The 72089-nt window shown below is 32.5% G+C and overlaps 6 protein-coding genes across 8 annotated transcripts in view; all 6 read left to right on the forward strand.

The window, feature by feature from the left end:
- Positions 1-993: 993 nt before the first annotated feature.
- LOC132039905 (mitochondrial outer membrane protein porin 4) lies at positions 994-10166 on the forward strand. 2 transcript variants are annotated; one of them, XM_059430457.1, is made up of 7 exons: positions 994-1079; positions 2173-2243; positions 3549-3616; positions 3972-4082; positions 4217-4303; positions 6275-6483; positions 9596-10166. In XM_059430457.1, the coding sequence occupies exons 2-7, from the start codon at positions 2195-2197 to the stop codon at positions 9900-9902; spliced, it is 831 nt and encodes a 276-aa protein (XP_059286440.1). In that variant the 5' UTR covers positions 994-1079; positions 2173-2194; the 3' UTR covers positions 9903-10166. The 2 variants fall into 2 exon arrangements, with proteins under 2 accessions (XP_059286440.1, XP_059286441.1); XM_059430458.1 differs by lacking the exon at positions 994-1079 and adding an exon at positions 1204-1223.
- Positions 10167-13369: 3203 nt separating this feature from the next.
- LOC132040629 (4-coumarate--CoA ligase 2-like) lies at positions 13370-16824 on the forward strand. The gene is made up of 5 exons (XM_059431282.1): positions 13370-14532; positions 15295-15493; positions 15849-16062; positions 16252-16354; positions 16554-16824. The coding sequence occupies exons 1-5, from the start codon at positions 13507-13509 to the stop codon at positions 16677-16679; spliced, it is 1668 nt and encodes a 555-aa protein (XP_059287265.1). The 5' UTR covers positions 13370-13506; the 3' UTR covers positions 16680-16824.
- A 21585-nt stretch (positions 16825-38409) lies between these two features.
- Positions 38410-39318, forward strand: LOC132039820 (zinc finger protein 2). Its single transcript, XM_059430343.1, has one exon. The coding sequence runs from the start codon at positions 38573-38575 to the stop codon at positions 39020-39022; it is 450 nt and encodes a 149-aa protein (XP_059286326.1). The 5' UTR covers positions 38410-38572; the 3' UTR covers positions 39023-39318.
- Positions 39319-51365: 12047 nt separating this feature from the next.
- LOC132039958 (cytochrome P450 94A1-like) lies at positions 51366-53246 on the forward strand. Its single transcript, XM_059430523.1, has one exon. The coding sequence runs from the start codon at positions 51493-51495 to the stop codon at positions 53017-53019; it is 1527 nt and encodes a 508-aa protein (XP_059286506.1). The 5' UTR covers positions 51366-51492; the 3' UTR covers positions 53020-53246.
- Positions 53247-56997: 3751 nt separating this feature from the next.
- On the forward strand, positions 56998-59577 carry LOC132040789 (cytochrome P450 94A1-like). Of its 2 annotated transcripts, XR_009410778.1 has the most exons (3): positions 56998-57917; positions 58181-59054; positions 59158-59577. XR_009410778.1 is itself a non-coding variant. In XM_059431460.1 (2 exons), the coding sequence occupies exons 1-2, from the start codon at positions 57047-57049 to the stop codon at positions 58831-58833; spliced, it is 1524 nt and encodes a 507-aa protein (XP_059287443.1). In that variant the 5' UTR covers positions 56998-57046; the 3' UTR covers positions 58834-59577. The 2 variants fall into 2 exon arrangements, 1 of the variants encoding a protein (XP_059287443.1); XM_059431460.1 differs by having other exon boundaries at positions 58181-59577.
- An 8728-nt stretch (positions 59578-68305) lies between these two features.
- The window catches only part of LOC132039791 (auxin efflux carrier component 2), a 3874-nt gene continuing 90 nt past the window's right edge, over positions 68306-72089 (forward strand). The window contains exons 1-7 of the mRNA XM_059430313.1: positions 68306-69360; positions 69444-69809; positions 70378-70648; positions 71098-71183; positions 71282-71439; positions 71536-71612; positions 71794-72089. The exon at positions 71794-72089 is cut by the window's right edge and continues 90 nt beyond it. Of these exons, the coding sequence (XP_059286296.1) occupies positions 68409-69360; positions 69444-69809; positions 70378-70648; positions 71098-71183; positions 71282-71439; positions 71536-71612; positions 71794-71860 (1977 nt within the window). The 5' untranslated portion in view covers positions 68306-68408 and the 3' untranslated portion in view covers positions 71861-72089. The remainder of the gene's footprint in view (positions 69361-69443; positions 69810-70377; positions 70649-71097; positions 71184-71281; positions 71440-71535; positions 71613-71793) is intronic.

Below are 72089 nucleotides of genomic sequence, written 5' to 3' on the forward strand. Positions count from 1 at the left end.
ATGATCAAAATTAGAAGTTTATAGTAGATTGATAAGTACTCTATCATTCATAATTAGAGGTCTGGAGTTCGAGTACTAGGAATGAAGTCGGTTTTGGTAGAGAACACTTTACTCTAAAGTGTGACTTTCCGTTTCGAATCTAAATTAATCGGGCCTCAAAGTTTATACGATACATCGGATGAAAAACAAAAGAACCGTCAAAACATGATCATCAATTGATTGGAAATCGGAGGAATGTCTTTGGATTTTGGAAATATTTTGATGTAGTTTATGATTTTTTTTTATTATTAAAAAAACCTAAGAAGATATGCCTCAAATCCAAAAGTTTATCAAGTTGACTCTCATATTATACTCTCGATATGGTACTCCTTTACTTGGACTAATTCTACAAGAGCTTCCATAATATATAGTAGGAGTAGTATTGTTTAGGACATTAAATACCTTTCAATAATGACAACACACCCCTTACCCAAAAAATAAAATTCGTGGGCTCTAAACAGACTGGGGCTTGTAAACATTTTTTTGTGCGGAATGTCCTTCAAAGGCACTGGTCTCTATTTTTGTCCCTCAAATTTAAATTTTTTAATTTTTTTACTTAGTCTAAAAATTCATGGGTTTTGAGTTCGAACCCCAACTCATTCAAATATTAAAAAAAAATCGCAAGATAGAGGTTTGTAGCAAAATTAGGCCTATCCAAGCAGAAGTTTCACTTAAGGCCTAATTTTGGGTAAAAGTTTGCCTTAAGGTAAACCTCTGCCTTGCGAAATTCATTTTTTCTTTTTGACTGAGCCGAGGTTCGAATCCAGAACCTCGAGGTATTAGACGAAGATCAAAAACTAAAGACCAACAATTTGAGGGTCAAAAAATTAAAGACTAGTGCCTTTGAAGACCAATCGTGCAAATATAAATTGGGCTCGTCCAAAGCCCAAGTCCAAATATTTAGTATAGTCCAATATGAGGAAATGACATAAATCCAATTGACAATTCTACCCCTCAAGTATAGAGAGTTAAGAGGTTTAAGCTTTCATTTTCTTTTCCTTTTTCCACTTACCTCAAAATCTTGACGGCTAGAACCCAAGGTCTGTCAAAATCTACTACCCCCACCCCCAATGTTTTTTTTTTTTTGTTTAAAAGCTTTAAGTTACTCTTTTATACTTCATTGTAGCTGATTTGTAATCTTGAAAATTGAAAAATATCCCTAAGATTGTATTGATTTCTTATAGGTAAAACTGTTTAGATGCATTTAGGTAGTCAAGTAATTGAAAATATTTCAAAGATTTTGTTGTGGGGTATCTCAAATAAGTAAATGGGGTTGAAAAAAGACAATCTTTTTTCAAGTTACACTAATAGTGTCAGTGTACTTAGTCTGGAAAAGAACAAGTTTGGGGTTAATATGGTATGCTTAGATAGTCAAAGAAATGCTATGTTGCTCTTGAAACTTGTAATAATAATAATATACTTAGCAGATTTGTAATCTTGAAAATTGAAATAATCCCTATCATTCTATACACAAATATCTCTTCTTTTTAGCTGTTTTACTGTTGAGGGTTCTTTGGTTTATCATTGATTAAAGATTATGTTGCGGGGTATCTCAATTTGGTAATATAAACTAAATGGGGTTTACAAAAGATAATCTTGTTGTAAGTTTCACTAATAATTTCTCTTTTTTGGGTTTCTTACTTATTGTAATACAACAATATACCCAGTGTAACCCCACAGAGTGCCTCGCAGGAAGTACGGAAGACTTTACCTACCTTGGAGGTAGAGAGGCTGTTTCCGATAGACCCTAGGCACAAGGACAAGCAAGTCAATGCAGTATAAAGTGTCATGGAGTATAAAATGTAGTATATACTTATTGTCATGACGTGGTAGATTTGTAATCTTGAAATATCCTTATGATTCTATACAAAATATGTGGGTGGGTGGGTGGGCTTGCTTTTTTTTGGGCTTATGATTCTATACAAATTCAATTAACTTGTTAATAATCCTAATTTGTCTACTGTAAATGCAAAACCTGAATTTGCTTGGTTCTGATTATGGTTTATGCATAATGGGAGAAAAGTTGTACTTCCTTCATATTCCTTATTACCTCCTTCACTTAACTAACAGTGTGTCCTTCGGTCGTGTGGGCATAACTAATTGAATGCTAATTGTTTTATCAATTTTGATCAGAGTCATTTCATTTGAAGAAGAGATGGAGAAGAGCCCGGCGCCATTTTCAGATATTGGCAGACGGGCAAGAGGTAATGATTCACCGTCGTTTAATGAATACTGATGCTTTTGACACTTGTTAGGAAGGGAAAAGAAGTATAAAAAAATATTTGTGATGCTATAGTAATATAGTTATTAAACTTGAAATGCATAACCCATTGGATTAGAACCAAGAAATTTCTCCTTCCTAGGCTGTATAGGTAATCAAACCTCTTAAAATAGTCAGCCAGGACAAACTAAGTACCCTACCACCCACGGTTTAAACCTATTTGTGTGAGGTGTTTTCTAGATTTTAGCCCCAAGATACCGTCTGTCGGAACTTCCAAGTGTGTACCAGTACCATTGTGAGCCAATTGACAACCATGTTTTGGTGCTTTGGACTAACTTTTACTCTACACAATCTCCTCTTGGAAGTAGTCAGTTACATGCTTCCTCCCTTTATTTATGTGATTGTAGTGTATAACACATGTATTAACACTATTTATCAAGAATATAGTAAGTTCTTTTTTCTGTAGGTTTTCTATTTTTTGGCATGATACTTGTATAAAGGCGAGTGTTGCCCAAGCACTAATGAAATTTATTTGCCTTATTAAAAAATTCAAGAGTAAGTTTATTATGTAACATAGAATATCTCATAACCTTTTAAGTAAAAGTTATCATAATGAATTGCAAATAAAAAATTCATGTAATATGTGCTTTTGAGAAGATTTTATGCTCAACTACTCATAAAAAACAAGAAAAAGGCAAAAAGGAAAGACTTTATGCCCAAGCCAGAGTACAGACTAAACTTTCACCAGTGCTGAAAAATATGCCAAATGTGTTCTTGATTAAAGGCTAGAAAAGTCAGAAATATGTAGAATTTAAAATTTTAGGCATGACAGGTGTATGGGCCTTTCAAGCTGGGCTTGCCCAAACACGCCTCCCAAACTCGTTGAAATAGGTTATACCAATCCTTGAATAAGAGTGAAATTTATAGTTTTGAATTTTGACTGTTCAGTTATCATCAAAGTTCCTCGAGTAGATTTCTATTTAGTGAGCATCATGTTAAACTCATCTGAAGGGCTAGTCATTTAACAATTTTGATAACTTCTATCCATAGTTATCGCTTTATTCTGAGCCGAGGGTCTATCGGAAATAGCCTCTCTACCTCCTAAGGTAGGGGTAAGGTCTACGTACGCTCTACCCTTCCCAGACCCCACTTGTGGGATTTCACTGGGTATGTTGTTGTTGATAACTTCTATCCATCTCTTAGATTATATTCTCCCGAAAGGGAGCTTGCATTTCTTGTTATATGAAAAACTACTCTAATGGGCTGTGAATTGCTCACATTCATGCAGATCTACTGACCAAAGACTACACTTATGATCAGAAGTTCACCTTCTCTATTCCGAGCTCCAGTGGGGTGGTACTAGCTTATTCTATCTTTTACTATTTCTCATTTAGATTATTTGAGCTGTTGAATCTTCTAGTTGGGCTTTGGAAGGCTGCCAAACTTCTCCACTTGCACACATTATCTTTCTTTCTGCTGTAATTTATTTATATATATCTTGATATTGGATTAAAATGTACTTCACGTTACAAAATCGCTTGTTTGTTTTGACATATATTATTATGTGTCTTCAAGTATGGTATCTGTCCTTTGTACTAGATTTTTTACCATTGCTATGTAATGTGCAACTTACTCTGGAAGTTTTTCTGTATCCTATAATTTAGAGTCATATTTGAATCTGATCCTAACTTCCGTCATTTTCTCATATTAGGGAATAACAGCTACTGGTGTGAATAAAGATCAAATTTTTGTTGGTGATATAAGTACTCAATATAAGCTCGGAAGTACAGTTGTTGATATCAAAGTTGATACCTATTCCAATGTAAGACCAGCAATTGCTTGCCCTCTTGATAATCTAATTTGTGATCATGAGATATATTCAAACACTTGTTCTCTTATTTTTAACTTCAACGAATTAATTTCTTACGTGATGTTTATATGTTATCTTATATGCAGGTCTCAACAAAAGTTACTCTGGTTGACGTTTTCCGATCCTCGAAAGTGTCATTAGGCTTTGACATACCTGATCACAAGTCTGGCAAGGTTACTATTTGGGTTGTCTAAAGTACTGGTCAAAAGAATCTCTACTGTGTCTGATACACACCAACACATGTTTGAGCCAATGAAATAAATTAGTTCGCATGCTACCTATGATATGGCCAAAGAGACAAATTAGAGGATAAAAGATAGCTCATTTTAAATTGCTTCATTCTGATCTTACTGGTGCAGGCAGATAATGATTTGTGATTCTGCTATTTTATTATGAATTTGCACGGGTGTGATTCCCTTATTTTTTAGCGCAGAAGGGGTGCGATTGCTCTATTTTATTACTCCTATGAATTTGCAAGGGTATAATTCCCTTATTTTGAATGTGGAAGGGGTGTGATTCCTCTATTTTATTATGAATTTGCAAAAGAAAGGGTGCCGCATGAATTTGCAAGGGTGCAATTCCCTTAGTTTGAATGTGGAAGGGGTGTGCTTCCTCTACTTTATTATGAAGTTGCAGGGTGTGATTCCCTTACTTTTGAATGCGGTACCCGTAGTTTTTTTTTTTTTTTGGGGGGGGGGGGGTGTGATTCCTCTATTTTAATATAAATTTGCAAGGCCGTCATTCCCAAGCGGAAGGGGTGTGATTCCTCTATTTTAATATCAATTTGCAAGGGTGTGATTTTTTTTTTTTTTTTTTTTTTAAACTGCAGAAGGGTGTGATCCCCTTATTCTTGAATGCGAAAGGTGTGTGATTCCTCAATTTTAATATGAATTTGCAAGGGTGTGATGCCCTTATTTTTTGAATGCGGAAGGTGTGATTCCTCTATTTTATTATGAATTTGCAAGGGTGTGATTCCTTATTTTGAATGCGAAAGGGTGTGATTCCTCTATTTTAATATGAATTTGCAAGGGTGTGATTCCCTAATTTTTTGAATGCGGAAGGGGTGTAATTCCTCTATTTTATTATGAATTTGCAGGGGTGATCCCCTTATTTTTGAATGCCGAAGGGGTCCTCTTATCTTATTATGAATTTGCAAGGGTGTGATTTCCTTATTTTTGAATGCGGAAGGGGTGTGATTGATTCCTCAATTTTAATATCGATTTGCAAGGATGTGATTCGTTATTTTTAAGTGAACTAAAATTAATGTGCTACCTACTAAGTACTTAAAAAGTTTTCTGCGGATGCAAGTAAATCTTGTATAGCGATATAATATATTATCACCAAAGACTGTTTTACCCTTTTCCCATAGCATCATCTTTTCCTTGAACATCATCATCTCAGGTTAATGTTCATTATATCATGCTGTGCAATAAGCCTTAGAGGTGGACACATGGATTTAAAACATTTAATGGCTGTTGCATTTTTTTTTTAATTATTTTTACTTCAATTGACAACTAATTTTTGGGGGATAATGTGCGAATTCTAGACTCCTTTATTCACATAAAACTCAAAATTAAAAATCTTATTAAAGATGCACGTGTGAAGGACGAGACTTTTTTGTTAAGTTGTCTTTGAAAATGGGATCAGAGGCTTCGCTTTCTATCCTGATGGGCATGCGCTTAGTGAAGACACTGGGTGGGCCATCTAGATTACTGGTTCTATTCCCTCTTTCCCCCTTCAATGTTAATGTTTCAATATTTTTTCTTTTTGAGAGGATGCTAATGTGAACATCAGAAAAATCTTATAATTTTATTCTATCACAATCTCTTTTTCGGCTCTAGTAGAGTGAAAAAGAGAGCAATTGAACCTATTGTGCCAATTAGAGGTGCAAGCTCTACCTGTTATAAAATAGTGCCTGACTTCAATAAAACTACGTTACCTTATGAAAAAAACGGTGTGTGACTCATGCACATGCTAGGAAGAGTCAAATCTGTTGAAACCATTAGTCATTGTATGTTGTACATGTTTTTTCCAATTTGCTATGATTTCAAGCTGTATTTATTTAGGCTTATATAAAACAATCTGTACATTATTCGGTTTGTGGATCCCATATCAATCTCTTTTTTTTTTTTTGGCTATTTCAGCTTGATGTTCAGTACCTTCATCAGCATGCTGCCATCAATTCCAGTATTGGTTTAAATCCCTCCCCTCTCTTGGAGCTGTCTGCTGCTATTGGCAGCAAGGATTTAGCCCTTGGTGGTGAAATTGGATTTAATACTGCTTCATCTTCTTTTACCAAGTGCAACGCAGGGATTAGTTTTAACAAACCGGATTTTTCTGCTGCAGTTATGTTGTAAGTATTCTAATTTTTGCTCTCTGCTTAATATACTCTTGGTGTTTCTGAGTTCTCCAAATGTATTCCTGTTAGCTATGTCAAAAGTCAAATGTTATGCTGACTATTGAAATGATTTAATGTCCTATTGAATTTTCTATATCTTCCTAGTAGCAGCATTAGTTTCCTCAACAATTTCCCTGTCATTTTCATCATAATTCACCCTGTTCTGTACGTTTACTTTGTTAAGAAAGAGGATAAATAAGTCCTTACATTACATTCTGTGTGTACTTCCTGAAGCAAAGTTATATGCATAAACAAGCAATTTAGTAATTTTTACCTTCTCAAGTCACAACACTCAATTTCTTTGTCTGCCTCTCTCTCTTTGTTTCATCATTATATGCAAGATGTTTTGACTTTTAGCTTTAAAAATTGAAGTCATGGTGCACCACTATTATCAGATATCAATAACTTGTACAGCTGTAATCTACTAATTTGACTATGAATAAATGCTTACATTTTATCTGGACATTCTTAAGGGTAGGGAAAGAACGATGAGAAATCTTTGAGTAAGGGAATATAGGCAGTACTAGGCAGTGTCATCAAAAGTGAAAGCGCAAAAAAGCTCTAAGGTTAGTCGGGGTTTTAAGAGCATAGCACAAAACGCAAATAAGGCGTGCCTTTAATGAAAAATGGTGCAAATGGAAAAAAAATACAAATACATTTTCTTAGTCCAAGACTAATAATAATAAGAATGAATAACAAAAACTATATGAACAGAAATTGAAAAAACAATTTACGATAGAGTGAAATATCGATTGTTTAGTGTCGCATCTTCAGGAGATGCTTATTGGCAAGGAAAAGTATGTCTTAAGCCTTGATGACGACACTGAAACGCACATTAAGCGAGGGGAAGTGCTCAACATGTTTTGCGCCTCGTCAGGGCTGAAGCACACCTTTGACAACATTGGTACTAGATTTTGGAAAAAAATTAACTTCTTGTTTGGTTTAATCAAATGATGTTGTCAAATCAAATTTTCATCAATTTAAAAGTTAAGAAGTGACAATGTTGCTGAAGCTCTGCAAAATTCAATGAGAATTTTTTGGCTTTGACTCAATAGCCACTTATGAAAGTTCTTAACTTGGTTACCATGGTCGGCGCCTCCCATTCTTGGATACCCCTACCGGATTTGCTAGGAAAGTCCTTGAACTTTCTAGCCTTGTGGAGAATTCTAGAGAAAGCCCTCATCTTGTAAATATGATGGACTTGTATAACAATTAATATTCACACACTAGCCCCTAAGTGACTAGTATATATAAGGGTCAAGATTTCGCTAGAATTCTCTACAAGGCTAGAAAGTTCCAAGGACTTTCCCTAGTAAATCCATAGGGTTCTAGGGTTTTCAAAGGGAAATCTCCATATGTCTCTAGAACCGAACAAGATCTTTCATCCCTACCTTGATTAGTTCGTGGTGGTCTACTTGGATGACTAGTTATCTACTAAGGATGTGACAAAAAGGTTAAATAAAGATCCTACCAGAATTCAATGGACAGAAATAGAATCTCTAGAAAAAACATACCAGTAATCTCTAATTTTTTTGCAGCATACGTTCAAAGAAAAGTCTTTTAAGGGGTGAAAATAGGCAGTCAAATATGTATAGGAAACTAGGATATCCTTGGAAATTCATTTGTTACAATTCTCTTTATTTAGTGATTTTATCATAGGTTCGTTTGTTGCGTGCTTAAGCCTAATGAAGGTTAGGTTGCGTGTTGCATCGCTTCGGTGGCGTTCCACTGAGGTACTAAATTGTTCTGTCTGCCTGTCTTGTCACCCATATTTAAGAGCATGATGAGGATATTGTTAGGTTGATAGTTTAAGAGCATGATGAAGATAATGTTAGTGATTGGTATCAACAAATTAAAACTTTGGTACAAGAATACTAGCTCAAAAACAACATAAAACAACTTCTTTTCGATATTTTACCTTGTTAAAAAAACTGCTTTTCATCTAAATCAAGAAAATTAAAATGGATTTTAGGTTGATTATCTGATTTTATTTCATAATTTCGCTTAATTGTAGATATTTCAATTCTTTTGTCCATGTAGTTATTGTTTGTGCCTATAGTAATTTTTCTTTGCGTTGCGCCAATGCATACTCTCATACATATATGAATTTAAATGTGAAATATTTGGAATCTATGGCCAAACGCCTACTTCCTGATAAATAGAACAGAAAAATAAAATGGCTTGGGATTTGTTGTGTCTTCCGTTGCTTTTTCACTAGGTCTCTGAAGTGTTTAATACTATCTAGACAATCAATTGCATTACATTGGTAATCTTGGTTACAACTTAAATCAGGTCATATAAATTGGGTGGAAGTACATGAAGCGGCATAGATCTTCCTGATAAAAAATGAAGCGACATAGATCTCGGTAGCAAACAAAGATTGCTTTTTATTTTTTTAGGTGCAAGCTGTATCTATGGGCATCAAATCCCAAGCTAGTTGGGGAAGCAACTATGGCATGAATTACCAAAATTTGCTGTTATTGCTGAAGGGTGTTTTCCTTTTGAAACATGTACATAAAAAAATTGTTGTTGAACTTCCCGTGAGCTGGACTTGTTTGTTGAAACATGTACATAAAAAAAATTGTTGTTGAACTTCCTGAGAGCTGCACATGTTTGTTGAACTTCCCGAGAGCTGCTATATCTGGATGGTGCTTTGCATTGTTGCAATGAGGGGTTGTAATTGGAATTTAATTTCATTTCTCATTTGTTTCTTGAGCTCTCAAATAGTTGGTCAAGATTAAGTGTATTTCCCTGAGAATGCATGCGGATTTCTTCACTGTGCTCTGATGGCTGAAGTTGCATGCAGTGTCTAGGCTTCCATAACCAAATTGATGTAGCACACTTTACTTGCTTTCCTAATTAATGATGTAGCACGCTTAGATCTTTCTTCATATATCTTTTCAATTCCTCAGTTTTGTCACAATTCTGTCAAAACCAATGTATATCTTTTTGTGCCTTTTCTGAGCAAAAATTGAAAATTTTACCTTGTCCTAGATGCATGATACATGGAGCATTTCATTCACACATGTCGAGTATCTAATCTGCACTTTTGTTGCTATCCATGTAGAATGGACAGGGGACAAGCCGTGAGGGCATCATATGTACAATCGGTGGACCCAACAAACAGAACTGAAGTTGCTGCAGAGATGATACACAGATTCACTACCTATGAGAATAGTTTCAGCATCGGGAGTGCTCTCAGAGTCGATCCGTTAACATCTGTGAAGACTAGATTTTCCGACAATGGGAAGGTTGCAATGCTTTGTCAGCGGGAATGGAGGCCAAAGTCGCTTATTACTTTCTCAGCCGAGTATGACACAAAGGCAAAGAATTCAGTACCTAAGTTGGGTCTTTGCCTTGCTTTGAAGCCATAGAGAGTGCTAGCGAATTCAACCAATTTTACTTGGTAGCTTGACTTTGTTAAAATTCTTTCAAAGGCCTAAAGTGTGGCCTTTACATCTTACATCATTTTTTTTTTTTTTTTGTCAGATTCATATAATGATGATAAATTTGAAAGAATATGTTGTTACAGGAGTATTGTTGCATAAGCTTCTTCAAGGTTTACTGGATTTCTATTACCTTGAAACTACTTGATACTATGTAATTTTTGGAGAATATGAAATATTTCTGATGCCTCACGCTTTTGCAACATTTTGTTTTACTTTTGCTTGCAACTTCTTATGATATAGATTTTTGTCTTCACTCAGTTGGGAAAAAGCAAAAGAAATTTTTTTTTGCAAGTCTTGGAAAGAAACAAGTTGATGAGTTCTCTAAAATCAGGTGGCTTGTCCTTAGTTAACTTTATTGTTGTATTTCTGGTTCAAAATGATGCATCATTTCATGTAGTTCATAGATAGATATGATAGAAACGAACTTTGTAGTTAACGTCCATAATGACATATAGAGCCTGTTTGGATAGGACGCCTCAAAAGCTGGCTTGTCAAAAAAAAAAAAAGTGTAGTTAACGTATTTTTTTTTTTGCATAATTGTTTTCACATAAATTCAAGTTTGGTGGCGTCCGTCCAATAATATTTTGGGCTTATTTTAAGACAAAAAATGGGTTTAAATGGTGGACGCCTCAACTGGCTTGTCATTACTTTGTAGTTAACGTCCAATCCAAACAGGCTCATAGTTCAAGTTTGGTGGACGCCTCAACTGGCTTGTCATTACTTTATGGGCTGCATGAATTTTAAAGTTATAACCTTTCTTTATGTACTTGGGAAAATTATTTGACTTAATTGTTTAAAATTTACTTTATCTTGTTGAATTTTTTTTTTTCATGAATTAATCGACTGACCAAGTTGGATATTAATCAACGTAATGTACATGGATGCAACTACCATCTCTTCCATCACCAAGAATTATGAGATGGATAGTATACCTCCATCCTTAACCGGAAGGCTAGCCTTTATCGGGCTTTTATGTTTTTTATTGATAGGCTTGGACCATGTGTTACTGCTTATGTTTCCATAAATGCTGTTTTATATGCTTTTCATGAGTCCACGGTCTATCGGAAATAACTTCTACTTGCACAAGGTAGGGGTAAGGTTTGCGTACACTCTACCCTTCCCAGACCCACTTGTGGGATTACAACAGATATGTTATTATAGGCTTCAACCATGTCTCCTAAACAATCATAGTACATATGGTGCAAGACAATTCTACATATCGAGGTCGAGGTGTGTTTTCACGTCTTACTGTAGTTGGGTACAAGCTTTGGGAATGAAAAAATTTCTGATAAGGAGTGTTTTCTCCTTTAATAGGTCGCACGTAATGTGAATTCGGATTAGTTGAACCAGTAATGTTATGAATGTCAATGTTCCATCATCTATAGACTATAGGCATAGTGTAAAGCAAGGAAAGTGGAGAGTCAAGATTGGTAAAGAGTAGATAGACCACTACACCTAGCTAGATGGATATAAGATTTTCAAAGGTTAGCATCGCATGACTTCATGGAGGTGCTTGAAAGCAAATGGACAGCTACCACTATTAGTAGCTCAAGACTAAATGACTGAAGTAATGTTTAGGATAACATTTGAGAAAGAAAAAGGAATGCAATTAATTGGATTATAAAAAATTGTGGTGCCAAAGTAAATTACTGTACTTATCCAAACCAAAATAAGCAAAGGGATATACTATATTATTTTTGTGAACATGACCTAATGGAGGTGCTTGAAAGCAAATGGACAGCTACCACTATTAGTAGCTCAAGACTAAATGACTAAAGTAATATTTAGGGTAACATTTGACAAAGAAAAAGGAATGCAATTAATTGGATTATAAAAAATTGTGGTGCCAAAGTAAATTACTTTACTTATCCAAACCAAAATAAGAAAAGGGATATACAATATTATTTTTGTGAAACTTTTGGTTCTCACAACTCATTTCAAATAAAGTTTTTCTCGAATATGTAAGTTGACTAAGTAAACAAAACACACACATATATGTATGCACTAATGACTAAATCTAATCAACCATCTGTTGAATGGAAGTAGGTAAGCTGTACCATTTGTTACATTGTGATCGAGACTATTTCAAAGTTTCGACCTAGATTTTTATTTTCTTTCTTATAAAAACACATTATTACAATATATGTTAGTGTATTTTAAGTTATGTTTTTGACTAGTCATTATGTTAGGTGAACATGTAAACTTGCAAACGTAATACCTCATATGAACCTCTATCCAAATGTGACACAGAATATTAAAACCAAATTTCAATATTTGGTTACGTTAATTTATCATAAAGGGATTTTTTTTTAGAATAATACAACCCCTAAAGTTACTCGCGAATACACATATAAATTGAAAAGAGTATTAGGTCTATATACTAATGGCGTTAAAAAACTAATTTAGTCTTCTTGTATTACGAAGTGCAAATCTTGTATTTTAGTATACCAACCAGAGTCAAACAATTTATTAACTTTTGATAGCTTGACTAAGTATGAATTACTGTAGGCACAAATGTTATTTGTTTCCAAATGACCCTTGATAAGTATAATTGTTAACTTTAATGATGACAAAGTTTCTATTGACTTATTATAGTATCATAATTTTCGAAATCAATTTTGATTTACAACCAAATTGTAATCTTTCTGTTATAGCACATGCACGTGCTTGCATGAAGCTGAATTTGCAATATTGATCGGATATTTAGATATAATTGACTGCAATATTTCAATCGTAACGTAAGAACATACTCCATATTATATTATTCTTTCGACAAATATGGATGATATATATATATATATATATATATATATATATATATATATATATATATATATATATATATATATATATATATATAGTCTTTGACAGAAAAGGAAGAAACATTTTAAAGACGAATGGTACCCTGTATTATTACTATCTACAGTATATAAGTATTGAGCTTAAGTTTGCATTGGTAGTGCAAAAATATCTACATAATCAAATCATTTATTAGATAATCACAGGTACATATCTCTTGATAAACGTCAATTGATAATTTGAAAAAATGGTAACTAATTTGCTATATCACATGTTAAAATTCATTGATATATAGTGTAAAAGCATCTTTACAGTGTCATTGTGTATATGTAATCTTTACAGCAAGCATTGATTGATAACCAAATTAAAATGGTAACTAACCTGCTATAATAGATTAAACATTGATAGTATAAAATATTTTAAGCTAGTAGTATATATAACTTAAACTTATATCTTAAATGCATAAGCACAATGAGCTGGCCAAGGTAGCTAATCCACTTTTTTATACTTTTTAAATCTATTTTTTCAGAAACTCCAAAACAATAACCAACAATAACCCATTAATTTACTAGTTCCTCTACCATCACCTAATCATCTTGCCATTGTCTATAACTTCTTACCAATTCCCAAACAAACCAAAGATAAAGATAAAGATTCATCTTTATTATACCTCTATACCAAAAAGCTACCTTCTCTTTTCTCTCTCTCTGCAAAGCAAAAACAAAAGATTATGGAAATGATCAACAAATTAGAAAATCACCATGATGATCAATACATTTTTCGATCAAAGCTTCCTGATATTTACGTCCCAAATCATCTCCCTCTTCACAAATATTGCTTTGAAAACATCTCCCAATTCAGTTCACGCACTTGCTTGATAGATAGTGCCACGGGTGCAACGTACACCTATGCGAACGTTGAACTCACCGCCAAAAGAATTGCCCTCGGGCTCCACAAACTCGGAATTGATCAAAGACAAGTCATCATGCTCTTGCTCCCGAATTCACCTGAATTCGTATTCGCTTTCCTCGGAGCATCTTTCCGAGGCGCGATAACCACGACTGCAAACCCATTCTATACTCCGTCCGAGATCACGAAGCAAGCAAAGTCATCGAACGCGAAGCTCATCATAACGCAATCTCGTTATGTCGACAAAATCAAGTGTTACGCTGAGGAAAATGGGGTGAAAATTGTGTGTGCGGATGATGCACCACCCCCCGAGGGTTGCCTTAGTTTCACCGAGTTATTAATTACTCAATCGGATTACGATACATTTTTATCTGATAGTGTAAAAATTCTTCCAGATGACGTAGCAGCGTTGCCTTATTCGTCTGGCACGACGGGGTTGCCGAAAGGTGTGATGCTAACACATAAAGGGCTTGTAACAAGTGTGGCACAACAAGTTGATGGTGAAAACCCTAATCTTTATTTCCATAGTGAGGATGTGATCATGTGTGTGTTGCCATTGTTTCATATTTATTCTCTCAATTCTATTTTGCTTTGTGGCCTAAGAGTTGGGGCAACTATTTTGATAATGCAAAAGTTTGAGATAAAGGGATTAATGGAGTTAGTGGAGAAGTATAAGGTGACAATTGCACCATTTGTGCCACCTATAGTTTTGGCCATTGCAAAAAGTCCATTGGTGGATGAATATGATTTGTCATCAATAAGGATGATTATGTCAGGGGCAGCACCAATGGGGAAAGAGCTTGAAGATACTGTTAGAGCTAAATTGCCGAATGCAATACTAGGACAGGTATAATACTACAAATTTATCCTCTTGCATTGTTTTTTATTTGTAGTATTTTATAGAAATTTTAATTTCTATTTGCGCTATGAGTGTTATAGAAGAATTTTTTCTCTCAACGATGTGGCCGGCCTAGTAATGGGATGACCAAAAAGTATTAGGTGATTTCTTTTTATCTGTCTAATCTTTAGTAGGCAGGTTTACATTGTACCTGTGCTTGTATGAGTAAACAAGTATCTGGTGGAATAATTGATGTGAGCGAAAGCTATCTCGAACACCATCATCATAGAAAGAAAGCATATGATTTTTTTTTTTTGACAGTATAAACATAAAAAGATTAGTAATCTAAAAAAATAAGGTACATAATATTATGCTATAATAAGTTAAAGCATGCCTTGTGGTATAATTTTTGTTTAATATGACACTGTATATAAGATAAGCTAAATAGATATGACTTTGCGAGGAGAAAACAATGACAAAGCAACTATATTATTTGCTTTTCTCTATGTACCCATTTATGTCACACTCTTTTATTTTAATCTGTCTTGAAAGGAATGACACATTTTTATAGTTAGATATAATTTAATTTCGAACTTTTTAGTACATCAAATGCCAACTTTTAGCAAACAAAACGGCATTTATGGCAAAGATATAAAGCTAGGAATAGGACATGGATGGCTATTGATCAGAACCTAACTTTGTGATATGCAATTAAGGCTAAAGTCTAACCTAATGTTATTACTTGTTGTGATGTGAAAATTAATTGAATAGGGATATGGGATGACTGAAGCAGGCCCAGTTTTATCAATGTGTCTAGCCTTTGCAAAACAACCGTTTCAAGTAAAATCAGGTTCCTGTGGGACTGTTGTTCGTAACGCCGAGATGAAGATCGTCGATACCAACACCGGTGCATTTCTTCCCCGGAATCATGCCGGAGAAATTTGCATTAGAGGTGATCAAATTATGAAAGGTAATATATGCGTTTCGTGTTAATTCAAATGATAAGGTAATATATGAGACAAACCCATAATATTTAATATGGGCCAACTTAATATATGTGGACCTATTGTTGTGGTTTGACCCATAATGGGCCTAAGAAGTTTCCTAATGTTTTTTGGCCCACAAAAACGCAATAGGTGGGCCGATGAGCCCATGTTCACTGGCCCAAATATGAAGTGTTTCTTTTCCAACTCCGTAGTAATTGAACTTTTATATATTGACAGTGTAAACAATATCTGTTACGCTCGCGCACACTCATTTTTTGCATTTTGCGTAGCATATAATCTTACTTTGTTATGAAAATATTGGCTTTTGAATTTGAATAGGATATCTAAATAACCCAAAAGCGACAGAGGAAACAATAGACAAAGAAGGATGGTTACATACGGGTGACGTTGGATACATAGATGAAGATGATCAAGTGTTTATAGTGGACAGGTTGAAGGAATTAATAAAATACAAAGGGTATCAAGTAGCTCCTGCTGAATTAGAAGATATGCTTATTTCCAATGCAAATATAGCTGATGCTGCTGTTGTCCCGTAAGTCCCTACTTTAGTGTAATTTGGTTTTCTCATGTCCAAAACTAAAAATAAAAAATAGGAGTAGAACTCTTTAATATTTCTTTTATAGAATAGACTGATGAAGTGTATGTCACTTATTTGTATTTCTTTTTCAATTGTTACAAAAAAAATGTGTTTTGTTAGTGTAGTTAGTGGTTTGTGATACAGGATGAAAGATGAGGTTGCAGGAGAAGTTCCTGTTGCATTTGTAGTGAGAGCAAATGGTAGCAATATTTCAGAGGAAGAGATCAAGAAATATGTATCCGAACAGGTAAATATCATAATATTATAATTAATTCTAAGCATAGAGGAAGAAAAGCTTGCAAATTAAAAGGAGAAAAGAATACATATATCTTTCGTCAATAGAAATATTTACGTATAATGCTATTGCTCCATTGCATCTGTTTCAGTTTATATGATATCATTTCTTTATTGTTCCGTTAAAAAAGAATAACATCTAATTGATGCAGGTTATATTCTACAAGCGAATAAATCAAGTTTTTTTCACAGAGGCAATCCCAAAAGCTCCGTCTGGGAAAATACTTCGTAAAGATTTAAGAGCTAAGCTTGCAGCAGGCAGTCTAGCTAGTAATTGAGTACTTCTGTCATGGAGATACTATATATACTTTTGTTTTTAGTTCATCATATATAGGAACTTGTAAAATATAAGCTAGAACGAAATTTGTATGCTTATAATTTGTACTGTATATTGAACCAAATGACTTTACCCTTTTTGGTTAATTGACTATGGTACATTGTTTACTACTCGTGTTTTTTTCTGATGACTTAGATGCATGACCAGAACCTGTTTGTTTTCTAGAATTCCAAGTTACTGTAAAATTTCTTATAAGACCATTGAATAATAACTAGAAACATTAGGTTAATATGCATGCTATTTACTAAAAATGCACGTAATAATAGGGTTTAATAAATCTTAAAAAGAAAAAATCCATGTTATGATTAGTATATAGTAATACGAGTTTTAAAAGAAATGGATCCATAAATGTGCTACCCCATATTATTCGAAACCCGGGAGGGTATTAGTTAGTTAATACACATTTGTATAAATACATATGTTGGGTGTTCGTTCTGTACCCCCTAAATTGTTTAAGAATAGTAAATTCAGGTCATGAATATGACCACAAAAATAGTTGTGGTGGGATAGAATATGGGACTCATTTTTAATTATGTATTTGAGCTTTGAATATGAAAGAAATTCTCGAATGAGCGTTTATCTTTTTAATTATGATTCTTCTATTATGTGAATCTTAATTAATCGAGATCCTAATAAAGATATCGGATATGGTGGAACATCAAAAAGAAGTCCATGAATTATACGTAGTCTAATAATTATAAATTGACTTGGGGAAACACATGTTCTTGGCACAGCCATCTAACAACTTTGACCTACAAACTAGAACAAAAAGAGGACATATTCATTTTCTAACACTACACATGATAAAAAGCAAAGAAGTAGAAGAATATATAGAATGGCCTCCTTATATAAATGTAACAAGTAGTGACACATCAGCATCCAATAGCCGACGTGTCAATATCTTCAGTCAACTTCTAATTAATTGCTTTTTCTGTCTGCCACCTTTTATATATTCACATTTTGGGACGTTGTCTTTTGCTTTCACTATAACATTAGGCATCTATAGCTACGAATTCTCAGCTATGAATTTGAAAATTGTGGCTAATACCTAGCAATAGCTACGAAAACTAAAATTTCATGGCTATTTACAATTTTATAAAATTTCTTAGCTACAAAACTCACATGGCAAAGCTAATTCCTCATTTTTGCTATAGTTGTCAACTATTGTGGCAATAATAACCCAAGTAGCTACGAATTTATTGCTACAATAAAACGTCGTAGCTAAATCACATGTTTTTTGCCACGCGTTTGAAGTTATTGTAGCAATAGTAACCTTATAGCCACAAAAAATTACTTGAAACAAAATATTATAGCTAAATAGATATGTTTGCTTCAAGTTATAAAAATCCGTAGCAATAATTATCTAAATAGCCACAAATTTATTGCTTCAATAAAACATCGTAGCTAAATCATATGTTTTTGCCACGCGTTTGAAGTTATTGTAGCAATAGTAATCTTATAGCCACAAACATTATTTGAAAAAAAATATATTATAGCCAAAGAGATATATTTTTGCTTCAAGTTTAAAAATATGTGGCAATAGCTATCCTAATAGCTACAATAAAATTTCATAGCAAATAGTAATATGTTTTTGCCACATATTTGAAGTTACTGTACCTACATTGATCTTTTTAGCCGCAAAAATTTACTTGAAATAAAATAATGTAGTTAAACCGATATTTTTGCTTCAAGTTGTAAAAAGCAGTGGCAATAATTAGCTTAATAGCTACAAACTTGTTGATAAAATTTTATAGATAAATATAAGTTTTGTTACGCATTTCAAGTTATTATAGCTAAATATTTTACGTCATGTTATAAAAAAATAGCAATAGTTGGATAACAGCTGCAATTATTTTTATGACAAAATGATATATTCGCAAAATCAGAAAGACAATAAATTTTCATGGCAAGTTATTAACTTTTCTTCATGCACTTGAAGATACTATCATATCATATTATAAATATTTTTCTTTGGTTAAAAATCATGACAACAATTGATCCAAAAAAAATAGAGAAATTATTTAGAGTTTTCTTATATCTAAATGCTTATTTTTATGAAAGTACTCACATTATGAAAACTTTAATAGTAATTTGTTGATAGATTTTTGTATGTGTGGTCCTTAGTTACTTTAAATAAGTACTTAGAGTAATTTAATATATCTAAACACTTATATTTAAATAAATACACATATACAGAAGAATTTTATGGTTTGCGTTTAATTTTGACAAATGACCACAAATTCAGAATACTTAGAGGAACACGCTAACACTACAAAAAGAAAAATAAATAGATTTACTGATATATGAAATATATATATATATATATATATATATATATATATATATATATATATATATGAATTTTCGACAAAAAATGAAATTTATCGCCAATTTTGGCGCTAGCATTTAACATGAAATCTCCTTTCTAACAATATAATAATATTTCAAATTATTTTTTTTTAAATTATGTTTTTCTAATTATGTAGAATATAAGAATATATTTTTGCTTATATCTAGTTGCACTAAGAATTAAGAATTTAACACGGTTAATATTTAAGTCCATAACAAAAAAACCCACTATGTTGTAATTTTTATTAAGTTACCTATGAGTTAAGATCACAATTAGAAAACAATTGAATTATGTCTAATTAATGTGTAAATAACTAATTATATAAAATTTAAACACCTATAAGCTTGTGTTTGATTACATTGTATAATTAGTTATATTTATTTAATATCGACAAATAAAAAAAGTTACCTTGGTGTTTTCCTTTTCAAATTTAATAATTTATTCATTATCATAAAACAAATCGCTCATCTATTAGATCATAACTATTACATCATAATTTATATAAAATTGACTATTACTTGTAAGATTCTACATAATTAAGTAACTATTTAATTATATTTAATTAAATTTAAATATCTTATTATATCACATTTAAAAATTATGTGTTTGTATCTTATTATATTCAATTTAAATAAGCAAAACAAGTTATTGATGTTAATCATAATTTTAATAAATTGATACAACAACAACAACATACCTAATGTAGTTCTAGAAGTGGGGTTTGGAGAGGGTAAAACATATGCAGACCTTACCCCTACCTTGGTTGGTACAAAGCTTGGATTCGATAAACCCTCGTCTCAAAGAAAGCATATCAATTTCAATAATTTGATAATTACGATAAATGTAAGAGAATATTAAAAATAATAAATATAGGAGCATATGACCCAACAAACAATATCACAATTCAGTATAAAACATATTACATGTCAGTTTTAATATTAATTAATTTAAATAATAATAGAACTATCATTGCTAAATTAACGAATTTAATCTTTTTTGATATATTAATTATTTTTTATTTTCTTTTTATATATTAGATTATCTGATAGTTGAAAGATATATTTTTGAATGTCATTTTTCATGAAAAGAGCTAATTTGTTCTATTATATTTATTGTAACTTATATTTTTACAATTATCTTTTGGGATAATTACATTAAACATTCCTATAATATGATTCAGTTTCGGTTACATTCCTTCTATTTTAAATCAAACACTTATACCTCTTATATTATATAAATACTGCAGTTACACTCCCAATGAGGTATATACGAAACTAAATATTTGAATACAATTATTAAAAATTAAATTAAATTTACAATAAGAAGTATTTATGTATTTATTTTTAAGAAATTTAATGGACAAGATAAGCCTTTTTTAATATCTTCAAGCATTGGATTAAATTAGAGAAAACACATATATGTTCTGGAACACATATCTTTCGAAACTTATAACTAAGAAAAGGACACTGATTACTTAATAAGATATTTCAATTAATCATAATAATTTTCCTACACTTTAAACATGTATTTTATTTTCATTTAGTTTAATCATAATATCTCATTTTTATTTTAGTTTAATATTTATTCTTCCACTTTAAAATATCTTAAAATTACATAAAAAAACTTTTGATGTATAATTCTAATTAGTCTTTGAATAATTATATTTTATTATACTTAGTTTTGGATAAACCTCGTGAGGGTGTAGGCGTAGAATTTCTGTGATATCGAGAGTTTAAGTGTTTTATTATAAATACAGGAGGGATATTATATTACATTAGTGTTTAGTGTAATTACCACTTCTTCTTTTTTATAGGCAATTTTTTTTGACTATTATTGTTACTACATTTATTTTCGTTTATGGTAGATGTATACAAAAAGTTTTAAAAAAAAGTATAGTATAAAACAAGAATAGGATGCGTCCAATATCCCTAAACCTAAGCCCTTAAGATTCTTTTCATCCCCAGCCACCGCCACACCCCTCACCCGCTTCCCCCTTCGCTTCGTCAATCAAAATCAAGTTTGCACTTTTTCACAAGTATTTTTTTTTTTAATTTTCTTTTCTCCCCACTTGTTGTTCAAAAATATTTTTACATTCTTCTTTAAGTTGCGATAATTGTAGACATTGAAGCAATTGTCTTTTTATTTTTTAATTTATGTATGTAGATTGGTTCTCATAGATTTAAGGCGAGCAATGGTGATTTCATGTATATTGAGAGTGAAGTTATGTGAAGTCGACGACAAGGTAAGTTAGGCTTTTGCTTTTTGGATGTTGTGACAAAGTTGATCTTTTTTGTTATACATATCAATCACAGAGGCTAAGTTAGTCTACGGTTGTGTCATATAAATATTTATGTTTCAGAAATTGTTCAATAATCATAATGTAGTTAAAATCAAATGCTTATTATTATTGTAAATGATAATATCGGTTCAACAGGTTTTCTTGTTATGGATCTATAATTCTTCCATGAAGGATAATGAAGTGTTGCAGATATGCTTGTTCCTTGATTAAAACACGCTTAGAAAAAACTTTTAGTGCAAAAGATTGAATTGCTTGAAACTTGCGATCCATTTTAAGATTATTGAGTTTCATTATCTTACAAAAATTGTTCATATAAGAATGTTAAGGAGATTTTAGTAAAGATAATGCTTTTCTATAAAATATATGATCATATGTACCTGTTAAAGTTATGTACATGATACAATTATTTTTGCTTTTTGTTATTAATTTACTTTGTTGAAATTGACAGGCAAATTTGTGGAATTATTGGAGCAACAATTCAAACTATGGTACAATTGGAGATAATGGCGGAAGAAAAAGGAGAAGACTATCCGGCGTTGTATCTTAAGCAAGACACTATTATTGTAATTGTTGTCATAGAAAAATTATGTGTGAATATTTTGAAATTTAACTATGTAATTATGTGTAAGTTGAAACCAATTTTGGAATCTAAAATTTTAATTTTTCGCTACGTTATAGAAATTCTTGAGTTAACAATGCTTATGGCGTATTCTTCAATTTGTAGCAATGGAATTTCTGTAATCATGACTAAACCTATGTATAATTGGCAAAAATATGGTTATTCATATTTACCTTTCGTAGCAAAATTAAAAAAATAATTAACCATAATTTTACATATTTTGTGGCAAAAAGAATGAATTTTTAGCTACGTACAAAAATATTTGTGGCAAATACTATAATTCATAGCTATGGATTTCGAACTCGTAGCTAAATACAAATACTATTGCCACCAGACTAGAATATAAAATAGCCACAAAATTTGAATTTTCATAGCAAACAAATCAAGTCTTTTGCCACAAAATAATATATTGTGGCTACAATATAAAATTGCTACAGATTTTATTCGTCGTGGCAATAGAGTAAAATTATTTTGCTACAAGTATATATTTCGCGGCAAGAATTTTTTACTATCATAACTACAAATCAAAAAAGATTCGTAGCAATAAGTATTAGGTCATAGCCACGGACCATGTAAAGTTTGTAGCTAACTTTTAGCTAAGCTACTTCTAGCTACAAATGCTATGGAAAAAAAATTGTAGCTAAAGTGTTTAGCCACGAAAATTTTCATATTTAGCTACAATGTATTTCATAGCTATATGTACTCTGTGTTGTAGTGTTTGTCGTCCTTTTTGTTAAAAGAAAATTTACAACTTCATATTCTTTTTCGAAGTGTTGCATTTGGAAAATTGCAATGCGAAGATTTAAATAGGAAATAATTATGATAGAACTAGAGAGTAGCTTGTCTTTTACTTGTCGTAATCTCCTTTTGTGCATAGTTCATGGGATAAACGCACATGTTAACATGAAGGAGATGCCCTTTAATTTGTTGAATATGAGAAGCCTATATATCTCTACTTTTCATGACCAAAAAAAAGAAAGAAACGAGAAGCCTATATATATCCACGTTTTCTCTTACTATAGAATAGACAAATGACCCTATGGTAGTTGAAATTAATTAAACTGTGAAAAAAGTGCTTTCTCCTCAAAAACAAGGGAAGTATAGGCTTCTCTACAAATATTTTTGTGATAATCCAGAAATTTACTAGAGCTATTAAGGCACATTCGAAACTTTGATAGATAATGGATCTACAAATATTTTCTGTTAACTTGCCAAATCTAAGGCAAGACATGTATATTTTGTGACGGGTATATAGTTTTATGTGACAGAGAAATTATGTAGCCCATATTGCAACCTTGTCAAATATTTTTTAAATTTTTTTTTTTCATTTATTTGATAATGTTATTTATAGTCATAATAAAGAAGAAAAAAATCTCATTAGTTTTGTTTAGTAATTAAACAAATTATAAGAAACAAAACAAAAAAAAAAACTAAATTAAAACTCTGTAAGAGTTGGGTGTTTTATGACCATTATATAGATCATAATTTCATATCTTCACCAGCCCAATTTAGTCCAAGTAATATTTGAGCGAATCATTAACCCACCAAACTATTGCCTTCACCCATTTATATATCTACCAAATTCTGCTCAATCCGCTCATTTGAGACCCTCAGAAAATGAATAGTTCATAGAAGCGTGATGAGTATGACTAAAGATTGCTGTCGAATTGAAGTTTAATTGACAAATGCTAATTGGAATTGAAATGCTATTTTTGGGTGTGTTCTAGTTCAACTTGTTTAATCGGCTCTTATCTTAAACCAGTTGCGTAACGCTAATAATTACAAAATGTTTTGTCTCAAACGGCATATTGATTGCGATAAAAATATTCTGTTTTCCCAAAAATAAATAAATCTTCACCCGTAATCTTTAGAGTTTGACACTTTTTCCTCACACCTTTATGAATGTTACGTAAATGCCTCAAATTTGACATCTTTTACATTTTTTTAAATCCACTTAGCTTTCTCAATGAATGTATGCTTGGACCAAAAGTTTAGGCAGTGGGTTCTTGTGTGTCAATTAATATGGCATGTGGGATATGGCTGAAGTGCACTTGTTTGAGTACCAACAACAATGTCAGGAGTTATTTGCAATGGGTGCAACCAAAAATATCAAACAATGTTAAGCCCTGATGATCGAATGCAGAATTTTTTAATATAACATATTGAAGCTCATTAAGTGAGCCTAAGTTTGATGAACAGTTCAGTGCATGAATATTGCCATATCCATTGAGACTGTCTCTCTCCAAATTATTTTCAAGATAGATTACATCGACAATTAGATATTCAAATTACATTTGATAAACAGTAAGTTTTAGGTCAATGTGGTAGAAGTGTACAATTAAAGAATGAGGATATTGACGATGATGTCACACATCGTATTGGTGCAGGATGGATAAAATGGAAGCTTGCTTCCGGAGTGTTGTGTGACAAGGAAGTGCCACCAAAACTTAAGGGCAAGTTCTACAAAGTGGTGGTTAGACCGATCCTGTTGTACGGGGCAGAGTGTTGGCCAGTCAAGAACTCTCACGTGCAGAAGATGAAAATCGGGGAAATGAGAATGTTGCGGTGGATGTGTGGGCACACTAGGAGAGATAGGATTAGGAATGAAGACATCTGGGACAAGGTGTGAGTGGCATCGGTGGAGAACAAGATGCGGGAAGAGAGATTGAGATGGTTTGGGCATGTGAAGATGAGACACATAGATGCCAGAGTTCGAAGGTGTGAGAGGTTGGTTATGGACGATTTTAGGAGATGTAGAGATAGGCCAAAGAAGTATTGGGGAGAGGTGATTAGACAGGACATAGGACAGTTTCAGATTACCGAGGACATGACTTTAGATAGGAGGTTGTAGAGGACTCAGATTAGGATAGAAGGCTAGTAGGTAGTCTCGCTTTTTCTTTCGCACTAGTAGGCGTAATTTTGCTCTACCATTTATTGGCCTTTGATTCCTGCTTTTATGTGTTGGGTCTTGTCTTTACAGGCTGTTTTATCTTGACTTCTTCGCTCTTATTATTTCTCATTTTCGCATTGCTTTGATATGCTTGTCCGTTTCTGACTCTTTTGCCTTGTTTTCCCGTGTTTTCTTTTGAGCCGAGGGTCTTTCGGAAACAACCTCCTACCTTCCAAGGTGGGGGTAAGGTCTGCGTACACTTTACCCTCCCCAGACCCCACATTGTGGGATTCCACTGGGTATGTTGTTGTTGTTGTGAAATATCTTACGTGGTTAACTTATTCATGTAATGGGCACTTGAGAAATCGAAGTGTATAATAAGAACACTAGTTTATCGTGTGTTGAGATACTCAACTATTGGAACAAGCCGTAGTTCGAATGTTTAAATAAAATATGCTGATAAGTTTAAAGGATCGTCGTAGGGGAGCTTTCACTTTAAATGTCCCACTTAAGTTTTGAGTTTTTCTAGCTGTTTTTGCCTTCCCGGAAGGGTCGAGTCAGGCCTTAAATGTAATTTCTCCATTTCAACTTATATATCCGACATAGTTTGACTGACACAAAATTAATTTAGACTTTTAAAATTTGTGATATTAAATACTCCATACATCATAATATATTTTGATAGCTATAAAAATCATGTTATTAAAGATAAATATAAAGTTTAACGTTATTGTTTTTAAATATATATAAAAACATCTCATAACAAACTAATAACAAAATAGCGACACATAAAATAAAATGGACGGAATAAAAGAAACTCAGTAAACTCAATCCCTTTCCTCATGATGATTATATTCCAAGCAGATGTCAAGTCCACCAGTTTTATTTAAAGTCATATATGAAATGAGTGAATCATTGTCATCTCGGGAAATTGGGACATTAGATTTTTATTTTTATTTTTTAAAGTACGTTAGATATCCAATCTTCTTTCCTGCTATCTGTGGTTCCTTTAATTTACAGCTGACCGCAATTAGGTGCTGATATATTTTGACAGTCACACAAAATGTGGCTAATATTGGAGAGTCATCTCATGTGGTTTTAATTAGTTAGGTACAATTCTATGACTAAATGACACTGACTTATTTTGTACAATAACAATGTGTATGTGGATGCCAGTGATAACATATATATAGAGACGCAATCAAGAAAAGATGTGAAACTAATAATATTGTCAGAGCTTCTAACGTACAAATTAAAACCAAAACACATAGTACAATAATTATATACAAAACATAGGAAATGTCAATTTGACATGACGGAAGTAGCTGTGATTATGTCAGTAACTAACAAACAACATCACAATGACTATTAGCTATCAATATAAATAGAGAAACACTAACTGAATCAGATGATCAATTATTTTGCGTTTATCCCGTTAATACATCAATTATTTATCTATCTATCAAGCTTAGTGACTATCAAATGAGTTGAAACTTCAAGCTGGAGTGGTTTTAGAGAAACTATGTCCTCAAAGATTCTTTTCAAGGTTTTTGTTTGAATTTATTTGATGTGGTTTAACTCGACATGAAATTTAAAAAAGAAATAATTAAACTGTCTGACATAATTTATCATAAGAGTTTGTGTGATTAAAAGAATTTTAGAACTTGTCATCTTAAATAAATATGACATAATTAATATTTATATGACTTTTGAAATGTGCATGCCTTTTTTTCTTTCTGGAAAGTCCTAGTAAAGAAAGAGTGTCAAACTTTCTTTATTTTCCCCTTTCCATTTCTCAAAAACTTTATTTTGCTTTTCCTATTTCTCTTGTCCCTTAATAGACGGTGCAATGAAAAGATTGTACTTATGAAGACTTTACTTTTATATGCATGCATGGATAATGACCAGCTGTTACAATTTGGATAGTGTTTAGGGTTTGGCCCATGACTAATGCCTTGTTATTGGAGAGATCTAGTAGAGATAATCTAATTTACGACATTTCGACCCTTGAAAAGTGGGGGTCCTTTTCACTTAATTTGTAATTGAAGAATGGCTTTTCAAGAGTAAGATAGGCCAATATCATATGTAAAATTATTTCTCAATATTTTGAATGTATATAATTTCTTTCTAATCCTTTTAAAGTCTTAATAACTTTTACATTTTCTTGATCAAATAATACTTTTAAATCACATCATATGATTACGAATATTTTTTACTTCCCAAACAATTATTCGTTTCTTAGTTTCTAATACTTAGTATCAACACATCACAATCTTCGCCGACTCAGGACTCGTCTCCTTGTTGATCTCATTGCCTATGTATTTATTGTTTGTCTATTAGCTATCTAGGACTCCGATGTATATAACATACACCCATTGATGTGTAACGTAAAATAACAAAGCCTTTGTACATCTTTATATATCTTCTTCTACCTGTGTCTCTGCCAAGATTTAAGTAATTTACAACATTTGGAAACATAATTTTTCAATTTATCATCTCCCCTAACAGTGCACGTTTAATAAAAACGTGCAATCTTTCTTATAGTTTAAACTTTTAGATGAGATGTAACACTCTAATATGATTATAGGTAGATATATGGTTGACTCGGATCACATCGTCATCCATTATTAAAAGGAATATAATTCTCTTATGCTTTGACCATGAAAAAAAATCGAGTACACACACGTAAGAGACCAGATTGAAGATATCTATCCATCCATACTATATTAAAAACATGAATTTCTAAAGTTAAAAGTTAAATTACCAAAATATCCTTCTTAAAAAATTAATTTTTTGCCGCTCAGAAAACAATCCTGAACCGAACCGATGCGAACCCTTATGAATAGTGGCAAATTTATGCATTAATTTTGGATCCAAAATATCCTTCTTCAAAATCGATATATTATGTGTATAATTAAAATATATCTAATATTACCTGAAGGAACACATGGTCAAATCAGACGAGTGAAGCCGAAGAGTTGTGTTTATTACCCTTCTCGGATTGAACCACCGAGTTCAGAAATTTCTATGCTTTTATTAAAGCAAATTTTAACTTTAACTTTCTTTTATATTATTCTAAATCATTTTTCTTCTATAATTCTAATTACCCAAAAGTAAAAATCGTGTTTCTATTTATTAAAGCCTTTTAACTTTCCTTTTTATATTATTCTAAATCCTTTTTCTTCTATAATTAAGTACCCAAAAGTAAAAACCGTGTTGATATTTTATATTACCTCTAATAAAAAAAAATCTTTATTTCTAATTACCCAAGTCCAAAAGAAATAAAAAAATCACATTATTTTGTGCAAACCAAAGGCAAAAGAATTTTTAAAAAACCCATAACTAATGGTGAGCTCATTCTATTGAAATCCTGGATTCGCCTCTGCTTATGAAGTGAAGCCACCGCTTCAAAAATTATTTTAATGCCAAACTGATTATAAACATTTATTAAAATCAGAGAACTGAACCTTAATGAATATGTAAGGATTTTTTCCAGGGTATCATAATGTATTGATACTCTTATTTCTTTAGAAAACAACCCAAAGTATAATAACCTTTATTTTGTGCTACAAATTCTAGAGAGTGAAAACTTGATGTGCTTTTTGAGAGAGGTATTTTTAATTATTTTGTTTCGTTGAAATCCATATTTTTATAGGGTTGTCTTGATTTGTTTTTCTAAGAAATCTGAGGGATTTATGAGTAGGATGCTAATAATGACTTATGATAAAGGTTTAAATAAGAAAATTTATTTTATGTTTGTGTCGAGGAACACCAACAAACTTCAGTAATGAGCGGTGCAGCCATTTTATAATGAAAAGCTTTGGTATGAAATATGTACTCTGTTTTGTGGCCAAATTCTTGATGTTTAGTTTTTTTGAATTGTCTTTTGATGCTTTGATTGTGTTTTTCAATTTAAAGAACTTTATTTGATTATTTGTAGGATCAGGTTTCTTATATGACACGTAATATCAAGCTGCTAAAAGTGTAGCTTTTATAAGATCATGCTTTTATGATATACATGTAATATCTAAATACTAAAAGTGTAGCTTACAAAGAAAATCACAACTTATTCTATTAGTACAAGATTTATTTATGACTTAATCTATTGGCTTTATTATTTTATGTTATTATTATGCTTTATTCCCATAGAATCAATTGCAATTTTCTTTCATGATCGGAGTCTTGTTGCAATTCCACGATTTCCTTCACTCCTGTTAATCTGCTTTTCCTTTCCCTTCCCTTTGTAGTAATTATTTCAACAATTATTTTTAAAAACAAAACATCAAGTCACCAGTCCTGTGACAGTGCTGCATATGAATGATGAAAAAGTTAGAAACTAAGAAAACAAGTGTTAAGAGCTAACTATTTTGTGTAGATTAGTGTACGATGAATTAACATATTAGACCAACACGTGCTTTAGAAATGGAGTGAGTGGGCTATTGTAGGGTTCAATTTGATATGTAACTTTTAGCCTCTAACTTTGAACATAAAACCACCATGTGGAAGTAACAGAAAGATCATTTGTTATGCTGATTTCATTTTTACGCCCTTAATTATAGTTCTCTATGAACTAGAGAAAAAGCATACTCAGATGTTCACTCTTTCAATTGGTAGTTAAATACAACATGGAATTGAAATTTTTTGCGGGCCTGAAATTAAAATTAGTATGGTACTAACAATGGCGTGGAGAAAGGATGAAAATGTTTAAGAGTTCTCACAGATAATTAATTACATGGTTGTTAAATGGAAGATTGAAGTGTTCGTGTGTGTATTTGGGACATTGTTTGGTACTTTTAATTTATTAATATTGATTCTTAATTCTGTTACGACCAAAGCATATATGTTCCAAAAACTTCAACTTTCTTCCCTGGATAAGGATATTCTTTTAAATTCACGCGGAAACAATTTTAAATTCGTGCGAAAACAAGTTCATGTACATTTATATTTTTCAATGACAATAAATAAAATATATCTCAAATAATTCTCGATATTGGATTGTATCTACCATATTATATTTTTCGACATTACTAAACTTTACGTTGTGCTATCAAAAGGGATACAAGTGTCGATAATCATAGTAATTGTCAGATGGAACAACCGCCAGAAATATTGTCAATAGGAAATACTAGGTAAGATACGCTTCATTACATTTTGAAGTAAAAAAGGCATCACATATATTTAATTAAATTTTGATTGATCATCTTCATAGATTCATAAAATATCCAATCATCTTAACCCCGACAAGCGAGTTACTTTACAATGATCCACATTACTCATCCACATAAACTTGTATTTTATCTGTCATGTATGGTTATTTACTCAATTCTTTATTTTAATAATATTACTCCCTCCGTCTCAATTTATGTGATATAATTTGACTGAGCACGAAGTTTAAGAAATGAAGGAAGACTTTTTGAATCTTATGGTCTAAAATAAGCCAAAGATATTTGTGTGGTTATAGATCATCTCGTTAAGCGTAAAAGGTAAAGTTTAAAGTTAAATTGTTGCCAAAAGGAAATGTATCATTTTTTTTTGGACTGATTAAAAAGGAAAGTGTATCACATAAATTGGGATAGAGGGAGTAATATTATTACTTCATGACTTGATATACACGTGCAACGCACGTATCAAGAAATTAATAATTAAGTAAATATATGGAAGAGGATAGAGTGCTTAGGATAGATTGCAAAATGTGAGTTTTTAGTGGAGGGCCTATCTCTAATTCATGGCAAAAGAAGAACACTAGTACTACAAAAAGAAGGGCACTGTCCATGAATAATGTATCAAAGAGATAAAACAAAGTTGGATTTCAACATCACAAGACGGGGATTAGTACATGACTACATGACAGTGTGACACTAACACTCGAGGGGATGAGGTTTTATCTTCCTTCGTGTGATCTATTCCATTTAACTATAACCATTGAATTCACATGAAGAACTAGAGAATGAAGTGGCTTGAGCTAAGTCAAAAGAATAGGAAAAAGGTTCAAATATACTCCTCAACTTTACGATGTGGAGCAGATATACATCTCGTTAAAAAAGTGGTGCATATATATCCTTGTTGTTACAAAAATGGCGCAAATATATATATAAATGACAAAGTTAAAGGATATATCAAAGTTTAGGAATATATTGTTACCTATATTGTTTCATGACTCATCATTTACATATGGCCACTTCTTAAATGTCATAAAAATCCGACAAGACACAAACATGTCCACTAGACCACTACACCTTGGATCAGTTTTCTTCATAGGAATTCCAATCTGTATGTAAGAAAACTAGAGGCACCACCTCCAATTCACTGTTCTACCTAAACCTCTGCCATTTTCCCATGTGACTCTCTCTCTCTATGTTTTTATTTTTCTTTTCCAAATTCTTCTGCTACTATATTTTGTTTTATATGGTTACCATGCAGGCGTACTTTGCCGAAATATAGTAAATCTAAGACATGCGCCACATGAATCTTTAGATTTACACGCAATTTTTCGCAAATTTATTTATTACTCAAAGGAAAAACTTTAGAATTATTGATTTCTTCTTTTCATTCTTGATTTAACCATTCGGTCTTTGAAGCTTAATTATTATATTTTGGCTTTACATCAGGTAGATTCACTAAAGAAGGTAAAACACTCCTTACTGAACGATAGTATGTATATAAAATATTTAAATAGAAAATAAACAAATCTTATTTTAAAAAAATCCTATTTTAGGTGGATTTAAAATGAATAAGAATTAAGAAATAGGATTTTAGGGATAAAATTAAGGCATATCTTTTGGAGTTGGTCACGCCCTCCGGAGGACCGGGGTAGCTCGCTTCGCTTACCGCCTTCGTCTTTCGCCAGGGTGAATGACAGCCAGACTGAGAAGGCGCACTTCTAGGGGTGGGCGTTCGGTTTTTCGGTTCGATTTTTTCAAAGTTCGGTTCGATTTTTCGGTTTCGGTTTTTTGAAAGTGGACACCGAACACCGCACCGAATTAGTTCGGTTCGGTTCGGTTTTTTGAAAGTGGACACCGAACACCGCACCGAATTAGTTCGGTTCGGTTCGGTTTTTTGAAGTTCGGTTCGGTTTCGGTTTTTTAATTCGGTTTTTTTTAGCAATTACACATCTCTCCATTTATTTCCATTTTTCCTTCTTGATTGCTTCGAGTTATGGAGGTTTACGCTAGACTAAATGTTTGAAGGTTTGATGACTTTAGAATCCAACCATAGTGATCATCCACACATACAAGATAATATCTTCTATATACAAAATATAATGTATTATACAACGTATAATAAAATCATACGAGGTATATAAAATTTTATATAGTGTATAATCAAATTATGTGAGTTATATCTAATTTATTATAATAGGTGAAATAAATTATATGAATATTATTCTATGTATAACATTTTTATTATACTATATATAATAAAAATCAACACTCAAATTATTAGTATACTTGTATTCAATATCCTGTAGTGTTAAATGAAAACTGAGATTTTATTTTTTATGGAACAATGAAAGAAGTTGAGAATAAGGAGGAAGTAGAAAAGGTAAGAAAAAAAAGCTGGAAAAAAATCTTGCGTAATAAGAGGAAGTATGAAATTGTATAAAAGCAGTTATACTATGAACAACAAATAGGTATTGGAGTTATTCACGTCTGAAGGGTTTCCTTATATATAGTAATTTGATTTACTATAAAATATTTAACCTGTCATGTAATGTTTAATAACATTTAGTTACTACGAGTATGTAAATATTATAATATTATTGTCTACTTATGTCTTTTTCCCAAAAAAAATTGTATTCATGTAGTAAATTTTCAAAAAAAAAAAAACTTCGGTTTAACCGAAAAACCGAAGAACCGGTGAACCGGAACCGAACACCGAACCGAACACCGAAATTGTTATTAAAAAAAACCGAAAACCGAAAACCGAACCGAAATACACCGAAAAACCGAAACTGAAAAACCAAATTAATTCGGTTCGGTCCGGTTTTTCGATTTTCGGTGTTTATGCCCACCCCTACGCACTTCATTCCCAAGCAGGGAGGGTTTGAACGAGAACCCGGGATGTTAGCGATTAGTCAGTCTCATCTGCCTCCCCGGTTCCACGTGCGAACCACACAAGGATTTTCAGTCCAGCTGAGCTACCTGAACCACTTTGAAATAAGTCTTCTTTCTTTATGTAATTTGTCCTTTATCGTTCTAGCAGCTACCAAAGGTTTCTTGTCCGGGCTCGTAGTACCTGCTAGCGCGGCTACCCAGTAGGGGCCAGGAAGGCTTTGATGACTCAAATATACTATTACTCTTAGATTTCGAATCTGAAACCTCTAGTTATAAGAGCAGAGGGATCTTAATTATCCCAAACATACATCCCTCGGTGGTAGAACTATTGATTTCAACTTGTAGGTGAAATCATGTCTTTTATGCTAGTAAAATACAACACTACTTATTTGTTTTTATGCCATTTAAGTTATATTTATCATTCGTATAAAGAATTTCTTAACACTATCATGTTATCTAAAAGATATCTACAGGTAGACCTCTTTAAAATTATAGAATATATCTACAGGTAGACCTCCTTAAAATTATGGGATCATAATCTTGGAAAACATATTCCTTGCTATGTACCAAGTAAAAATGAAATAATTTAATATATATATAGTGAGCTTAAACTCTTAAATAATCTAACATGCCTTCAACTTATTATTAAAAAGTTTTTAAGTTATTAAAGGGAGTAAGAGAAAACCATCAGTTTCATACAACATGTGAAATCTCCACACTATTCTAACCAAGTAAATCTTGCTCCAAGCTCACTTTATTGTCTTTTAGCTTAGATGGGACATAAAAACCAGGACCCCCTGATGGTACAAAAGAAAAACATATACCATCGTACTATATAAAAATTAATATAGGAATTAGCGGCGGATTATATTTGTGGTTAGTACTATTTAATAATGGGATTAGTGATGGATTATTAAAAATTTTGTTACCTAAGGGCTATTTACCTATAGATTATCAAAATATCCTGCTAGCTATGAACTATTTAGCTACATATTAGCAATAAATTTCGTAGCGAATTCTTTTTTCTTTTTTTAGTGTCAATCGAGCTCCATTTTATTTATCTTTTATGATATTGGTTATATAGTCTTATCGAAAAGAATTGATGTCTTTGCCTTGGAATCTGAAGGCCTAAGTATATTCAAACTGGTGCTATATATTAATCATCAGATTATGTTGTGTCTGTTGATAACAAAGTCAGAAGTCATGGCAATTATAGCCGACAAGGCAAGATGATTATGATTAATGTCACAAACAATTAAGAAATATATTAGTAACTTGTTATGCCAGGAGAGCCCATCCCTTTTTGTTAGAGAGAGCAAATAGTGGGATTGATTTCCCTGTGTTTCTACAGTTTAAGGCACATCCCCATGTGCTTTGTCTCAGTTATCTTCTTCCCTAGTGGGTTTGATCAAATGCCAATTTCGACTCACAAAAAAAATAAAGAAAAGAAGATCATGAGTATAAATTTGATAGTTTATGTGATTGGAATTGACTTCACTTCAGATCCATAATTTACCTAGATGCATGGCCAAGTATTCTTAATTAGTCATTTCCTTTTAAAATTATTATCTTATTTCACTTCTTATGACTAAAAAGTTGCAGAATATCACGAGTTTATTAAGTAATAACACACAATTACATACATAACAAATAGAGAAGAAGAAATAACAAACGCTTTAACGATTTTTGGCTACGCCTAAGGTCTCGTGATCTGTAAATTAAAACAAAGAGAGTTTTTCACTGTGAAAGAAAAATAGTGCAAAACATTCCAAATTTAAATCACCTTTGTATATCCCAAATATTTTCCAGATTTACCATTGACCAAAGGGCTTCAAAACTCCTTAGGTTATAGCGCCAACTTAGCACAAACTTAGTGCGACACGAATATCATTAATTTCTCTAATTTAGATAAGGTCGCAATTCAAATCCACCTGAATTCATGATGATACAACTAACAAAAAAGAATCTCGTACAATCAGGACGCAATTTATGGAGTTTAATCACTAATTCTCTGATTTATACTAATGATTATATTGCTATTTTTGTTTACAAAAAGAAATCAATTTTATACTTTCTTATATGGATTTTAAATTCTCAAAATGAATATATAGTTAGAATAATAATTTTATGGTCTGACATTTCCTAATAATTAACGGATCCAGTTGATTCTAGTAAGAGCGTAAAGCAGTAAATATTTGTCGGTATATTTTAGGTTAATTAATCTTTAGATAAGAGTTGCTTATTTTAAGACAAATGTACGACCAACAAACATTTAAACACTCAAAACAACTTGTGGTGTGATGGATATAAGATTTCCAAACCCTAAAGCGTTGTCAAATTTGTCGGTATATTTTAGGTTAATTAATCGAGTTGAATGTACGACCAACATAAAAATAAAATAAAAAATCTCTAAAATAAAATAAAAAATCCTATTAGGGAGCGAATTCCTCTTAAATGAGCCTTATGCAACCATAATTTGAATTAATCGAGACCTCAATATAACGCCAATAGGAAACAAATAGTAAAGTTGAATGTACAAGTTGGGTGCAAACTGCAAAGTAAGGGAAAAACACTTGGGGCCTGGGGGGCATACATGCAAGATAGTGGAAGGGACCCATAGGGAGGGTAATATAATCGAACCGAGTACGTACTATAAGTCACATCCACAGTTCCTAGAAATGAACTAAAGTATCGAACTTGTCCTTTTCTAGCTCTGAATTTTAGTTAGTTAACAAATGGCATCAATGACATTATAATGGACAATGAATGAATGATCATAATCATATGATGAATTCATGGTTCTACTGTGCCAAGAAATTGATGATCCCCAAGTGATCCTGTCAGTGCTGAAATAATTATTTAACCATATAACTAGTAACTACAACTAATTAATAGCATAATTAAAGGGTGAACTTATTTTCGCAGCCCAAGTCCATTACTCATATTGTCCATTTCAGGCGTAAGCCCACACAAATTTGTCCTTTGAGCTACGCCATATTAAGCTTCAAAGAGTGCTTACCGTAGGAACTTGAGTTATGTTTTATAAAGCTTTTTACTTTTCTCTCCTATTCCTGTGTGAAATTCGCCTAAGATGTCATGTTTCGAAGCTTGCCATCCTAAAAATCCGCTAGTCCTGCTTGACCCGTCCTCCGTCAGGGATGAGATTTAATCTTCGGTTAAAGCATTGATATAGCTTTTCTCTTTTACATATAGTACATAGAGCTTTAGGGGACTCCTAGAATGAGATTTAACTTATTGATATCCTAATTAGTATCAGTCAAATTCGAACTCTTCAAAGATACTGTGGGGATGTTTGTCAAATTCTTCAAAAATATAAACTTTTAGAGGATTCGAGACGGAAGGTAGCATTTATGGAGACTTGAAAAATATGGATTTTGAACTATACAAATTATAATTAATATGATAACGAGATTGGAGTTGCAGTACTCTGTTAGTACATGAATGGATTTATGCATGCTCATGGACCCAACAAGGTATCCTCGTTAAATACAAGAAAAATAAATTTGTGATGAGATATTTATGATAAATAATTCCGTTATTCAGGTCCTCTCTGGAATATGCACATTTCTTTCAATCTTTTCCGTCCGGTCAATTCATTATTTCTAATTTTCTGATTTTGGATTAAATATCCTATAGTCTTGATTCTGGATTAAGAAAATAAATAAGTGTATTAAAATATTCATGTTTGGGTTTTGTTATTTGTAAGTGATCTACAATTATAACGACTTTGTCCAGATATTGTTGACAAGTAGCAGACAAATCTTGATTTAAAAAGTTGTTAATTAAGGTTAAGGTTTTTATTGGGAATTAAATCCAACATGCATTAATGTAGTTCTACCCTGCAAAGGAAAAGGTAAGGTCTACGTACATTCTACCCTCCCCAGACCTCACTTGTGAAATTACACTGAATATGTTATTGTTGTAACTATGAACTTACTAGCTAACTTTAAAAAATGGGAAAATGAACATGACTTGCTTAGTTAAAGTTAAAGCACATGTTCAAATTAAAACAATACTCATCACTAGCTAGCCCCCCTAAAAATAAGAGGATCCTATTAGGGCTACAAAGCAAATCATTAAAATGATAGTGTTACACATGACACATTATGGTAAATTAAAGGCAGGGTGCACATAGAAAATGAAACATGTTTAGGACTACTTGGTACAACATGACATGCATCTGTACACCATAGGTATTTTATCTAATCCTAAGAGACAAATAGAGAAAAAGGTCAATTATTTTATTGCAGAATTTGTCTAGTCAAGGCAGTTTATCTTAATCTCTAATTACTTCTTTAATGGGAAAATCAATTGCAAGATCGTAGAAGCCTATTTGTCCCAAGGTGATAAAGGGAGCTAATAAGCTAAAAACAAAGTGTTGATTGGACTCATGATTAGATGGCCTATTCAAATAGGTTCACAACTAAAAGGAAAACAAACAAAGGAGAGTTATGAGGTAGAAAGAAAGGGTCTCAACGCAAAATACTCCTCCGTTTTAATTTATATGATGTTAGTATTTTCTTTTTAAAATTACTTAAAAAGAATAATAATTTTTTATATTTAAAAATAATTTAATTTTAATTTTTTTATTTATCTTTAATAAGATGATTCATGATTACATAAAAAAATTAACAGATATAATATCTTGGTAAATCTGTTTTTTTTTTTTTAAATAAGAAGTTGTAGTGAACATGGAAGTAACCTGGAAATTTTATCGGACCGACAAGAGAGTCGAATGCTGCCTCTAGTGGGGGCGACAACCCTTTGATTCCCTACTGATTTTTGCAGCTAATTTGTCTATCTCTTATTCTTAAACATCCCATCAAATTTCTTCTCTTCTTCAAATAATTTTTAACTTTTCTTTAGTTAAAAAAATTATTATTCACCAAAAGGGGTTAAAAAAAGAAAGAGTTACCTTATATACATTGATAATATAAAGTAATTTTTCTATTATCAACATACCTTAACCTGTTACAACAAATTATTTGTGTTAATTTTCAGGCTAATAATATAACCTGTGCCATGAGTAGTCAACTTGTAGTTGTTATCTTTTAAATGATCTAAGAGCTTAAGTAATATAAATAATTTTTACATTATTAGATCATCAATAGTACCTGTGATAACATGTAACCTACCTGATTTTCAAGATTATGTAGTATATAAAAGGGCGGAATCAGGTGATGGCAAGGGGGTTCAACCGAACCCTTTACACTTGTATGTATAAGGTTAAAATTATTTTTATGTGCGTATAATAGATGTTGAATCTTTTGACTTATTCGTATATTTACTTCTTTATATTTTTGAACCCTCTTAGAGAAAATTCTGACTCCGCCACTAAGTATAAACTTATATTTCTTACACTATAATGAATATATCGAAATAGTAAACCTTTTGCTCTTCTTATAATTCACGACATGTGCCTTCTTGTTTCTCCAACTTATTCTCTCTCTCCATTACGCACACAGATACACTCAATACTTTCCCTATATATATACTTGGATCCCCTTCACTTCCCACAAACCTAAATTCAACTCACCAATTCTACTAAGCAACTACTCACAAGAAAAACCCTATCAACTTCTTCTTCTTCTTCTTGAAGCCATGAGCTACGAGCCAAACACGGCCTTAAACCTAAGCTTATCAAAAAATGAATTTTTACTCGATCAATCGTCATCTTCATCGTCGTCAACCCCTTTAAGCCCCACAGAGCCACGTGTTTTCTCGTGCAACTATTGTAGAAGAAAGTTTTATAGTTCACAAGCACTTGGAGGGCACCAAAATGCCCATAAACTTGAAAGAACCCTAGCCAAGAAGAGTAGGGAGCTAACCTCATCCCTCCGACCTCATTCCGATTGGTCGAATAATAATAATCGGACCGGGGGCTCGTTGAGTCCTAGTGGTCCGAGCCATGGTGGTCATGGTTATGCTGCTAGGTTTGTGACTAATGATACCTATGGAAAAAGAGAGATGATGATGAGTTATGGTTCTATGAAAAATGGTGAGAGTGTTCAAGAGGATTTTGGACACCTTGATTTGTCCTTAAGGCTTTGATCATCATCACTTTTTTTTTTTTTTTTTTTTGGTTATTTAATTTTACTTCAAGAAATTGTTGTAATTTCAACCACATTTGACCCTACTTCAGGTGGTTTATTAATTCTACTCAAGGGTGGTTCTTATTAACGAAATGATGACAAATCTATTAGTATATATAAGTAAATAAAAAGATGCTAAAATGGTCTCTCTTTAATATGTTTATCGTTTTTGTTTTTTAATTACCGTGAAGGAGGAGGGGGTTATTAATTTGTCTTAGTTTTCAATCTCATTAGTTTCAGCTTTTGAGCTAGTTTGTAATATTTTGGGGTCTTAAATTTGGTGGCTTTTTTTGAAAAGTTTATTTAAAGTCCTATAAATATAAGGCTTCATTGGAGTAGCGTAAGAAAAATCTGGGAATTTAAATATAAGCTTTATTCTGAAGAGAATACGCTTCTATTTTCTTCAAATCTGTATGTATATACTGGGGCGGAAGTCGATTTTACGCCTCAAAGCCCTTCTTGATTTCGTTCTTCTTTTTATTGTTTTACTAACATCATCTTATTTGATAGTATTATAATTTAATCGTTGCATGATATTCGCTGGTGTCAGCAAAGTTATTAAAATAAATTAGAATTTGTTGTTGTGCATTAATTGAGCTCAGGTTAAAACGATAAAAAAAGATTTGATTCATTGATGAATGCAGTCAAAGAGGAGCAGAAGATAATGGCTTTTAATGACCTCCCCCTCTCTTTTTCTTCTCACATATCTTCTGTTGCTAATTGACATAGCACTTACCTGACCTTTTAGATTCAATTCTTATATTTTTTTCTGCTCATGTAGTGATCCTCCTATCTTTATATTATTTTCAATGTTTTAAAATTATCTGGTCTTTTGTATTTGAAATGTGCGTGTGACCTATAGGTCACAAATTCGAATTATGGAATTAGTTGTCAGGTATGTTACCTGCATTACACGTCTTGAGTTGTGGCTTCCTTTCCCCAAACATAACATGAACGTGAAATACTTCATGCACCAAATTTTCCTCTAAGATGAAAATCGGTAGCAGACCACGAAACAAGCAAATTACATGTTTGATATTTTAGTTTTCTCACTTTATGTCATTTTCCTTCTTTGTGGACCAGTATAGTTAATATGAATTTTGTCACTTACGTTGTCTCGAATATAAGTTCAAGCTTTTTAGTTTAAAATATTTAGTTCAAGAAGGGTTGCTATCTACATTTCTAGCAATTCAATGAAATGCATTTCATTTTTGTGGAAAACAAGAATGATCAGATGAATTGAAGTTCTATCGAGAGGCGTAAGTTCGTGAGATGATCCACAGGTTCAAGTATCATCCCTAAATTAAAAGAAATTACAAAGTGAATTGTGATGAGCTTAACCTTAAGTAGTCCCTTAATCATCCAACCAATAGTAAAATAATGTAATCTAGCTATAGGTAAAGCCAATAAAAGAGTCCATATAATAGAACAAAAACATCCCAAAAACTGTCAAACAAAAGAGTGTTTCATGCAAAAAATATCTCTAAGTATGTATCAATTCAACCCTGGACCACGCATCTAAAACACATGTCCCTAAGATGTACACCAAGAGAAATTCCATGAATACTTTTAGCCACTTATTTATCTTTTCTTTTACATTTCCATTACATGGGGTAAAGGGGAAGCGGGACAAAGAGATTCTTTTAAAAAAATAGTAGTAACAATTTTGCTAGTAAGATAATACACAGATTCCTGCACATACATCTTATAGACAGGTATTTTCTATACCAAGAAGAAAAAGAAACAACTAAACATGATATAAGCAATGGTAAGTTTTATATAGATAGGCAATAACAAACAAAAACGATGTATTATTGTGTAGAAGATTCTCATCGATGTCACTGAACTATAAGTCTTGCCCCGCATCTTTGTACCATTTATGCGTCCATGGTTTATCTATGACTAGTTGATTGAGGTCTTTGACAGTTTAGTTCAAAGATCATTAACGGGATATCAAGATTTTTAGTCTAGTAATATTTCTGAAAGTCTTCCACTCAATAGTACTGGGAATCATATATATATATATATATAAAAGCAGGCAAAGGGCCCGCTGACGTGACACTCTCTATAGCCAGGAAACGTATTTATTTATTTTCTCCTTTTTTTGGGGATTTTTTGCCATATTTTGTTGGTTTAACTTATTACATAAACACAAATAAAAGTCTTTTACGGAAAGCACATTAAACCCACCGTTTCGGACAACAACGGAAACACACCGTTTCGGGAGAAAAGAATAAGGCACCGTTTACTTTCTTGCAGAGACCTTAATCATTTTAACTGAACCTTCTAAGTATTACCTTAACATTCAAAACCTCTCTGTAACTATGTTCTTCTTCTTCGGCCATATTGCTAAAAAAATGGCTACTCTTCTGCTTCGTTGACCATATTGCTAAAAGAATATGTTCTTCTTCGTCGATCATATTGCTGCAAATTTGAAGAGACAATTGCTTTATGTCTGTCACGACCCAACCCCGTAGGCCGTGACTAGTGCCCTAACTGGGCACCCGTACACACCCATTAACTAGAAGTAGCATATGAATAACTTATTCAGTAACCAAATAACATATACGTACAGAAAGGTGAAACGTCGCCCCAAAGCTATCACAAATATACATATACATATCGCTGTCATAACTTCCAGCAGAAAAATATCACATATGAGCCCGTAAGGCTATCATAATATAGGGGACGTCCAGATCGCAAATCCTACAAACACAACTGAACAGAGATTTCACACAACCCACACACACATGTCTACAGACCTCTAAGAATAATGACAAAATCATATGACGGGACAGGACCCCGCCGTACCCATGAATAAACATATACATATATGCAATAACAGAATCTAGACCAAAACATAGGCTCCCGAACAAGAGAGCGCTCCAAAACAGTCGAACAGAATCCTAAGTCGGTGGATTATCCAAGTAAGTACTGTACCGCGCGGCATGAAACGCACCCCCGAAGAAAAGGGGTCGCACGAATATGTACTGAGTATGCAAAGCATGAAATACAGTAAACAGGATCAAAGTCAAAACCAGAAATACAGAAAATAAATGCAATATCCAGAATATCGAAATGCTTACTCATAAAAACACAAATCATGCATGGGGCTCTTAGAACTATGGTCGCCCGCCCGTCGTTGGCGCCATAACACAGCATCACACCAGAAGGTTTCATATCTCCGTATCCCCGTCACACATCATAACACATCATAACGCCAAATATACTTGCACCGTACCCTCTAGCGAGGCTCGGCGAACCGGACACATCATACTCCGAATATAGCATAGTGCGCACGATACATAACCGGCCCGGACTCGGTGAAGGATGTAATAACATAATGCACGAGCGTAGTCGTGAGCAACTATATGCGCTTTAAAACATTTTCAAAGACTCGATAGAATAGTCAAAATGAACCATTATTTTAAAAAAAACAAGGCGATAGTCAAATCAAGTTTCTTCCGAATGTCGTTCGGGAACATATCAAATAGAACTTTAGGACTCGTAGATACGTATCAAACCATAGGAAATAGCTTATGGAAATTATGGGCATAATCGTCATTACAACCCGATAGAGAAGTAAGTAACCAACGCTCGAGGGTTAAGACGATAGTCACACCAAATTCTTCTAAAAGTCGTTAGTACTACACAAGGTAAAGTCTCGGGCCCACGGACGAGTATCAAACCAATCCGAGTCCAGTTATAAAAGTTGGAGACCTTATTCATTATAGAATCTCCTACGAACGTTTCGAGACGATCCGAGCTCGTCTATGAAAGTCACGGTTGTTCGTAGTTATAGAATCCTTTAAAAACAACATTCTTTATGCAAAATTTGAAATCCAATTGTACCAAAGACTTAAGAACCATAAGTTGACCATATTAAGGACGCTAACATTAAGAAGTAAATAAGAATCGTATACGTGCTCGGATCTTAAGAATGAAGTTCCCCCGAGACTCGTACTTACACTAGGACATGCCAAAAGAAAGAAAAGTTAGGCTTTACATACCTCGTCCGCTTCCTAGATTAATCCAAACTTACGTCTTGGCTTCTCCAAAATCTACAATAACATCATTAGACGCCCAACATTAGTCGTAAGCTCTTAGAAATCCAATTCTAAACTAGCACTCCATTTACAGAAATTTGGGCAGCATTTCCCCTGTAAAGTCAACATCCCCGAGATTTCAACTCGGCTAAATCTTCAACAACAATACCAACAACCATTCTAGCATCATCAACAATTAATTCAAAAGGCATTCTACCATCAATAACTCTTTTCTACATATTTCGACAACATTCCATTTACGTTCAGATTAACCACATATGATCAAGCCAACATCAATGCTTACATACATTCAAGTGCTAATCCGAAACCATTCAAACAAGATTCAAGAACATTTCAAACAATCCACAAAATATTCAAACGGCCCAACCAATGGGCAACATCACCCGAACCTCTCAAATTCCATTAGAACAACGACAACACATTTCTTTCTTCCAAATTTATATACTACACCAACAATCTACACGTTAACAACTTCATTTCCATAAATACAAGAAACCATATGGAAATCACATTTTCTTCTCTAACAACCTACAAACGACTCCAACTTCCATTTAAACCATTAAAACTTCATTTTCATCATAGAATCCATACAACAACAACCAAACATGCTAAATAAAATTAATTCTCACTCCTATACAACACCATATATATACGGCCACCACACCACACACACGGCCACACACTAACATCCATATTTTCATGAATTTCACCCATTTCCACTTACTACAACATGCACAAACCATTCATAACATATAAAAAGAGGATTAAAACTTACCTTTTTCCACTTTGTTCTTCAACTTAGCTAGTGTTGAGAATTGCATGAACAAGGGATTTGTTTGCTCCAACAACCACTTCATGTTGTTTAGGACCTTCCAATTAGTTGAAAACCTAGAAGAAATAATTTTTTGAGATCAATTTCCATGGGCATAAATTCAGCCACTATGGCCGAATATAGTGCCCTTTTTTTCTCTTCATGTTTCTCCAACTTTCTTGAAGTGAAAAAGATGACTAATATGTGTGCTAGTCATCCACCCTCTATATATATAAAAGCCCCAACAAATATAAAGTGTACACATGTGCCACTTATAAATTTAACTAATCAAATTTGGCCAAATTTTGTGGGAGGGGCCCACCATATGCACGGCCACAAGGCTTATATGGCCACTTTATGAAATATTTTTTCCAACTCTTGGCCCCTAGTTTTCCTTATCCCAAATTTACCCTTAATGCTCCATACAAATAAAAAGATGAATTAATCTTGCTTTGTCATCTATTGCATACATATGTAATTCATCCAATTGTCCCATGGCCAACTTGACATTATTTCATGAAATAAATACTTTTCATAATTCACTCTTAACCCCAAATTTTCCTTGATATTCCATACCAATAAAATCATAAACGACTTATGCCTTAACACAAAATCGGACGTCAAAAGAAAAATCTTAACTTCGTATCCCAAAATAGTCTCGCCCCTAACTTATCATAGTTAACCCGGATTGTCCCAATGTACAAAATACGGGATATAACAATGTCTGGGAACATCTTTCTACACAAAACCATATTCGGTTGAAACAACATTGTAAAACTACGTTACTGTTATCGGTCATGTTTGATTTTTAGATATATTTTTAACGTAACTTTTATTTCGCACCAATATAATTGTTTTGAAGTTACAAGATGTGAGAGACAAGCGTACGTAAGGCCTTCAGCACTGTCTCTGTTATTCCAGGTATTGAAACAACTAGAATTTCGTTTAGTTTTTCACTAAGAAATACTCCCTCCGTTTCAATTTATATGAACCCATTTGACTGGGCACGACATTTAAGAAAGAGGGAAGACGTTTGAAACTTGTGGTTCAAAATAAGCCTTGAAAATTTGTGTGGCTGTAAATCATTCATAAAATGAATTTGTTTCCAAATTAGGAAAGAGGTCATTCATTTTGGCACGGACTAAAAAGGAAATAGGTTCAAACAAATTGAAACAGAGGGAGTATTACTTTTTTTTTTATTTTTGAGTTTTTTTAGTAGGTTATTACTATGAAAGTACTAATCTAATACTCCCTCCGGATAAAAAAGAGTGTCCACTTAGTCATTTGCACACCCCTTAACAAAATACTAACTCTTACAAAAAAAAGAAGAAGTTAATTTGACTAAACTACCCCTAATTAAATAGGCATTGAAATTTGATCACATAGCACTTAATATGGGCAAATCTAGAAAAATAAGGTTAATCTTTCTCGATTTGATAAGTGAACACTCTTTTTGACTCAAGAAAAAAAGGCTAAGTGGACACTCTTTTTTATCCGGAGGGAGTATTGTCGTAAGAAATTTTGCCTCAAGTAGTTGTTCTATCAACTTGAGCTGCTCCATTGTTTTCATTAAAACCTTGAACTGAGAATCCCAAGAATCGTGTCTTTGATTTCAGTATGTCGGAAAGGCCTTTGTGAAGTGGTTGGTCAGTTTCTATCATCTTAGATTTCACATTTTGTTATGTTTGGTGTAACTATGACGAAAATAAATGTTGATTGAAAGATATGGGTATTTTCCTTTAGAGAATATAAAGTTTAAGATAAAGATTGCAAAGTTTGGTGGATATACGCACTCGATATTACATGCAAGGGTTAGTACAGTACTTTACAAATTGTTGCTACAGTATGACACTTGTAGGCTTGACCATAGAACAAATGAATTTTAGCAGCTTCATTTTTCATCATTTTCCTATGCAGCGGAGTATCTTTTGACAAAATAATTTTAGCGATTAGTTTTCTTCAAATTTGGATTTATTAATTAGCTCTTCATCTTCTTGCTTGATCTTTTTCTCTCCCCCTATAATTGCTTAACATCTATTATCTTTATACTGAAAATATTATTAGGTGTAATTAGTTTATTATATTCTCTGGTTCTACTCATATACATTAAGTTTTTATTATGTAACTAAATCGAATAATTAGTGCGTGTCAAGGTCAAGGCCTATGTTTCTTCATTTTCTTTAAATATGTTTTTATGCATATTATATGGTTTGAAGTATATATTGAGCCTCCTTTACCTTGCTTGCAACTGAATTTAAGGAATTTAATAGGAGGTTGGAGTTTGAAAGTCTAAAAAATCAGAACGGCACTTGTGATTTCACTGCTAAATAGTGAATTAAAGTGCAATTTGAAAGAGGTTATTGGTGGGTCGAATATATTATATGCATCAGGTTAACTTCCTTAGGTTAACATCATATTAAATATTTCAACATTATTTCATTGTGGAATTGTTTTGTCCAACGAGTCTATGACTCGCTATTGATTCGTTTAACTTTCTTACTGTCTATATGTATATATATATATATATACACATGCACTACTTTTAGATATATAAGTTCTTAACTCTTTATATTAATTAAATTAATAAAACGATTTGTCTGACCGCGCAAAGCGCGGGCAAATTAACTAGTTTTTTTTTTTTAAAAAAAAAAAAATCAATGGGCCGCCCCTTTTTAGAGGTCTTCTCTCATAAGTATTTAGCACAGCATGTAACAATTGATGGGCTATATTTTATTGAAGGATGAGTTGTGGGTATAAGTGGGCCTTGTTCACTAGAAACAAGCCCATTTGGAGAGTGAGTTAGCATCAAATATTGTTTTGTGGCGTAGCTCATGTGTCGTTCCACCAGGCACAATAATTAAAGGAAATAACAGACCAAAAATAGAGGCTTCCAAGCCCGTTTGAACAATATTTGGGCCCTGAAGTTGGAAATATTGCTTTTTTTTGCGCGGAGTGCCCTTCTTTTGGGCTGGTCTTTATATTTTGCCCCTCATTTATGTCTTCTTTAAATTTTGCCCTTGCCTCCTGTTTAATGAAAGTTTTTGACGAAATTATCCTTACCCCATTAAAATCCTTTTTATTTCGTCATTTGCCCCCTTTTTTTTTTTGCTTCTTTCCTCCTCCTCGTTTTGTGTTTGTCTCATATGTTCTAAAACGTAGGTACGAATTTGGATCTTTTGCTCGTTTCAATATTTGTTTTTATGTTAAATTGTTATTTGTTGAATTAATATCTTTGTCTTCATCGTTTTTTATATTTAATTGATCCTTTTTTATTTAAAATGATAATGTCTTGTTATAGTGTCGTATGATTTTTTGAACTTTAGTTTCATTCCCCATGTATATATTTTAGTTTTTTGAATGTCGTATTATGAATGTCGTAATATGTTTTAGTTGATTTTGATATGCGTTTTGATTTTCTCTTTGTTGAATCATTGAAGTTTTACTGAACTCGCCGTTTTATGTTGTTCTTCTTTTTATTTAATAATTTGGTTTTTGTGAAGAATGTGTTTGTTTGAGGCAACATATGCAATTCCCAAGAGTTATTGATTTTTGAAACTGAAGTTATGCCGGTTCCGGCATAAAGTTATGCTTGTTCCGGCATAACTTCATGAATTAAGTTAATTTATGTGTGCTTGGTTTTATGGTGTTTTCTTGTTAATAATTTTGATTTTTATGCAATCTTATGTGTTTTTGGTGTTGTTTTGTTAATAATGTTTTGTTTTGGTTATGAAAAATGAAAGTTTGCCTCTCACGATACTTTGTAATTTTTTAAAGTGAACTTCGCCTCTCGTACTTGTCTAATTCTTAACACTTGTGTATTTTTTTGTTTTGGTTATGAAAAATGAAAGTTTGCCTCTCACGGCATACTTTGTAATTTTTAAAGTGAACTTCGCTCTCTCACCAGACTTGTCTAATTCTTAACACTTGTGTATTTTTTTGTTTTGGTTATGAAAAATGAAAGTTTGCCTCTCACGGCATACTTTGTAATTTTTTAAAGTGAACACTTTCTGCCCTACATCACTTGTCTAATTCTTAACACTTGTGTATTTTTTTATTTTGCTTATGAAAATGAAAGTTTGCCGCTAACAAAGATACTTTGTTCTTTTGTAAAGAGAACTTACGCTCCTCCGACTTGTCTAAATCTTAACACTTGTGTACTTTTTTATTTTGCTTATGAAAATGAAAGTTGCCTCTAAAAGATACTTTGTTCTTTTGTAAAGTGAGCTTACTCCTCGGGCATACTTTTCTAGTTCTTAACACTTGCGTAAATTTTTGTTTTGCTCATGAAAATGAAAGTTTGCCTCTAACAAAGATACTTGCCTCTAACAGCATACTTTGTTCTTTTGTAAAGTGAAATTTTGCCTCCTCCGGCATACTTGTCTAATTCTTAACACTTGTATAATTTTTTATTTTGCTTATGAAAATGAAAGTTGCCTATAACAGCATACTTTGTTCTTTTGTAAAGTGAACTTCTGCCTCCTCCGACATACTTTTCTAGTTCTTAACACTTGCGTAAATTTTTGTTTTGCTCATAAAAATGAAAGTTTGCCGCTAACGACATACTTTGTTCTTTTCTAATGTAAACTTCGCCTCCTCCCAAGCATACTTGTCTAATTCTTAATACTTGTGTATTTTTTTTATTTTGCTTATGAAAATGAAATTTGCCTCTAACAAGATACTTTGTTCTTTTGTAAAGTAAACTTCTCCTCCTCGACATACTTGTTGAACTTTGCACGATTATTTTTTGTCAACGAAGTTACTATAATTTCAAGTCTAAGTCATTGAGCATTGTATACTAATCAAATGGAACGTATAAACTAATAAAAATCGAACAAAGCAATAAATTTGATCAATTCTATGTTGTTGAGTAAAATTATGATTCGCAATGTTGAATCTCAACCGCATATCGATTGTTTAGTTCATAGAAGATGATTTGTTGTTATTTTCAAATATTAACAAATCTAAACTTAATAAAGCATGAAATTGAGTTGAATTACATTCAATTGAAACGCTATATATTATATATTTTATCTTTTTCGATGTTGTAGACAGAAATCAATGGAGATTTCTCCGGTGAAATGTTGGAACGATGGAACGATTGAAAGGTTTGTTGTTGAAATGATGGATAGGTTTAATTGGATGTTTGGGGTTCATTACAGACTTTTAGATTTTTATATGTTATGGGTAGGGATAGTAAAGTCTTTTTCTTATTATCTTTTAGCTTAAAAGGGCAAATATTAAAGACCACGCATTACGGGGGCAAAAATTAAAGACCAGCGCATTTGAAGGGCATTCGCGCCAATTAGTATTTCAAGTTGGAGTTTATTTACATAAGGTTAAAAGGTTTATATACAGTGCTTTGGCCCCCAATGTGGGATTACCTGGCATGAATCCGGATTTAGTCGGGCCCCAATGCAGATACCGGATGGGAACCACAAAAAAAAAAAAAAAAAAAGTTTATATACCAAAGGTTAGCAGCTTGGTGCATGGATGCCTTTTTTGCGTGGATTGCCCTTCATTTGGGATGGTCTTTAAATTTTGCCCTTCAAATTGGTGGTCTTTAAGGTTTGCCCTTCGTCGCTAGGGACCCCTTGGTCACGGGTTCGAACTCCTGCTCAGTGAAAATTTAATTTTTTTTCCGCAAGGTAGAAATTGTAAAAAAAAAGGCAGAATTTCTGCCTTAACGCAAAACTTGTAAAATTTGCCCATTTCTGCAAATTCTGCCTTAAGGCAGAAATGGACAGAATTTACAAATTCTACCCCCCGCAAATTCTGCCTAAGGCAGAGTTATAACTCTGTTTTTTTTTTTTTCTGAACTTATGTCTTGCGATTTTTTTAAAAATTTTCGCATGAGTGGGAGTTTGAACCCGTGACCAAGCGGTCCCTAGCAAAAGGAAAACTTTAAAGACCACCATTTTGAAGGGCAAAGCTTAAAGACCACCCCGTAATAAGGGCATTCCTGCTAATTGCCCGCATGGATGCATGAGGCTAATCTGGACGGACTTTGATGCATTAAATGTGGCCTAGCCCAAGTTCCATTTTGGCCACCACAATTGTGAATTTTAAATCTAACTAATTTCCAAATATTGAAAAATGATAAAAAAAAAAATTATGACAAGGAACCCCCAGCCGCTACCCTTTGGGTGTGTACGGGATAAACGCCGCTCCTGAAAAACGATAATCTTTTTAATTCTTTTTACTTCTTATTAGAATTAAACTTAAGTATGGTTTCCCTCCGAGACATTTATTTTAATTTTTTTGTTTATTATAAGAAATCTATTGAATATTTAGAAATTATTAATTTAGAACGAAAGAACATAAGAAAACTAGAATTCCAAATTCATAGAATTCTAATCGTGACTCAAGCCTTTAATTTTTCCATCAAGCTTTTCGACAAAGACATAACAATATTGCTGTAACTGCCAATTTCATGGATGACACCTTTTCTAGGCTTCCTCGTACGAACTCCATTCCAAAGATTTGGAAAATTGAGAATATATCTTTTGGGACGACCTTCGTTGATATATGGACTTTTATGGACTATCTAGACGCTTAGCTGGCTAAAAATATGAAGTAATTGGTGACGTTAGTTTGTTCTTTGAATTATTGAAGAAGATAACTTTGACTTTTGAAAGAATTGTAGGGATCTTAGTGGGAACATAAATAGACCATTGGTCGGGTCCAGACGTTGGAAACTTCCATTATATTGTGACCCCATGCAACTCAACCGTATTAAGAAAAAGATCATAACAGTAATTATAGTCGTGAACCTTTTCCCCAGCTGCTTGGTCAACAAGGCCCATACTTGGTGGTGTGAACAAAATTTAGAAAATGATGGAAATAATTACTAAAAACCGACCAGCTAGTCAATTGAGGGTTTGAATTTTCTGAATTCGAGTTCCGGATTTTATCACGGTTCATTTGATTTAATAATCTATTTTACATAGTAGGTTAGTGAATTTTTTATTAATATTGAAAAGTTAAAAATACAATTCCAACGAATCAATAAATGGCTAATGCAATAGGTTGCCCCCGTAATTAGTTTGGATTTCGGTTAGGAAAAAACATGAAATTTTGGATGAAAAGAAAAGAAGAACATAATACCATAGTGAGTGAATTTGGATTGACAGCACGTAGTCGATAAAATGACTTCTTAAACAATTAAGAACAGAAAGTGTATGTTTAAGTGTTTGTTGGTGAATAACACGTGTTTTGTTGGAAAGTAAATTCGCTATTCTCCATTTAAATTATATTAATAATGTATATTATTTGGCTAAGTACCATTTGTACAAGTAAAGTCTGAATTCTTAATGGGTCAGAGGAAAATTACTTCTTGGCGTCTTAGCGAACGTCATAATTTTTGGACATATCTAATAAGTAGTTCCTGTTTATCAACACGTCTAAACGTGTAGCAGTCTCAAAAAAAATTGATGATGCCATCCCAAAAAGTTCTATATATTCAAGTCATTCTCAATTTTACTCTTCATTCCATTAACCGAAAAACAAACTCCAAAATCCACCATCTTGAAAATAGAAAAAAATCTTTAGGCAATGGCACTAATAGACTTACAACTCTCAAACTCATTACTCATTTGCCTTGTTCCTTTTCTCCTCCTTCTCTTCATCATATTCAAGAAAACAACAACTAATAGTACTCTTTTGTCTCGTAAAATACCAAAATCATATCCTCTCATTGGTTCCTATTTTTCCATCATAGCAAATCAGGAGCAGCGAATTCAATGGATATCCGATATTATCTTAAGCACCCCTAAACTTACTTTCACTCTCATTCGACCCCTAAATTTCCACACTATTTTCACTGCCAACCCATCAAACGTCCAACACATGCTCAAAACAAACTTCCATGTTTACCAAAAAGGTCAAAAATCAAACTCTACCCTTGCAGATTTCCTCAGTAATGGAATTTTCAATGTCGATGGTGATATATGGAAGTACCAAAGACAAGTTGCTAGTCATGAATTTAACACTAAGTCCTTACGAAAATTTGTTGAGACAGTTGTTGATACAGAATTATCCGAACGTTTAATTCCAATTCTTGCTAATGCTGCTGCTGAAAAAAAAGTTGTTGATTTACAAGACATTTTCCAAAGGTTTGCTTTTGACAACATTTGTAAAATTGCATTTGGATACGACCCAGGGTACTTGTTACCCTCCCTGCCCGAGGCAGAATTTGCGGTTGCATTTGAAGATTCTGTTCGCCTAATCAGTGAAAGATTCATTTATCCCTTCCCACTTATATGGAAAATCAAACGTGCTCTAAACATTGGGTCAGAGAAAAAATTACGTATTGCAGTTCAACAAGTACGTGAATTCGCGAAAAAAATTGTGAGAGAGAAACAAAGGGAGCTAAACGAGAAATCATCGCTCGATTCAGCTGATTTGTTATCAAGATTCTTGAGTACAGGGCATTCTGATGAAGACTTTGTGACAGATATTGTGATAAGTTTTATATTGGCTGGACGTGACACGACTTCTGCTGTATTAACATGGTTTTTCTGGCTGATTTCGAAAAACCCGGAAGTGGAATCTCAAATCTTGGAAGAAATTGGAGGAAAAAATGAGTCTTTAGTGCTATATGATGAAGTGAAAAACATGATGTATACACATGCTTCACTTTGTGAAAGCATGAGATTTTATCCACCAGTTCCAATGGATTCTAAAGAAGCAGTTAAGGATGATGTATTACCAGATGGTACATTTGTGAAAAAAGGAGCAAGAGTAACTTATCATCCTTATGCAATGGGGAGGTCAGAGGAAATATGGGGGGAAAATTGGGCTGAGTTTAAGCCAGAGAGATGGTTGAATAAAGATGAAGTGACAGGAAGTTGGAAGTTTGTAAGCAAAGATGTGTATGCATATCCTGTTTTCCAAGCAGGGCCAAGAATTTGTTTAGGGAAAGAAATGGCATTTTTGCAAATGAAGAGGGTGGTTGCTGGTGTTTTGCAGCGGTTTAAGGTGGTTCCGGTGGCGGAAAAAGGGGTGGAGCCGATGTTCATATCATATCTCACCGCAAAGATGAAGGGAGGTTTCCCTGTTACCATTGAAGAAAGGATATAGAAATAGTCTACCATGGCCAAAAGTGATGTTTTGCTTTGAAGTCTTTTGCTTTTTCAATTTTGCATGATTGTGACATTCATGATTGTATTTATATTGTTTTCAATATTTTTCTGTTAGTCCTCATAATTCCTATAAGATAAAGTTATATGTAAGTGGTTGAATGTCTTCCAAATGTCTGTATATTTATAATTGCTTCTTAGATTCATCAACAAAGTCTTCTTACAACATTAATCTTTGACCTCCTTTGCACGATACCATTTATTTTTTATTTTGGTTAAGGTGATATAACACATATCAGTTGTACGAATAACATATATAATAGTTCCCAGTTGGAACAATTTATTAATCCAGAAGTATTAGTCAAAATAGATGTCGAATACGTAGTAAGGCCGGTGGAGATCACAAAAAAAAAAATCCATCTAAATTTCAATGGTCAATAGAGACTTGGTAGAAGGTATTTTTTGAATTAAATTTGTAGTTTCTTGACTTCGAGTTATTAACTGGGTTTTTGGAGATTATTAGTTTCTTTATCGGACTTTTGGGTTAAGGTTTGTATCTTTTCAAGTTGGAAAAAGAAGCTCATTGATAGTGGACTTTACGATAACATTCTAGTTTGGTTTTGAGTTTCTCGTCTTTTTTTTTTTTTTTTTTTTAGTAATCGTAGAAAAAATTAATATCTGGAGCTATGCATAAATATTTTGGTTGTTAATAGGAGCACGAGAATGGGATATGTAAATATAGATATATATCATAGGAGCTCACAAATTCCTCTGCAATGGTATTATGGTTACAAGAAAATACAAGGCATATAAGTTACTAACTAGAAAAGGTTTTCTATATATTATTCATATCAACTGTAAGTTGCTAAAATTGCAAAACTGAATTGATAGTCTTAAACCGTTTGGTTCATTGCCCATTATGGATAAGATGCATATTATAGATGTAGATCAATATTCAAGGAATGACGCAAAACTACCTAAATTAAAGCTATTTAATTACGTAAAACTTCAGCTACTAACAATATTATTTCCTCCGTCATTTTATATGTCTTTTAAATGTATTAACCAGCTAACCGACCTATTGGTTTAGTATTTGTTTAGCAGTTATCGGTTAAATTAATAACACCTTCATAAATGAATTTATATTTGGTGAAAATCATTTACCTTCTCCAACTTTTTAAAAATTAAACTCTCCCCTCAACTTTGAATAATAAAATTCTCCTCCCTTTATCTTAATTGGCTTTTTAGAATGCCTATTTTACCTTACATTATCAGCCTTTGTCTTTTTATTGTACCTTTTAAAATCATAATATTTTTTATTGTTTAATCTATGTAGCAATTTTTTTATGAAAAAATAAATATAGTATTATTTTTCAAACGATAAAAGAAAAATGAGAAATACTAATTAAGTATATAAGTTATAACGTTCTATAATGAAATAAAGGGGCAGAATAAAAAATTAATTGTATTAATAATAATCAATAAAAATAGAGGTATATTTTATGATAAATTCCTAGAAGACTATCTATTTAAATTGTAAATGAATTTTAAATATAATTTAGATATTCCATTATGTACAAACAAACCTCATTTATCTTTATATACAATAGAGAATAAGAGAGAATTGAAACATGCATCTATATACACATATAACATACTTAATGCATGTAATATTAAAATACCATTAGATTTTTTGACAAATTCATAAAAGGATAATTCTACTTAAAATGTTAACTTAAATAAAAATATATAAATACCTAGGCTAAGGAAAATAAATGTTATGTATCATATAAAAACATATTACATAGATGGGAAATTGAAAATATCAAGGGTAAAATAGACATTGCATAGAATAAGGGGTAAATGATTTTCACCCATCTATATTTTATCCCACTAATAAATTATAATACCATTGATTCAAAAATCATCATCCCAAAGGGAAACTTATAAGCTTCCTCCTGGATCAATGAGACCTTAAATGTCTTCTTCATCAACAGGAAATGAAGGTACCATTTCAATATTCGCTGCCTAAATCATTTTTTTTTTTTTTTTTTTTTTGTCTTTGTCGTAATTTTCATTTGTAGAAATTAAACTTAATGATATTACAATATTTGACGTATGGTGCAATCCTTAAAACTAAAGGTTGTCCTTATGTCATATTGGCAAGTCCAGTAGCTGCTAGATTTGTGCTAGTGAACCAAGCTAATTGATTCAAGCAAACTTACCATATTTGTTTCAAGACCAGAATTAAATTGGTCAATCAGCACTTTTTTTTCCACCAAGGAGGTTATATACCATATTTGTCTCAAGAAAGAATGTTCAAGTTTCCTTAAATCCAGAGACCGTTCTTAATCGAATTTTTCATATAAAAGGATTAACAATCTCTGAGCGAATTAGGAATGAATGAGAAATAAGGAAATGGGGTTTCCAAAGATAACTCGACTCTATATACATATGGGTAAATGTAAATCTAATACTTAGTTCTTAATGGGTTAACAACTAAACCGATAAGGAAATTGAGCAAATCGCACCCCGCACCAGTAAGCCGATAAATGTAAAGTTTCAAACTGTTAATCAGATCACCTGATATCAATAAACCAATAAATTTATTTTGCGGTTGGGTTATCGATTCTGATTCGATTTAACAACCGCTCAAAAAGAGGATTAAGTGGAACGGGGTGATCGGAGAGTCGTGGAAACAAATAGTTCATGGGAGAAAATTAAGTTATTTGGGCCCTTGAGGACTGACAGGGCGCACTGCTAGTTTTCGGATACGAGGCTCGGCTATCCCACCTAGCCAAGTCAGAAAAATAGATTAGATATAAATTAGATAAAATGAGTTAAAAAAAAAAAAATAGGAATACTTAAGCTGATTCCAAGATGTATGACTGGATACGCAACTTGATTGGATAAATGGTCCCGTCGCTCTAGGATGTCTTTCTCGAGTCAACCATATTTCCATGAGTGCGATCGCCGCTCGATGCGGATCTGGGCACAAAGACTTGCATTTCTTTCATTTTAATTTTATTTTTCTTTGACTTTAGTCTGCTTTACCATAGAATAGAAACCCAAAAAAAAAAAAAAATACAATTAGCTGGTGCTCTATTTAGGGTGTTGCTTGGTCAATGATTTCTTGCTCAGAGAGAAAAAGCTTTTCTTTTATCACCTATACAATGGATTATGGAAGAGATCTTGGGAGAAGTTGCTAGAGCAGGAGAAATTGATATCCGCTTTATTTCAAAATAATCAATAGCTATTAGTACTAGAAATCGAGAACTCAGTTACAAATTATAAGGAGGCTTGTGAACTTTGATCCTCAGCTTCTTCGAGTCCAAGGAAGGCATGGTATACAATTATATGTAAAAATTTATTAAAATTGCAATGAACATTATAGTAGATATGAATCATAATTTTAAAAATATAACGGATTCAATATTAAGAATTTTAAAGGTTGAAAGCATAAAACTTAAATCTTGGATCCGCTTTCGCTAACAAAGAATCGGTGATCTATGTCTGCAAGGAAAACCCAAAAATTTCTTAACCTAATCCTTGCATTCAAATATTGCAAAAAAATAATCTTACAAAAATCTCCGGTGTCTAATTTAGCAATCTTAGCTTCTATATTATTTTTTGTTAATCTCCAAAAAAAATTATATAATTAAAATCACATTTATAATGCATCATAAAGAACTTCTCCTGTCACTGTCAGTGTGGGCAATGTAGAAGTTACAAGCGGTTGACATGTAGGGGCAAGCTCCATTTGTATGAGTAAAGCTGTAAAGGTTTTAAAATTATGCATATTTCTTGACTGAGTAATTCCTTTCTTATCATATAAATATAAATAACCAAAAAAAAACATATCTAAATGTGACACATACACACGTGAACATATGCTATTAGACGGGTAGCATTTAAGACAGTGACATTTCCAAAAAGTCTACACCGTACTAATAAGCCTTCCTCATTCCCTAACTTCATTTCATTCTCAATTTTGCACATTAAAACCCAAGTCCAAAATCCTCAAGCCAATGGCACTCGTGGACTTGCAACTCTCAAACTCATTACTCTTTTGCCTTGTTCCTTTTCTCTTCATTCTCTTCATCAAATTCAGAAAAACAACAACTAATATCCTTTTGTCTAGTAAAATACCAAAATCATATCCTATCATTGGTTCCTATTTATCCATCATAGCGAACCAGGAACAATTAATTCAATGGATATCCGATATTATCCTAAGCACCCCTAAACTTACTTTCACTCTCATTCGCCCCCTCAATTTCCACACAATTCTCACAGCCAATCCATCCAATGTCAAACACATGCTCAAAACAAATTTCCATGTTTACCAAAAAGGCCAAACATCCAACTCCGCCCTCGCAGATCTTCTCAGAAACGGCATTTTCAACGTTAATGGCGATACATGGAAGTACCAAAGACAAGTTGCTAGTCATGAATTTAACACCAGGTCCTTACGAAAATTCGTTGAAACGGTCGTTGATACAGAACTCTCCGAACGTTTAATTCCAATTCTTGCCAATGCTGCTGCTGAAAAAAAAGTTCTTGATTTCCAAGACATTTTACAAAGGTTTGCTTTTGACAACATATGTAAAATTGCATTTGGATATGACCCAGGGTACTTGTTACCGACCCTGCCCGAGGCAGAATTTGCGGTTGCATTTGAAGATTCTGTTCGCCTAAGCAGCCAAAGATTCATTCTTCCCTCCCCACTTATTTGGAAAATCAAACGCGCCCTTAATATTGGTTCGGAGAAGAAATTGAGAATTGCAGTTCAACAAGTACGTGAATTCGCGAAAAAAATTGTGAGAGAGAAACAAAGGGAGCTAAACGAGAAATCATCGCTCGATTCAGCTGATTTACTTTCAAGATTCTTGAGCACAGGTGAAGAAAATAATTTTTATTCATAAACTCATTAAATCTTTGAACGCTCTCTAGTTCTCCACAATTGTGACAATGTCCATACTTGTAAAATAGCTAGCAACACCTCTATTTATAATGTAATAAGAAACATAATCTAACTGTAAACTGATAAACTCATTCTTATATAAATTTGACTATAAATCCTATTTAGACATGAATTAAATAAATATTAAATTCTAAACAAATTTGGTTTTTAACAACTTTGAATTATTCTCCAACAACAGGGCACTCTGATGAAGACTTTGTGACTGATATTGTGATAAGTTTTATATTGGCTGGACGTGACACGACTTCTGCTGCATTAACATGGTTTTTTTATCTGATTTCGAAAAACCCGGAAGTGGAATCTGAAATCTTGAAAGAAATTGGAGAAACATCAGAGTCTTTAGTATTGTATGATGAAGTGAAGAACATGATGTATACACATGCTTCACTTTGTGAAAGTATGAGATTTTACCCACCAGTTCCAATGGATTCTAAAGAAGCGGTTAAAGATGATGTATTACCAGATGGTACATTTGTGAAAAAGGGTACAAGGGTAACTTATCATCCATATGCAATGGGGAGATCAAAGGAAATATGGGGGGGAAATTGGGCTGAGTTTAAGCCAGAGAGATGGTTGAATAAAGATGAAGTGACAGGGAATTGGATGTTTGTAGGCAAAGATGTGTATAGTTATCCTGTTTTCCAAGCAGGGCCAAGGATTTGTTTAGGGAAAGAAATGGCGTTCTTGCAAATGAAGAGGGTGGTGGCTGGTGTTTTGCAACGGTTTAAGGTGGTTCCGGTGGCGGAGCAAGGGGTGGAGCCGGTGTTTATTGCTTATCTCACGGCCAAAATGAAAGGAGGTTTCCCAGTTACCATTGAAGAAAGGATATAGTAATATTTCCATGCCCAAAATATGAACGTGTGAAAACAAACGGTTCTGTATTTTGTTATGTTTTGCTTTCTAAGTCTTTTGGTTTTTCAACTTTGCTAGTATGACGTGGTGGCAAAAAGTTGCCTTCCTGGGTTGATTGTGATTGCACTTAAGAGAGATTAGAGGTAAGGCTAAGTGTGTTAGGTTTTCCTAGGCCATATGGCCCCTTGTTAGTTTACAAGGTTGATGGATAATATGTGGAAAGGACAACAAGTGATCTTGGTGGGAAACTTCAAGTTCATTACAAGTTACTAGTGTCTATTCGTGGAAGTTTAGGGTGAGGAGTGTTCCAAAGTGGTTACATTCTCGACCTGTGGATCCAAATAAGATGGCAAACCGAAAAAGATTCATCTTTTATGGTCTGGGTTGATTTTTGTGACAGGATGTGTAGTAGCATTGGCTTCCTTTGTTGGGTCATATTTGGTGGTAATAACACTGAGGTAACAAAGAGAGATATCAGGTATGAAAAGGCGGTCAATGTGGTTGTTGTAGAGGATGGTTCAGGCCATGTTAGAAACTAAATCATTTATTTATCTCCTTGTATGTGTTTTGTTGTATAATTAACTTTCTGGACCATGCCTTTTAGCCTCCTTTAGCTAAGGATGTCTTTCAAAACAATCTCTATGTCTCACAAAAATAAGGATAACGTCTGTGTACATCCTATCCTCCCCAAATTCCACTTGGGGATTTTACAGTGGGTATATTGTTGTTCCTAATATGACTGATTGTGAGATTCATGATCGTACATAGCTTATTTTAGAAGAAAAAAGTCATTTATTTTAAAAATGAAGGTGTGTGAGCATATCACAAATAAGTGCTTTTGATTTTTTAGGACAAGATAATTACCCATATCACAAATTCATACCAAATTAGAATCAGTAGTAACTTTTACTTTTCATAATTTCACACGTAAATGTATTTACTGAAAACATTGATTAAACACAAATTACTACTTAACAAAAGTACTTTTCAAATGATTAGTCAAACGCAAACTTGCACTCTTAAAGTACTTTCTCAAAATGTATTTTTCAAAATAAGTTGAATTTAGGCCGCTTAGCCAAACATGCAATTAATTTCAATGGTACTCGATAGAAAGGCTTGGAATAATTTTTTTTTTTTTTTTTTTTCGTGACTTAAAGTTATTACTAACTGCATATTTGGAGATTGTGGGTTTCCATTTCGGAGTTGGGCGTATAGTTTCATTTTAATTTCTATAGCGGACATTCTGGGTTAAGGTTAATATCTTTTCAATTTGAAAGAAGAAGCCCCTTTATCTTTTTTTAACGCGGAGTGCCCTTCTTTTGGGCTTTCTTTATATTTTATTTCATTTATGTCTTCTTTAAATTTTTCTTTCGTCGCCCGTTTAATGAAAGTTTTTTGTGAAAATTATCCTTACCCCATTAAAATCCTTTTTATTTCGTCATTTGCCCTTTTTTTTTTTTTTTGCTTCTTCTTTCCTCCTCTCGTTTTGTGTTTGTCTCATATTCTAAAACGTAATCTTTTGAATATTTGTTTTTATGTTAAATTGTTATTTGTTGAATTAATATCTTTGTCTTCATCGTTTTTTATATTTAATTGATCCTTTTTTATTTAAAATGATAATGTCTTGTTATAGTGTCTATGATTTTTGAACTTTAGTTTCATTCCCCATGTATATATTTTAGTTTTTTGAATGTCGTATTATGAATGTCGTAATATGTTTTAGTTGATTTTGATATGCGTTTTGGTTTTCTCTTTGTTGAATCATTGAAGTTTTGCACATCGTGAACTGCTTTTTATGTTGTTGCATTTAATAATCTGGTTTTTTGTGAAGAATGTGTTTGTTTGAGGCAACATATGCCTACGGTCCCACAGAGTTATTGATTTTTGAAATCGGGTTATGTTTGTAAAAGTTATGCTTGTTCCGCATAACTTCATGAATTAAGTTAATTTATGTGTGCTTGGTTTTATGGTGTTTTCTTGTTAATAATTTTGATTTTTATGCAATCTTATGTGTTTTTGGTGTTGTTTTGTTAATAATGTTTTGTTTTGGTTATGAAAATGAAAGTTTGCCTCTCACGCATACTTTGTAATTTTGTAAAATCGAAGTTATGTTAGGTTCGCATAAAGTTATGTTTGTTCGATAACTTCATGAATTAAGTTAATTTATGTGTGCTTGATTTTTTGGTGTTGTCTTGTTAATAATGTTTTTGTTTTGCTTATGAAAATGAAAGTTGCCTCTAACAACATACTTTGTTCTTTTGTAAAGTAAACTTCTATACTTTTCTAGTTCTAAACACTTGCATAAATTTTTATTTTGCTCATGAAAATAAAAGTTTGCCTCAACAAGATACTTTGTTCTTTTGTAAATGAACTTCGCCCTCAAACTTGTCTAATTCTTAACGCTTGTGTACTTTTTTATTTTGCTTATGAAAATGAAAGTTGCCTAACAAGATACTTTGTTCTTTTGTAAAGTAAACTTCGCCTCATCCGGGGCATACTTTTCTAGTTTTTAACACTTGTATACTTGATGTTTTGCTTATGAAAATGAAAGTTTACCTCTAACAAAGATAATTTGTTCTTTTGTTGAACCTTCTCGCCGCTCTCCAGACTTGTCTAATTCTTAACACTTGTGTACTTTTTTATTTTGCTTATGAAATGAAAGTTGCCTCTAACAAGATACTTTGTTCTTTTGTAAGTAAACTTCGCCTCATCCGCATACTTTTCTAGTTCTTAACACTTGTATACTTGATGTTTTGCTTATGAAATGAAAGTTTGCCTCCTAAGTAATTTGTTCTTCGTCATTTTTTATATTTAATTGATCCTTTTTTATTTAAAATTATAGTGTTTTGTTATAGTGTCTCTACGATTTTTTCAACTTTAGTTTCGTCTCCCTTATGTATATATTTTGATTTTTTGAATGTCGTATTATGAATGTCGTAATATGTTTAGCCTGATTTTGATATGGTTTTGGTTTTCTCTTTGTTGAATCTTTGAAGTTTTTTGTTACCTGTTTTTGTTTAATAATCTCGATTTTGTGTTTGTCCGAGGCAACATATGCCGTCCAGAGCTATGATTTTTGAAACTAAAGTTATGTAGTTTCATAACTTCATGAATTAAGTTAATTTATATGTGTCTTGATTTTTTGGTATTGTCTTGTTAATAATTTTGATTTTTATGCAATCTTATGTGTTATTGGTGTTGTTTTGTTAATAATATTTTGTTTTGGTTATGAAAAATGAAAGTTTGCCTCTCGGCATACTTTGTAATTTTTTAAAGTGAACTTCTTTGTTCTTAACACTTGTGTATTTTTTTGTTTTGGTTATGAAAAATGAAAGTTTGCCTCTCACGCATACTTTGTAATTTTTTAAAGTGAACTTCCCCTCCCAACTAATTCTTAACACTTGTATTTTTTTATTTTGCTTATGAAAATGAAAGTTTGCCGCTAAAGATACTTTGTTCTTTTGTAAAGAGAACTTCGCTCTCCTATGATAACTTTAATTCTTAACACTTGTGTACTTTTTTATTTTGCTTATGAAAATGAAAGTTGCCTCTAAGCAAAGATACTTTGTTCTTTTGTAAAGTGAACTTCTCTTATTTTTCTAGTTCTTAACACTTGCGTAAATTTTTGTTTTGCTCATGAAAATGAAAGTTTGCCTCTAACAAGATACTTGTCTCTCTAACAAAGATACTTGCCTCTAACAAAAGATACTTTGTTCTTTTGTAAAGTGAAATTCTCCTCCTCCGCATACTTGTCTAATTCTTAACACTTGTGTAATTTTTTATTTTGCTTATGAAAATGAAAGTTGCCTATAACAAAGATACTTTGTTCTTTTGTAAAGTGAACTTCGCCTCCTCCGACATACTTTTCTAGTTCTTAACACTTGCGTAAATTTTGTTTTGCTCATAAAAATGAAAGTTTGCCGCTAACAAAGATACTTTGTTCTTTTCTAATGTAAACTCTTTCGCCTCCTCCGCATACTTGTCTAATTCTTAATACTTGTGTATTTTTTTTATTTTGCTTATGAAAATGAAATTTGCCTCTAACAAAGCATACTTTTGTTCTTTTGTAAAGTAAACTTCGCCCTCCGACATACTTGTCAACTTTGCCCGATTATTTTTTGTCAACCGGTTACTATAATTTCAAGTCTAAGTCATTAGCATTGTATACTAATCAAATGGAACGTATAAACTAATAAAAATCGAACAAAGCAATAAATTTGATCAATTCTATGTTGTTGAGTAAAATTATGATTCGCAATGTTGAATCTCAATCGCATATTAGTTGTTTAGTTCATAGAAGATGATTTGTTGTTATTTTCAAATATTAACAAATCTAAACTTAATAAAGCATGAAATTGAGTTGAATTACATTCAATTGAAACGCTATATATTATATATTTTATCTTTTTTCGATGTTGTAGCAAAGAAATCAATGGAGATTTCTCCGTGAAATGTTGAAACGATGGAACGATTGAAAGGTTTGTTGTTGAAATGATGGATAGGTTTAATTGGATGTTTGGCATTACGGACTTTTAGATTTTTATATGTTATGGGTAGGGATAGTAAAGTCTTTTTCTTATTATCTTTTAGCTTAGAAGGCAAATATTAAAGACCACGCATTACGGGGGCAAAAATTAAAGACCAGCGCATTTGAAGGGCATTCGCGCCAATTGCCCCTCTTGTATTGATAGTGGGCTTTATGATAACGTTCTGGACTTCAAGTTTTGTTCTCTTTTCTTTTTTTCTTTTTTTTTTTTTTTTTAGAAAGATTAGTAATCATAGAAAAAAATATTAATTCCCGGAGGGTCATTTGCACGATTGCCCTTCAAAGGCACTGGTCTTTAATTTTTGACCCTCAAATTGGTAGTATTTAATTTTTGTCCTTTTAATAGAAAGTAGTCAAATGTAGAGTTTTGCATACCCGAAAAAAAATATTAAGAGTTTTGCCCCAAAACTCACGTGATTTTGAGGCAAAACTCTGTTTTGCGAATTCAAACTCTATCTTGCGATTTTTTTTTTCTTTCACTTTTTGACTAAGCAGAGGTTCGAACCCGGAACCAAGGAGTTTTTAGTGAAGGACAAAAATTAAAGACCACCAATTTGAGGGGCAAAAATTGAAGACCAGTGCCTTTGAAGGGCATTCTGCACACAAAAAAAAAAAAGATTCCCGGAGCTATGCGTAAATCTTTTGGTTGTTTAATAGGATAGGTCTCAGTCTATTTTGCCAAAAAATGTGTCTGAGTGCTTACGTACGTAATTTTGTTGTAAGAAATAAACTTTGAACTATAGTCCCTAATCTTTGGAATGAGAAAATTACACCATAGGTCACTATACAAGAATTAAGAACATAAATAGCACAACTTTTCATATTCTACAAAAAGAACACTATTTATTACATTTATAACATTTAAAAATAAATATGTGACAATGGGAATGTCCCCTAAATTAGGGAGTGATATCTTACTTTCATTATTTTCATTTATCCGTCATTTATTAGATAAACCATCATTTATCTCTCTGATTTAAGGATAAACATCTACCAACTTATCTATCTTCTTCAACCAATATATCCTCCATCTCCTATTACTCATTCCTCCATTCTTTCATTTTATTTGTAAAAAAACATATCCGAAAATAATTATTATATGATATTACATACAATATTATTTAGTTCACACAAAAAATTATACGAGGTATATAAAATTAGTATACAAGGTATAGCAAAACTTTACAAATATTATTCTATGTATAATAATGTGTATTATTAATTATACTAGTAATATTATTGATTATATCAATAATATTATGAGTATAATTATAATAATGTATATTATAATTATACCAAAATATCTATGATTATAATAATCTATATTACTAGTTATACCACTAATATTATGAGTATAATAATAATGATTGGACAAAAGATGAATATATATTAAAGAGAGAGAAGGTTGAAAGAAGAGAAAGAAGGTAAAATTACAATTGTAAATAAAAATAATCATTTCTGTACAAGATTCGTTAGAAGAGAGAGAAAGATAATTTCATTGTGCACAAAATCTAGGACAAACGAGAAAATTAGAGTCATTGCAATTTGTTTACAATAGAACTCTTATTTAATGTGTCATAGAATGTTAATTACATTTTCCTGCTAACAATATGTAAATATTATCATATTTTTGTCTACTTAAGTTTTTTTTCCTTTTGGATTTGATCTTGGGCTACTTGAATAGTAGCCGAGGCTGAAATTACATCCTCACTTCTGTTGCGGCCCAATATTTCTCTTTCCAAATGATCACCATACACAGATTAGCTTTGGATATAAGTGAAATTAAAAGAGCAAAAACATTATGTTCATATAGAGATATTATAGAAGCTGCAGAAATGGTATTGTAGATGGTAATGTCAAGACAAATAAGTGTTCAAAACGTAGAAGAACTAATTGCACGGTTTGTCCTTCAAAGGGACTGGTCTTTAATTCTTGGCCTTCAAAATCGATTTATGCTTATAGGGACATAAGTTATGTATCATAATATCCACAAGTTATGTTAGCGCCCTTAAAGAACTTGTCAATATTATGATGTGTAACTTATATCCCTATAGGCATAAGTTCGATTTTGAAGAAAGAAAAATTAAAGATCAACCTATTTGAAGGGAAAAAATTAAAGACCATCACAAAATAGTGACAAAAGTGCAAATGAATAGACACTTATCAGCGAGGTCCAGGTGATGGGCCGAGATGATTCGGGTTGAAGTCATGGTCGAACATAGCACTTGTTTTATAAGTTCGGTTAAGAATAAAGATGCAATATTGCTATCAATCATAAATTTTGGCATAATAATAATCGCTTGATCATAGCAAGTGATATTAGAACCAAGCGATTTGGATGTAAATGAAATTAAAAGAGCAAGAGGATGGGCTATGTAAATATAAATATACTATGTATAATATACAAACTTAAATATACTAATTTCTACTATTATATTCACAAATGTTTTGTTATCATCTTTTCAGTTAAATATACCAATTTGAATATTTTCATGTACATTTCTTATACCATATTTTCATAATATTAATATATTCAAATAATTTCTTTTAGTCACAAAAAAATAATTGAATTATCATCAAGTGAAATTAAAAAAAGAAGAATAAAAAGGAGGAATCGAAAGAAAAAAAGTCTTTTTAAAACGGTAGATGGAATATGGGATTTGAAGTTGATTTTGTTATGTTTATTTGGAAAATTACATTCTCATGATTTTGAAAGAAAGAGAAAGTAAAAAGTGAAAATGCATTAATGGTAGTAACTCCTAAAATTAAGTATTATTAATATTTTAGGAATGTAAAAAGTTGTGTTTTTGTAATTAAGAAGTTAAAATTTTGAATAAGTTGTATTTATGCAATTTTTTGAAAGTAGTTGTAATCTTTTTAATTACCATTTGAAAAAGTTGTATTTGTGTAATAGGAAATCACAAATTCCTCTGCAGTGGTATTATACTTAATAGAAAATACAATGCATATACGTTACTTATTTGAAAAGGTTTAGTACAATCTTTTTTTTTTTTTTTTTTTTTATTTTTTTTAATTTTTAATATTAACAATAAGTTGCTAAAATTACAAAAGTGGAATGATATTCTTAACTGTTTGGTCCGTTGCCGATTATGGAGAAAATAGATGCATATATGAAATAATATAGATATAGATCAAGGAATGACATAAAATTAGCTAAATTAAAACTACTTACATTTTTCTGAAACGGACTAAAAATAAAATACGATTCTTATATTGAAACAGAAAGAGCGTAAAATTAGGCCATTAGAATGAGCAGGGCAATAACAAATGAATTCTGTGATATAGGTACTAAAAGCTAAATCAACCCTTTAAGGAAGAACTATAGGTGTGTTCGATAGGAAGGTTTTCTACTAACCAATCGAACATGAGAAAACAAGTAAAAATCAAACAGCTGGTTCGGTCCCAATTGTTTCTTAAACGTCACATCCTCAACCAAAAAACATTATTAAACAGAGTTCCATTAACAAATTATAGTTGCAGCTTATATAATTAATTAATTTTGAATTGCAGCATTTGTCCCCTAATAGGCTAATATAAAATGAGATTCTGCATGTGCATGAACGTGTGCTGTGGCGACGAGTAAGGAGTCGATCGATCGAGCCATTCGTTTATCTTAATTCATAGAATTTCACAATTCTTTATATATCTCAAGCTATAAACCATAGATCTAAACACATTACATATAAGATTCTCTATCTGTTCAAAAAATTTAGAAGTAATTTTATCCTGTGGCTTTACATATGATCTCAGACATGACTTACAGCTGAATTATAGGATGGTGTCTCCTTTTGATTGTAGAAAAAATTGTAAACTATCTTAGGCCAGAATATGATTCCATTTGAGTTAGTTGATTAAAAGTAGTTGACAAGTATCAAGTGTTGAAAATAAACAGATAAACACTCCCTTTTTAGTTAAAGTGACATGTCCTTAAAACTATTTATAAAAAATATAAATTTAAATGTATTTTAATTTAAGTACAAAGAGGAATGACGGAAATCGAATTGAGAGATTTAGGATTAATTATATTCTAGAAAGAGTATTGTAAAAATTTCAAAAAATATCGAGAATAAAACAGTAAACACTTGGTCAAACTAGAAGCGTTTATAAGCTGATATTTGACTAATTTTGACTTATAAATATTTAGCTTATAGTAAGTACTTTTGATATTTACTAAATGTCTATAAGTCAATTTGACCAACTTATAAACTTAGTCAAGCATCCTTTATATATACACACCTAACATAATTTCATATTTTAGAGCCTCGAAATCCAGTCAAAATAATCTACTAACCTAATGAAATCAGTATAGTATAATAGTAACAAGACAGCTGAAGAGAGGATGACGTAGACAAAAATCAACCTTACTTACTAGAATTAAACCTGAAAACTATTTTACTGTTGCATTATATTAGTATGAACAGATGTGGACATGGTCTGATAGTGTCTAAAATGATGTGCAAGTAAAGACGGTTTAGAAACTATTTATGAGATCAAGTTATCACTTAATTACATATTATTAATTACACGTATAGAGCAAAAATCAATTATCCTTCCAAATATTGCTTTAAAAATCTGACTTCTCCCTCAACTTTCGAAAAATAGATATTCTCCGCCCTCTATCCTATGCAATGTCTATCGAAAAGAATTACATACAAATTAGATATTCCTCTAAAAAAAATTGAAAAAATTTCACCTCCACTGACCCAATGGGAATACTTTAGTCAAAGTTTTGCGTTGCTTTTCCTTTTACAACAATCCCATGAAAGATTGAAGAGGAAGATTAAAGTGAAGAATCATTTAATAAGATGCTCTCATCTCCATATAATTTAATTAATATCTCCATTTAATTAGCCTATGTCCCCACCTCTTTTGACCAAAGAAAAAACTATACATTTCATCTATCTTTCTTTGCTCCTTTATATCACTTTCATCATATTCTCTCCCTTTCTTTCTCTCTTTACTCTCAACTTATTTTTTGCTAACAGCCATGATTACTGGTAAAGACATATATGATGTTCTTGCAGCAATTATACCTTTATATGTTGCTATGATCTTAGCTTATGGCTCTGTCCGTTGGTGGAAAATCTTCACACCAGATCAATGTTCTGGAATTAACCGATTCGTGGCGGTTTTCGCTGTTCCTCTTCTTGGTTTTCATTTCATTTCAACCAATGATCCTTATGCTATGAACTACCATTTCATCGCAGCTGATTCGTTGCAAAAGGTTGTGATCCTTTTCGCGCTTTTCATATGGCATGTTTTTAGCAAAAACGGGAGTTTAGAATGGATGATTACATTGTTTTCGTTATCGACACTTCCAAACACTTTGGTTATGGGAATTCCGTTGCTTAAAGCAATGTACGGAGATTTCTCAGGGAATCTCATGGTACAAATTGTTGTTATGCAAAGTGTTATTTGGTACACTTTAATGCTTTTCATGTTCGAATATCGAGGCGCGAAGTTACTAATCGGAGAGCAGTTTCCTGAAACTGCTGCTTCGATTACTTCGTTTCGAGTTGAATCTGATGTAGTTTCGCTAAACGGGCGTGAACCGTTACAAGCCGATGCGGAAATTGGAGATGATGGGAAATTGCATGTTATTGTAAGGAGATCTTCTGCTTCTTCTATTATTTCGTCTTACAACAAGTCACATGGATTGTTGCAATCGAATAACATGACTCCTAGGGCTTCGAATTTAACCGGGGTCGAGATTTATTCGGTTCAATCGTCTCGAGAACCTACTCCAAGGGCGTCTAGTTTTAACCAGACTGATTTTTACGCCATGTTTCAAAGCAAAACAGCTAGTCCGAAGCACGGGTACACGAATAGCTTTGGTGGAGATGTGTTTTCGTTGCAGTCATCGAAAGGGGCAACACCAAGAACCTCGAATTTTGAGGAGGAGATGTCCAAGATTGGAAGCAATAAGAAGAGAATGGGAGGTACGTGTACTGTGTGACCGTCTCATCATCATCTGATTAAATTATATATTTTAATTTAATAGATTTATGTTATGTCTTGACAGGTAGGAGTATGAGCGGGGAGCTATACAACAGTGGTAGTACTGCTTCTGCTAATGGATTGGTACCACCTTTGTATCCACCTCCAAATCCAATGTTTGCGGGGCAAAGGAAAAAGGAAATGGGAAGTGGAAGTGGAAGTGGAGTGCCTACGCCACCATTGCCTGCGCCGAATAACAACAACAATAATAATAATAATAATAATAATAATAATAATAATAAAGAGCTTCACATGTTTGTTTGGAGTTCAAGTGCTTCACCTACATCTGAAGGTAATAATAAACATGCAGTTAATAGAGGTGGTTCAACTGAATTTGGGGTGCTTGATGCATCCAAAGCTGTTCTTCAACAAGAGATAGCTGCAGCTAGAGGTAAATTAAATCCCACCTACAAAGTCTTTTCTTTTTTGTCATCTACTTTGTCTCTAGTGCATACAAACAATTAACTATATTCTGTCCTTTTCACCTTTTGGCTTCTTGTTAGTCCTTTCTTGTTCACTTTACTTTAGTTGACCTTCTTCAGTCCAGCCAATTGCTATTAGATTAAGAAATTATTTTTCATACACTATTTATAAACAAATTTTACTCTATTAAGTATTTTATTGTGTTGTAATAGGTTATCTACCTTATTTTTCAGGCTGTTGATCTCACTTTTGTAGACAAATATATGTAATCATATAATTATTTTTTAGGTGATCATCATAATGTAAAAATAATTTTGAAATTGTCAGCATATAAAAGTCAAACTCTTAGATTAAAAAGGGTTATTTCTCTTGCTTATCAAATCTACGACTAATCAAGATTCGCATCGAAAAGTCTCACTTTAAGTAAAACACTCTCTACCAAAACGACTCTATTCATGTAGTTCAAATCTGAGATCTCTTGTTATTCCCATTTTTTATTCTGTTAACTTATGTTCCTCTCTTTGCTTAATTGATAGAGAATGCAAGTTATGTCGGGAAATCAAATGGAGAAAAAGAAATAGAGATAGAGAATGGTTCGAATAAGTATGGAGCAGCAAATGGGTCACCTTTCCCAGGGCACAAGAAAGTAGGTGACATGGATGATCAAGAAGGAGTGAAGAAAGCACAGATGCCTCCTGCTAGTGTTATGACAAGGCTTATACTTATTATGGTTTGGAGGAAGTTGATAAGAAATCCAAACACCTATTCAAGTTTGCTAGGTCTCATTTGGTCTCTCGTCTCATACAGGTAGCAATTAATTTGGACGTATTTTAATGTATGAAATCAACAAAACACTTAATATGGAATTAATTCATGTCTTCATATTGTGAATTGCATTTATTTGTATCGCTGGAATGATGTTTGGCCAACTAAGGGTGTGTCTCTAGTCTAAACTAATACTCCATAATTCCCTTTTTTAAAATTATTGATAAAGATATATATTAGTACAGTAAGTGCTAGAGTGATTAGGATTATTAATTATGCTTGTCGGGGTAAAAAGGCTAAGAACAATATTGCAATTTGACCTATTTTCTTTCGGATAAAAGTTTACTACTTTTGTGTAGTTAAATTGCATTCAAAGTCTTTGAAGATAAAATTTGGTATACCTTCGTTTGCGTTTATGTACTAGTTTTACTGGAATTTTGAAGTCACTTTTAACATTCTAAAGATTAAATGTTGGTGTTCAAAATGTGCAGGTGGAATATTCAAATGCCTTCCATTGTGAAAGGATCAATCTCAATTCTATCAGATGCTGGTCTTGGAATGGCTATGTTCAGTCTAGGTATGTATAATTTCTTCTTTCAAACAAACGTTATACACACAGTACTCTTATAAACATTTATTATATTATCTTTACTAATTGCTTGAACATATATATAGGTCTATTTATGGCTTTACAACCAAAGATCATAGCATGTGGAAAGTCGGTTGCCACATTTTCCATGGCAGTTAGGTTTTTAACAGGACCTGCAGTTATTGCTGCTACTTCTATTGCTATTGGCCTTCGTGGTGTATTACTACATGTTGCCATTGTTCAGGTACATTCACCTTTCCTTAAAATCTCAAATCTACATGCGCAGAGTTTAACTTATATACATTGTTTTCGACGACATATTGTTATTTATAACTTGCAGGCTGCTCTTCCCCAAGGCATTGTTCCCTTTGTGTTCGCAAAAGAATATAATGTCCACCCTGATATTCTTAGTACTGCGTAAGTTTCTATCATTAGTTTAATTTGTTAGTCTGAACCTATATATAAAGTTTAAATTTTGGATCCGTCTCTGCTGCGATGGTTCATTTTTGTATTATATATAAGCTACATAAATAATAGTCGTAGCTCATATATATAGCTTTAAAAAAATTATTTAAATTCTTTTTTGTTTGTTTGGCAGGGTTATATTTGGAATGCTAGTTGCCTTGCCAATTACAATACTGTATTACATACTTCTTGGGCTTTAAGTTTTGTTGAAGACATGGGGAACAGAGACAGATAAGTTCAATGAATTGATCCAAGAAAGAAGGCATGCAGTGGATTCAGGGAGAAAGACAATAGGAAACTACTATGTGCTCCCTGCATGTGACTCTTGGGACTTCTTATACAAAAACTGCATTAATTTATTTCAATTCTTCTTCTTTTTATTTTTGTGGTAGTAGGAGTAATATTTATGCCGTTACTATAGTTAGCTAG

The sequence above is a fragment of the Lycium ferocissimum genome, chromosome 12, assembly GCF_029784015.1.
Source record: "Lycium ferocissimum isolate CSIRO_LF1 chromosome 12, AGI_CSIRO_Lferr_CH_V1, whole genome shotgun sequence".
Lineage (NCBI taxonomy): Eukaryota > Viridiplantae > Streptophyta > Magnoliopsida > Solanales > Solanaceae > Lycium > Lycium ferocissimum.

Excerpts from the sequence above, each read along its gene's own strand:
- LOC132039905 (XM_059430457.1), top strand. The coding sequence starts at position 2,195 with ATGGAGAAGAGCCCGGCGCCATTTTCAGATATTGGCAGACGGGCAAGA. Across the intron at positions 2,244-3,548 it reads TATTGGCAGACGGGCAAGAG|ATCTACTGACCAAAGACTAC; the intron begins GTAATGATTCAC and ends ACATTCATGCAG. Across the intron at positions 3,617-3,971 it reads TTCCGAGCTCCAGTGGGGTG|GGAATAACAGCTACTGGTGT; the intron begins GTACTAGCTTAT and ends TTCTCATATTAG.
- LOC132040629 (XM_059431282.1), top strand. The coding sequence starts at position 13,507 with ATGGAAATGATCAACAAATTAGAAAATCACCATGATGATCAATACATT. Across the intron at positions 14,533-15,294 it reads CGAATGCAATACTAGGACAG|GGATATGGGATGACTGAAGC; the intron begins GTATAATACTAC and ends TTAATTGAATAG. Across the intron at positions 16,355-16,553 it reads AGAAATATGTATCCGAACAG|GTTATATTCTACAAGCGAAT; the intron begins GTAAATATCATA and ends TAATTGATGCAG.
- LOC132039820 (XM_059430343.1), top strand. The coding sequence starts at position 38,573 with ATGAGCTACGAGCCAAACACGGCCTTAAACCTAAGCTTATCAAAAAAT.
- LOC132040789 (XM_059431460.1), top strand. The coding sequence starts at position 57,047 with ATGGCACTCGTGGACTTGCAACTCTCAAACTCATTACTCTTTTGCCTT. Across the intron at positions 57,918-58,180 it reads TTCAAGATTCTTGAGCACAG|GGCACTCTGATGAAGACTTT; the intron begins GTGAAGAAAATA and ends CTCCAACAACAG.
- LOC132039958 (XM_059430523.1), top strand. The coding sequence starts at position 51,493 with ATGGCACTAATAGACTTACAACTCTCAAACTCATTACTCATTTGCCTT.